Below are 72,089 nucleotides of genomic sequence, written 5' to 3'. Positions count from 1 at the left end.
TGCTTTAGATACCCAAGTGTCTGGAACTACAACCCTGCACCACCATGCCCAGCCACTGCATGGACCTCTTTTAATATTAAATATATTACTAAAATTGGCCTATTTCTCTGTCATATTCCTAAACGCCCTCCCCACTTCTTCCTTCCACTCTAGGTCAGGATGAGGTTCTGGAGGGTGATATTGGTGGTCATGGTATCAATGGCCAGTCTTTTCTCCATATAGCCATTTCTCAGACACTCAAGACAGCTCTCATAGTCCTCCCCATGTGTCCCCCTGACCACTGGATTCCAACATGAGAGAATTCTGTCTCTGCCAAGACATGGCTCTCATCAGTGAATTAATTCTCCGGATGGGCCTTCCATGCTGTGGGCCCAAATTTGCTGACTCCTTCACTGAATCCATTATGGTTTTAAACTTACCCAGTGCCTGCTTCTTTAGCTATCCATTTTCACAGCTCTAAGCAGAAGGAGCCCCATCTCCCCAAAGCCTAGGCTGTCTGCGTTCTCTGCATCACACCTCCAGTGCTCATTAGGCCCTTTCCATTGCTGTAATATCTTTTCATTAATAGGTGTGAGAAGTGGAGTCATTTACATGCACAGCCCCTGCGCCTCTGGTCCTTACTCATCCACAGTCATGACTCAGCCAGCACATGCTGATATTCTGTTTGTCCTAGCAGAAGCTTACCTCCCTCCCCTCTGAATCTGACCCAGTTATTTTGAGCCCCTCAAGGTGAGTTTTATGCAGGCCTGCCTTGTTCTTCTGCTCCAGGCTGGCTGCCCCGGAAGTCCTCTCATGAACTATGAGAAAATCATAGCATCTCCCAGATTCCTCATCTACAAACTGCTTTTCTCTCATCCGGGGACCAGTTGCCCCCACCCCTGTGGAATTTCTTCTCCTGTCCTTTCTTTGTAAATTCTTCTCCACCTAGAGCCCTTTCTTCCGCAAGAAGGTCGGAAAGGAGCTCTGAAGGGACTCCCGCTCCCTCTGCCAGTCACCTTAAACCTAAACCCAGCACAGGAAGCATGACAAGGTGGATCTAGAGAATTCTTATTTTTATTTCTAACGCACAAATAAGTTTGTCCTTGTGACTTTGAAGCCATTAAGACCACGTGACGTGTTTCCCAGGGCTCCCCCAACTCCTCTTTGTTCACACCTCAAGCTGAGACCAAGCAGAGAAGGCTACATAAGCAGAGGAATATTAAAACTAGGCGCCAATCCTCCCCCCACCCTGCAATTCCCAGGAAAAAATAATCAAAACAAAACAAGCAAGTTCCCAAAGGTGGTAAGCACGTAAATGCTTAAGTCCCTGAAAACTGGAAGATACTTTTAAAGGCGACATTGAAAAATTATATTTTGTGATAAGTCCACACCATCTCATCTAATTCACCCAGATCTTTCCTTTTTTTTTTCCTTTTAATTAAGCAACGGTTGGGTTTCAACGAGGAGAATTTTGACAAAAATTCTAGACGTTGCTAGAAAACATGAATTAAAAACCAAAATTGTAAATTAAATAAAGTTTCCTAGGAGTGAGGGAGGAAGTAGTTGGGTGTCATTTTGTTCTTTTTGTATGTATGTTTTTGTTTTCCTTTCCAGACTTCCTTTCCATGCGTGTGGTTTCTGATCCAGGCGTCTCCTTGAACCATGGAAAAATTGACATTCCTACCGATGACTCGGCTTACTCATGAGAGGAATGGGCTTCTACAGTGCCCGAATGACCTCTAAATAAAAGACTGTAAGGAGCAAAGTAGGTGCTGAATCATTTTATCCATTCCTGAGTTCCTGAAAGTATATCCGGCAGCTCCCAGCTTCACTGCTCTTACCTGTACTTAGGAGTGCCAGTTGTACGGAAGGCACTGGTCTGGGCACATAGAAAATCACTGGACAAAATGCAGAGGTTGTGTTGTTGCCTGGGGAATTTAGTGTAAAGTCGAGGGTAAGCGGAGTCTTGAGCAAGTAGCTCCCTTTCTGAGCGTTCATGTATTCACTGAAGATAACGAGTATACTTACAAGCTCACGGAAAGGCCAAGTGCACTGCTGGTCTGTCCTTAGCAAGGAGAGAAACATTTCTGGTCCTCTGCTTCTCTGAGGGCATCAGATCATGGAGTAGGACTCTGCCCCAGGGCAGAGGTGGTTAGGCGTCTGTGGAATGGATGGGTGTTAAGTAGGAGGTGGGCAGTGCAGTGGGAGGGGCATCTAGACAACCTTTGCCTGTTTTCATCTATCACCCAAACCAACTGTAGAGATCTGGGAGGGGTGGTATCAACAAATAAAACCTATTCTCTGTTATGAGATGAAGAACACACAGACTGTTGCCAATGTCATTGCTACACCTGAAGAAAATGATAGGAGATCTTGTTATTAACTTATCTGCTCCCAAGGACCCGCTAACACCCTGTCTTCTCCCTTTTCCCAGATCCAGGATTTTGGGGTTTATTTCATGACTCATTTAGCTTGACTTGTGTGACCATTGGATTGGAGCTTTCTGCTGGAGCCTGGTGGAATCACGAATGGCTAAGTAACTGAAGGCAATGGCTACCCCTTTTCCCGAATCTGTTAGTAGGAAATAGTGTTGAATAAGGCACTGAATCCCTCCTCCATCCACGTCTGGTTGTTGATGTGCCCATTCTTATGCAGACCCAGTGCAGTCATCCGAAGTTTCTGAGAGTTATTGATTACAGTGGCTATGTCATGCCAAGAATACGGCATTTCACCTTTCTCACCATCTTCCAGTTATTTCATTCTATTTACTTTCTTCTCTATAGTATTCCTGGACCTTAGAGGGGATGCTATAACAATCTTGTTTAGGGCTGAGCTGTTCACCATAACTTACACTCGGCATCCTGTGCTGCCAAGAGTCTCTGCGTTCACTGTAGTTCACCGGAAAAAGAGGCTCCATTGATGAAGGCTGAAAGTGACGATTGTATAAACACATGCGTTTAGAAGGGGGTTTGACACTAAGTCCATTTACCTAAACGACAGTATGGAGCTGTCCCTTCTGCAAATATTACAATTTTCTGGAGGGGAAAGGTATCCTGACTCATCAGGAAGTTTCTACCTGTGAAGGGACAGCTCTGGAGGGAAAGTTATCCTGACTCATTGAGAAGTCAGACTATACCTGAAGCTGTGAAGGGACAGCTCTGGAGGGATGGGTGTCCTGGCTTGTCGGGAAGTCAGGCTATACCTACAACTGTGAAGAGAGATATCCTGGATACCTACAGCTGTGAAGAGAAAGATATTCTGACCTTTCAGGAAGTCAGGCTCTACCTGAAGCTCGGGTGTGGTGGGGGATGGTCTCCCCACAGGTTGTAGCAATCCAATTCCTCTCCAAGAGAGCAGTTACAGTTGAGCTATGTTCTGGGAATGTCCTACCACGGTTATCCATTTCTTCTTCTGCTCCAGCCCAAGATGGTACTTCTGCTTTGCTTTTCTAAAGTGGAAACCCCTGCAGAAATGTAGCAACCTCCTCCAGCTCAGGCTACAAGCTGTTATTTTTTTTTCTGCTCAGTCCCCTTAAAGGGAACATCTCAGCAAAGGTTGTTATTTTTACCTGCTCAGCCCCCCTAAAAGAACATCTCTGAAAAAGTTCTTTTGCTCCATAGTAGTGAAAGATCTTTACCCCAAACTCTTTTAAGAAAGAGATTTATTTGGGAGGAGGAATCCAGGAGAGTGGCCACCTCTGTCAGCGTGGGAAAGGATAGCTGACAACTGAATAGGCAGAGGGTCTTATATAGGACTTCTTAGAGAGGGAGTTTTCCAAGGATTGGTTAGTTTTCCTGCTCAGGGATTGGTTGGCTTAGGTGGTCAGAGACAGAGTTGTCTCTAGTTTCAGGGTCAAACTATATTTCTTTCACGGGCCCTGGTTCTGTCTCTGTTTTCAGGGTCAAGGTGTATTTCTTAGGTTTTGATTTCAGGCCTAAAATGTTTGTTTCACTGACTCTGGATTCAGGGTCAGATTGCTAGAATTCATGCTCAGGGACTGGTTGATTTTGTGTTCAGTTGATCAGAGACAGATTTGGCTCTGGTTTTACTGGCCCTTTTTTAGCTTTTTGGCTCTATTTTCAGAGCCAGGATGTATTTCTTTTGCTAGCTATGGTTTCAGAGTCAGGGTAAGTTTCTTTGGTTCTGGGTTCAGGGCTAAAGAGTAACTTTCACTGGTTCAGGTTTCAGAGCCAGAGTGTGTTTCTTTCAGTAGCTCTGGTTTCAGGGCTAGGGTGAGTTTCTTTGTCTAGCTCTTTTACCCTATACCTCTCTCCCAAGGCCTATGACTTCCCTCATCATGGACTTTTGAGCAGGTTAGCAGTACTAAATATGGATTTTTTGACTGTGTCATGGGCCTCAAATCCAATTGGTAAGCAATTGGTTGCCCCCATATGTTCATGCCACTATTGGACACATCTTGCCTTGTAGATTGGTATCTTAATTCATAGTGTGAATAGCTGGGTAAGACTCTTGATGTCTTTTCTCCTTAGCAGATTGCATTCCACCCTCTAAATAGCCCAAAGTAAGGAAATTCTCATCTTCTCTGTCATACAACCAAGGTGTGTGGCATCTTCAGAAACAGGGAAGAATGGTAAAAATATGTATTGCTTGGTAGGTTTCTACAGACTCCCAGACCAACAATTCACAATCATCCCATACCTTCCCTGGGGATTTACTAACCCCCAGTTTCTAAGAGTGACTTTGTTTCCAGCCACACAGGAGATCTCCTTCCAAATCCTTTAAAACATTTTAATGCACTGCAATTTTTAGCTCGACTACAAGATAGTAGGTTTCCACATGACTTTTGTATTCCCTTAATTTGATTAACCCTCACCCCAATCCCTTGTCTTTTCTTTCCTCCCACCCTGCTCCAGGCTTAAACCTTTCCATTGTCAATTGTTTTCTCTCTATATTACCCATAGTCTCATGAAATCTAGGCTGGCCTTGAACTCTTGATCTTCCTGCCTTCAGCCCCCCAAGTGCTGGGTTTACAGTTGTCTGCTAACACACTCAGTTTATAGGGTAGTTTTCTTTGGAGGTGGTCCCTGCTAGGCAATCAGCAATTCTTGCTTATTTTAGAATCACTGGAGTGTTTCACCCAGAGAAGCAGTCTTCCTACTAATTAAGATACCCAGAGGAGCCCCGTAGAAGTCACATTCAGAGGGACAGAAAGTAAAACTGGCTACATGCTGAAGCTTGAAGAAAATAGGAAGTCGATGTGTGATGTGTTAGAGTTTCCATTCGTCTTCCCTTTAAACATTCGTTAACTTGTCCTGTATGTGCACGAGTGTGTATGTGTGGGCAGTGCACACCACAGTAAAGCTGTGCAGGGCAGAGGACAACTTGTAGGAGTCAATTCTCCCTTTTTACCCTATGAGTCCAAGGAATTAAACCCAGGTTGTCAGACTAGAGCTAATTACCTTTATGTGTTGGGCAATCTCGCCTGCTCAAGTCTCCATTGGTCATGATGTAAAAGCTCTGGTGGTGGGTAGTGTAATTATTGCACAATAGTACAAATGTACTTAATGTCACTGAACTCTGCATTAATGGTAAGTTTTATGTTATATAGTTCTTAGAATTTAAAACAGGAAGTCTTACATATTCCTTATTCTGGTTCTGATCTCTACTTTCCCCTCTTTATGGCCTTAATTTTGCTAATATTTTGTGCCATTTGGTAATTTATTTATGCAATAGTTTTCTTGTGGAATGTAAACTCCATAAAGGCAGGGATTTTGTCTCTCTTTTCTTTGCTGACATTTACTAAGCACCAAGAAGAGTGCCTATCACACAGTTGGTGCATCAGAAACAACGATTCTGTTGCCCGCTTTACTGAGTGCCATTTTCCATTTAGGAGAATTTTATTTCCAATGAAAAGACAGCAGAATCCTTTTCAGTCATTAGGTTATGGCAGATTATAATTTGCATTCATTTTTATCAGTTCTTTAAGATCTGTGATATATGATGTTTCTAGTTTTTTTTCAAGCTTCAGAATCACAATTGAAATTCAAATAATTGAGAAATCTTTTAGAGATGTATGTATACATTTACAAACCTCTTTTACAATGATTACGAATTTGTTTATTTCTCTTTTTAGTTCTGTCAAGTTTTGCCATATATATGTGTATGCATGGCAAAACTTGTGCACACACGCATATATATATACACACATACATAGTGTGTATATATAATGCTTATGATTTGTAGTATCTTTCTGATGGATTTAACTTTCATTTTCAATATAAGGTTTTTACCCCTTTTATAATGATTCTTGGCCTAAATCCTGTACTTTCTGACATCAGTAGAACTATGCATTTTTTCTTTTAACCAGAATTTATTGTACATATTTTTCCTGTCTTGTTTCCATGTTTCTGAATCTTTGAGGGGTATCTTTTATAATTGTATATAGTTCATTCTACTTTAAAAGTCGAGTCTGATCATCTTGATCTTTTCATTTGAGTATTTAATAAATCATACCCAGTGTCATTATTAATCTATTTAGAGTTTGGGTATGTGTGCTTAATACACAATTTTCAGGATATGAAGACTGGCCACTTCCAATGTTTTTAAACCCCAATCTAGCGTCACTGTTTATTACTAAAAGCAGAGCTGACACAGCAAGAACACAATGACAATTCAGAGAAGCGTAAACATGAAACATTTCCCGGGGAGCATCAGCATCCTCACAGCTGGTGATGGCAAGACTGGAGTGTAAGATAGATGGGAACTTCAGCATCACAGGGCAAGTGCACCTCCCCCTCTAGGAGCATAGCAGCCCTGAGCGGGTGACAGTGACCACACAGCTACAACAGAAAATAAGAGGCCTTTTCCCCCAGTGCATCTTGGGTACTGTGTCTAAGTTCCATACTTGCTCCTGGAAGAGAGACCCTCCACTTCAAAGCAGAAAAGAGCAGGCTCTATGCTCCTTTTAGATTGTGACCATAGCCACTTTGTAAGCAACTTGTCTCCTGTGCCTGCCATTTATTAAATTGTCATTGTATGTGTGTTGAACGAATGAACGAGCAATACAAAATACGCAGCTTAGAGAGCTTTCTATCTTCGTCAGCATACTTCTGGTTGACTTTGGAAAAGCCACTTCATCTTAAACCGTTCATCTCACATGTGTGATATTGTTCACGTTCCTCTCACACAGAGATAAGATGTCAAAAGAAATTGCATAGGAGAAAGTCATCCAATTTCTAATTCTTTTTTTTTCCAGACAAGGTCTCATGTAGCCCAGACAGGCCCCGAACTTTCTGTGTAGTTGAGGATGACCTTAAACTTCTGGTCTTTCCAACTACACTTCTCACGTGCTGGAATTGCAGGTATGTACAATGAATGCTTGCTGTGCTTGGACTCAGACCCAGGTCTTGGTACACGCTAGGCAAACACTCCACCAACTGAGATACATTCCCAGTTCCCTTCATTTAATACTCCCAATTATTCTGTTTATTTCATAGAAAGTCTGTTTTTTAAGCGGGGCGGAGGTGGTACATGGTTTTAATCCCAGCACTCAGGAGGCAGAGGCAGGTGGATCTCTGTGAGTTTGAGGCCAGCCTGGTCTACAAGAACTAGTTCCAGGACAGGTTCCAAAAGCTACAGAGAAACCATGTCTTGAAAAACCAGAAAGAAAAAAAAAAGAAAGTCTAATTTCTAAACTGTTAAGACCTCTTGAACACTGGCTCATCTTGCCTTGCGTTTAATGTTTTAACAATAATAGGTTCAAAAGTTCAGCAACTCATATTGAATAATTAGAATTTAGTATCATTGCTTCATTTTCATTGTGTTCATTTTGTATAATCACTTATGGCAAGCGATATTACTTATAATCCTGACGTAACAATTCCCCTGAAAATAAGTTTATTTACAATTTTAAAAGCAAGCCTAAGGAAAACAGCCAGTGATGAAGTAAGTGATATATGGTGAGAATGACAATCAGGAAGATGGAATTGGAGTGCCGTCAGTCAGTGTAGACTCTAACTGTAGAGTGCTTGCCTCAGCATCTTCAAGGTTTCATGGCTGATCTTCAGCAACACATGCACACGCATGCACATACACACATGCACACGTGCACGCAGGCATACACATGCAAACACACACACACGCACACACACAAACACACAAGAAGATGGTATATGCCATTTAGAATTTGGTAAAAATTTTCCTTTAATGTCTGAATCCTCTCTTTGGAGGAAAATACCAGAGGACGTAGACACATTTTGCTGAAAACTGCATCCCTCTCATCATATGGGAGCTGACATCGTCTGTCCCATGACCATTAGATGGGAACAGGAGATCTAGGCTGGATGCACTAAGTGTGTACAGAATCTCACATGTGATACAAAGCTTCTGGGACAGGAGAGATTATTTGCAGTGGCTGCATGAGATGCTCAGTAAATATCTACTAGTGATTCTGAAATATTTGCACATAAGGGAACTTGGTGGAGACACTCACCAGCGTTCTCATAACAATGTCGTTCATCTCAGCCCCAAAGGATAAACAACCCAGATGTCATAGAAAGTAGACTGGGTAATACATTTCAATATTAACAAGAAGAGGGACCTACAAGGAAGGAAGGAAAAAAGAAAGGGAGGATAGGAGAAAGGGAGGCAGGGGAAAGAGGAAGGGAGGGGAGGAAGGGGAGATGAACTATAAACTACTACTAAATAAACAACCATACATACAATTATCAAAAATATAATGAGAAGAGAATTCCTCAAGTGTAATAGAGCATAAAGAATAAACATTGTTTCTGTCTTTGTGCAATTTACTAACAGGCAAACTGCTCTATAGTAATATAAGCCAGAAAGGTGATGACGTGCTGACCAGACAGAAGCCTGAGGAAACTTGATGAAGTGTTAAGAATTCTGTATTTTTGAACAAAGAGTTTAAACAGCTATTTGACACACCTATGTAAAAATTGTATATGTGACTTTTTTCTCTTTTCTTCTTCCTTCTTTTCTTTCTTTCTAAAATTTGAGAGGAGGTCTCAGGTAGCCAAGACTGGATTCAAACTTGCTATGTAGTCAAGAAGAACTTTGAACCTCTGATTTTTCTGGTCTCCCTTCCCAGGTACTAGTATTGCAGGACTGTGCCTCCATGCCTGGATTTATACAGTGCTAATAAGCATTTGACCCAGGGTCTCATGCATGCTAGGCAGGCACTCCATCAACTGAGTTTCATCCCCGACTCCTGTATGTAAGAATCATAAGTTGCATCTTAATAAAAAAGAAAACAAAATCTGGTAGCACTGAGGAGTCCAGGTTGGCAGCCCTGGCGTCTACACTCTAATTAGGCTATTGCTATGACATGCTCTTGGCTGTGTTTTCAGTAGCCCAGCCTTACTTGGCCCTTAGTTGCAGCAGGAGCCAGTTTTCCCAGCCTTCCCAGCCTGGCTGCTGATTCCTGAACAGCCTGCTTGCATTCCTGCCAATAAATTCTTTGCATGCTCATATTGGCCTTAGCCAGTCTAGCGCAGTCTAGCGCAGTCAAATCTCCTAACTGCCGTGTGAAGGAAGAACCAAGGGCTGGGTGATGGTTATAACTACCCAACTCTGAACTGTGCTTCCTCAGCAACTCACTAAAAAGACAGCCAACTTCAAGATGTTTTCATTTTGGAAGGTATCATTGTCACCATACCTGTCTTCTCAGCTATCTAATACGATCATAAGATGATCCTGTTGGGATCTGTTATTTCTTAGAAAGTCCACTTCAGTGCTTAAAAAAATAAATCACTAAATTTAAGCTCATATTGAGTTGTTCCATTAAGATTATCAAATTGCTTTAATAATTTTTTATCTTTTTTTCTCTGTCCCTCCTTGCCATGATTGCTCTTTTCACCAGCGCTTGCTCTGTTGGCGACCTCCAGCTTGGCAGCTCATCTCTGCAAAGAAGGGTCAAATCAAACAAATGTGACTGTGTTTTGTAAACTGGAATGAAACAGAACACATGAAAGATAGGACTATTAGTTTTTAAAAGGCCAAAGAAATTGGTGCATGAAATGCTCCGTTGGTCTGAAACACTCACAGCAGTTAAAAGGATGCTTGCCAACGTTGCCTAATTATGAAAGCCATAAGGAAACAACCATCAAAAAAAAAAAAAAAGGCGAGACATTTCAAAATGTATACAAGTCAGGATCAACCATGCCATAATGTTTATGGTGGCTGAATCATTATTTTGGCTTAATGGGACACTTTGAAATTACAATTAGATCTTTAGAGCCTAGCAGAATAAAAGCACATAATGAAATGAAGCGAGCAAGTAGATAGGAGGGTAATGTCACAGAAAGAAATGCTTTCGGTGAGCGTTCTCTGAATCAGAATGTTCGTAATTGTGTAGTTAGATACTTCAATTTAAGCACGGAACGCAATAAATTCCACAAGTAGCAAACAGAACACCTCTCCCTGGCACTTTCAATGAAATATATTAGCGAGACATTGATGTTTCGTATCCACAGACAACAAGTTTTGCTTAGTTAATAAGCTGATGTTGGTAAACATCTCCTTTTATGTTGAAACTGTGCATTCATTCATGGTCCGGGTTACCTTGCTTGTCTTTGTTCGCCTTTCTCCTAAGTCAGGTATCCCAAAGAGCTCATGACCCATCCTAACCTGGGAACTCCAGAGTTTCTTAGTGGCCACATGAGCAGTGTGGGAAGAAGTCGCTGAACATCCCGAATGACTTTTCCCTATAGCTCAGACTCTCCTGCTTTCTCATTTGCTGTTTCAATGTTAGCATCTTGGGCCAATGCTCTCACTCTAGGATCCAAACAGATGTCCCTCCCACCCTTTCCTCCGGTCGTCTTTGTTTATACAAGAGATATCCATTTCACATACGTACATTTGGTACAGTTTTACAAGTGGCACAACTCATCTGCCTTATAATTCCTCAATGGAAGCTCTCCAGCACCCTGCGGTTTTGTTTTGTTTTGTGATACTGGGGATTGAATCCCGAGAACCTTGCTCACACTAGGCAAGCATGTTCTACTACTGAGCTACACCCCAAGCTTCAGAATATTGTCTTCAATATAGTGTTTAGTTCTTTTTGTTTTGAATATGAGAAATGACAGCAGCAATGGTCTCTAAACATGATAGCTAGTGGCAAAGCAGAATCAGTATTAGCTAGATAGTCTAGCCCCGGAACAAATAAATACAAAAAAACCTGTTCAAAAATGACTTAGAAATTCAAAGGATTGACAGTGGGATCAGTGTTTAAAGGTTCTTGCCATCAAGTGGGGTGACTTGTGGGCCTACAGAGTGGAAGAAGAAAACCCACTCCTGCAAGTTGCTCTCTGATCGCTACACAAGTACCAAGGCATTTCTCTCCCTCCCTCCCCCCCCCCCTCTCTCTCTCCCTCCCTCCCCCCTCTCTCTCTCTTTCTTTCTCTCTCTCTCTCTCTCTCCCTCCCTCTCTCTCTCTCTCTCTCTCTCTCTCCCCCTCCCTCTCTCTCTCTCTTTCTCTCTCTCTCCCCACACTCAAAATAAATAAATTAAATATCTTAAAAAAAAGATGGTGACAACGAAGCCCTAACACAAGCATAGGGCTTAGGTTTATAGGCTGTTTTTAGAGCTTGCCTGTCCAGCAAGCCAGCCTTGTTTGTTTTCCAAACTTCTCCCAGTGTAGTAGGACCCACTTGGGAGGCAGAAGCAGGAAAATCAGGAATTCAGGGTAGTTTTTGACTAGATAGTGAGTTAGAGGTTAGTCTGGGTTATATTAAGAACATGTCTTTAAAAATCAAAAGGAAGGAAGAGAAGAGAGAGAGAAAGACATTGGTGTTTGAGGTCTATCTCTTTTCCCCGTTCTAAACCAAAGCAGTAACCTGAATTTTCAGGCAGATTGTAATTTAAAAGTCAAATGATTTTAGATAGAGGCAAAGCTAGAGATTGCAAAATGGGTATAGATAGGCATAGTGGGTTTCCTTACTCTGAAGCCAGAATAAGGGATTTGCCATCAGGGGCTTGAGTAAACGGATGATCCCAGGAAGCACAATGCCTTAATCATTTCTGGTCTGGCTAGTGGCAAAGAAGAGTTGGTTCTCCATGGACAGACACACCAACAGAAGAAGAGAGAAGGAAGGGGTAGCATCCATATGCTGCTTCCCGCTCCCAGGCCAGTTGGAGACATCATTTCTATCTTGGGAGGAATGGTACAGAGACAGTAAACACCTGGCTGTGTCCTCTTGAGTGTTTCTGCTGCATGCAATGGACTCTTAGAATGACTCTCCCAGGTCCAAACACCTCCCTGTACCCATATCCTGCTATCATCTTCATATCTGGCGTACATGTGGACTCCGTGATGTGTTGGTAAGACCCAGAGTGATGTACATTTTATGATTACATTTTCAAAGGTTGTAATCTCATTCTCCCCCTCCTTCCCTCCTTCCCTTCTTTCCTCTCTAACTCCCTTCCTTCCTCCCTCCTTCCCTCCCTCTTGTTCTCACTCTGATAAAGTCCAGTTGTGATGTTATATGGTATTTTATGAGGAGGCCCATGCATCAGGGAACTGAGGGAGATCTCTGGCCAATGGCCAACAAGGAGCAGAGGTGCTCATCCAAACAACTTCCAAAGAATCAAATTCTATCAATAAATACTTGAAGGAGCCTGGAAGCAGATCCAACTGAAAGCCCTGAAATGACTGTCACTCCTGAGGACATGGTGACTGTCTCTGTACTAGTTACTTCTCTTGTCATTGTGGATGAATACCTGGCAAGAATCCTCTTAAGGAAGAAAGTGTCTATTTGGGTCACAGTTTGAAAAGATACAATTTATCATGGAAGGAAGATGTACCTGTGGGTGTGGAAGGCGGCTGGTCACATTGCAGCTGAAGTCATGAAGCAAAGAAAGATGAACGCAGCTCCTCTGGTGTTTATCAGGTGTTTCTGCTCCTTTGTCTCCTTTTATTAAGTCTAGGCATTCTCCCCACATTTCAGGTGGGTTTTCCTTCAGTAAAACCTATCAGGAAACACTCACAGACATACCCAGAAGTGTGATTGTTTTGAATTGAGATGATCAAACACATGATGGATTTCATGATCATTCTCTAGGGTTAAACTATCATGAAATGTCTTAGGGTTACTATTGCTGCAATGAAACACTGACCAAAAGTAAGTTGGGGAAGAAAGGGTTTATTTGGCTTACACTTCCATATGGATGTTAATCATCGAAAGAAATCGGGACAGGAACTCAAACAAGGTAGGAACTTGGAGGCAGGAGCTGATGCAGAGAACATGGAGGAGTGCTGCTTACTGACTTGCTTCCCATGGCTTTTTTAAAAAATAAAATCTAGGACCACCAGGTCTGGGAAGGCATTGCCCACAATCTGCTCATCCCTCCCCATCAATCACTAATTAAGAAAATGCCTTACAGCAGGGTCTAATGGAAGCATTTTCTCAATTGAGATTCTCTGCTTTCAGATAACTCTAGTTTGTGTATCAGGTTGACACAGACCAGCCAGGAGACGAAGGGACTCTTTTTCAATGACTTGAAGTTTCCTCTTTGGCTCCTGACTCTAGCTCAGGAGAAAGTAACCCAGATTGCAATATTGTAGGAATTGGAAGAACCAATTAGCTCGTATCTTGAAACTATTATTGGTCATTGTCAAGGTGACAGTGAAGACTAGGCATCACAGACTCCTTGTGAAGACCCCTTTCTTCCTCCCATCTTCCTACATTGTATTCTTAACATATTTCATTGAGAGCTGCATAGTTCAATAATTTGCCAAATTTGTTTTTAAATGAGCATGTATTGTTTTGAAATAAACCAGCCCCTGGGCTTATCCAGTATTTGAGACTCAAGTCTCCTCTTTTATACACCATCCCTGTTGGCCTTAGTGATTGATGGGGAACCTTTGTAAAGGGAGACTGCTCGTTCATTTCCTGGCCACCCAGACCCGAATATCTACACAGAAACTATATTAATCACAACACTGTTTGGCCTATTCTCTCAGGCTTCTTATTAACTATTACTTCTTAAATTAACCCATTTCTATTAATTTGTGTATTGCCATGAGGCTGTGGCCTATTGGTAAGATTCTAGCATGTCCTCCTTTGGCAACTACATGGCATCTCCTTGACTCTGCCTACTCTCTCTCTATATCTCTGTTCAGATGTCCCACGTGGCTTTATTTTGCCCTACCATAAGCTGAAGCAGCTTCTTTATTAACCAGTGGTGATAAAACATATTCACAGCAAACAGAGGGGAATCGCACATCAAACCTTTATGGTATATTCCAGCTGTATATAACACAGCTGGAAAACCACCAACTAGAATGGAGTCGCCAGTCTCATTCTTCATCTTTCTGATTAACTGATTAGATAATTCCATCTTCTTTCTTTTTACCTCTTTTTCTCCTGAAAAATTACCTTGTCTTCTCAAAAGCCATTGAGACATCCCCACCATTTGGGTCACAGTTAGGTCTTTGTATTTTCATATCCAATGTGTTTTACAATCTAGTCCAAATCAACTTGGCCAGTTCTGACCTACATGTGAAGGAGCAGAAAATGTTGGTTAAAGGGGAGACCCATGGACAGGTTTTGAAAACATCCGGGTATATAACAGCCCTATAGTGATAGTGCTTCAAGGCTACTGGCTTGATTTGTCACCCCTTTAGTCATTCATTCATTCATTCATTCATTCATTCATACATTCACAAATACTCACTATCTGGACATTTCTCGAGATGCCAAGAAATTGAACTAGATGCTTTTTTTTTTTTGGTTTCTTGAGACAGAGTTTCTCTGTAGCTTTGGTGCCCGTCCCAGAACTAGCTCTTGTAGATCAGGCTGGCCTCGAACTCACAGAGATCTGCCTGCCTCTGCCTCCCGAGTGCTGGGATTAAAGGCGTGCGCCACCACCGCCCGGCAACTAAATGCTTTTTAATACTTGAACTTACATTCTCCTCAGGGAAAGCAGACCATTACAAGATAACAAAAAAGAAAATGTATGTTATTTTTGGTATTGAATAAGTGCAATGAAAAATAATCAATCAGCAAAATGTTGAGTGTTACCATAATTTAAGATAGGATAGCTTCCATGATGGTGTCTAAGAAGGTCAGGTCGTAGTTATGTTTCTTGATCTGTTGGGGCCTGGGTGCCCTGGCAGTGGGACCAGGACTTATCCTGGGTACATGAACTGGCTTGTTGAGGCCCATTCCCTATGGTGGGATATCTTGTTTAGTCTTGATACAAGGGAAGGGGCTTAGTACTGTCTCAACTTTGTTGACTCCTCAAGGGAGGCCTTACCTTCTCTGAGGAGTGGATGGAGGTGGAAAGGTGGTGGGGTTGGGAAGAGAGGAGGGTTGGGGGAATAGGGTTGATATATAAAATGAAAAAAATTTAAATTAAAAAAACAAACAAAAAGGTGAATGGCAAAAAAAAAAAAAAAGGAGGAGGAGGAGGCGGAGGCCAGGTCATGGTGGGACCTTATAGACCATCAGAAAACTCTTGTTTGTTGACTACTGAATGGAGGCATGCTACTTGGGCAAGTCACTCACCTTTGTACCTCAGTTTCCCCTCTGAAATGGTACCCACCTCAAACAATTGCACACATTAGAAGCGATCATGAGTATAAGGAGGATCCAGATTAGTTGATTCTTCCCATGGAAAATTTAAATACCCGCCGTATGCCAGCAACTATACCTAGCAGATAGGAATGCACACACTGGGCTATCTTACAAGCATTTAAAGGAGGTACATTGAGCTGAGAGTATTGGTATATATTGTCTTAATTTCTTTGCCTGTTGGTAAAAAATACTCTGACAAAAGCAATTTGAGGCAGAAAAGGATTATTTTTGCTCATAATTCAAGAGTGCATTCTATTAGTACAGGTAGCCAAGGTAGCTGGTCACAGTGCACCCGTAACTGGGAAGCAGAAAGTGATGGACACTTGTGCTTAGCTCACTTTCTCTGTTTTATACAGTCCAGGATCCTGGCCCAGGAATGATGCCACACACTGTGGGCTGGTCCTGGTACTTCCACCTCAACACATTCAAGATAGTTCCCCACAGGTCCAGGGGTCCACCTTCCAGGTGACCTGAGCTTCTATCAAACTGACAGCTAATACTAACCATCACATTTGTAATCCTAGCACCCAGAAGGCGAAAGCAGAAGGATCACGAGACTAGAAGGAGACAGAGAGACTGGCAGGCAGTAAATCTTATTTTAACATTCCCTCGACAGTAACTAACAGAACCTGGGCCTGATTCACTGAGGACCATGGACATGATTCCAATTCATGGGTAACTGTAGATCATTCTTTTGTTTGTCACTTCATAGCCTTACTTGTCATCAAGAGCCCACAATGTTCACTTGATATGGCATGATCATTAGCTAGAATGAAGTCCCTCAGTAGCTTGCAGAACATTTGAAACTAAATAATCAACAACACAATGACCAGTAAGGGCACAAAGATAAAAGACATTGGTCCTACTAATTTCCACTGTGTTGCAGACTGAAATTCTTTATCCTTAGCTAGAGGCAGGAGCCAGAGAGGATGCTTCAAGCCATTAGAGAAAGTCCCTTTATGATAGCCTAAATCCTGGGGACTGGTTTCCCTGGACCATCAAATTCAACACCTGTCTTTGGGTCAACTAATCCCAAAACAATGCACTGAACCTCTTGGAGTGGTATGTGGTTGCCTGTGGTGATTGGGGGGGGGGGGACAGGGACAAAAACAAAACATAGTCCATTACTACAAATGGCGCCCAGTTGGTGAACTACTTGGAAGGACTGGGAGGTGTGGCCTTGTTAGAGTTGGAGTATCCTTGTGGGAGGAGAAATGTCACTGGGGGTGGGCTTTGAGGTTGCCAAAGTCCATGCTGTGCCCAGTTCCCCACCCTCTCTCTCCTTGCGGATCAGAACATAGCCCTGTTACTTCTCCAGTACCAGGCCTGGTGTGAGCTGTCATACTCCCTGCTGTGATATTAATGGACTAACTCGCTGAAACTGTAAGCAAAGCTCCAATTGAATGCTTTCTTTGATAAGAAATGCCTTAGTCGTGGTGTCTCTTCACAGTGACTACGTATCTAACTTGTTTTGGGACCAGTTGTGGTTTCATAAAGTGTAGTGTGCAAGCACAGGTCAGATTGCTGTGGTAATGGAAGATAGTTGGTCATCAGCAGGTTCTGTCCCAGTCCAGCCTCTCTCCTTTCAGTAAGTTCAGAATGGATATTTGACAAGTATCTAATTAAGGAGAGTGAGGTTGTTTACCTGTCTGGGAGACCAGCAGTTTCTTTTTAGCCCTGGTTGAAAGGCAGTGTTCGGAAACAACAGCCAAACCCATTAGTGTCCAAGAGATAGATGACAACTCAAAAGCTGAGCTGAAAGAGGCTGCAAATTCAGAGCCACCAGAGCAAAGCAGGTGGATTTAAAGCAGAGTGGAAGATAACAAGTGATGGAGCCTCCTGTAAGGTGCATGGCAGGCATTGCGTGGTGACCTCCTACCCCAGAATGCTGAACTGTCTCCATGTCGCAGGATGCAGAGATAGTGCTTCTTATCATCAATTGGTGGATTATCTTTTCCACAGCCAATTGCCCAAGTCACTTGCTTTACTACGGGAACATGTATATACATGTGTGCACAGGTACATTTGTGTATATGCATGTGTCTGCATGTGTGTGTTGTGTGTGTCTGTATTTGAAGCTGAAGGAGTTAGGGACAAGAGACAGAGAAAGCGCAACCTATGGGCACAAAGGTCATCTTGGTTCACAGCTTCCTGAAGGCTCCCTTGAGGGAAACGGGATCCTTGGATAAGTAGATGGCAATGGTTCTGAGAACACAAAACCAGGAGTCCACCAGGCTTTTGATTGGATCTAGATTTTGGCACTGGCCCTCTAGTCCATATAACATTGGGGAAGTTTACCATTGATCATGTGACCTTGTACAAATTTAGTCTCCTGATCTGTAACATCTATTTTGCAGAATTGTTGGCAGAATTAAGCAAGATATTCTCTTAATCTCATTATGTTAGGCATGAGGCCCACCCATACCCCCATCTCAGAATGTATGACACTGTATAGCAGATATTTAGTGAGCGGTGCTTATCATTGTTGTGATAATTGCATTAACATATTTATATTAGTACTCATTTCTGGACCTTTGGCTCAAACCAAGTCTTTAAAATAACAACAATAGCAGTCAGTAGGCCAAAAGACCCTATCATGGATTTCCAAGTACAATGACCTCTCATTGAAATTCATGGTCAAGTGTAAAGGCCCTGCCAGGTTCTGTTGTTGATCTTTCTGGGTCAATTTCCTATGCAATTAACAGAAGTGGAGGTTCTCAAAATAGATTCCCTTAACTTCAACAGAAAAACTCACAAAGTAGAGAACCGGGGGTAAACACTGGATCTGCACTCCCAGGAAAAAGAATGTTCTTCAAGCATACTTAGCTAAGATTTCCTTACTGTTCCTGTCAAGGTCCACTCCCTAGTGCCCATGATGGATGCATGGTAGGTACTGTCTAGTTCAGCACTGATGGAACGGAAAAAATCTTGCATTTGTTTATGCATCTGTTTGATGCATAAAACATGACCTAGACAAGACTTCTTAGCCAGAGAATACTCTCAGCCTGCTCATATAGAGCCCGTTATCTCTCTGGAGAAAATAGGTTCTAAGAGGTAGAATGCCAGAGATGTGGGGGAGGTAAGAGGAAGGGAAGGAAAATGACAGGGGGAAGTCTAAGTTGGTCTCCACAATAAGGAATGGGTAGAGCCAGGTCAGGAGAAGAGAGGGTGCCAAGAGGAAAGGCAAGCTATCTGCAAGTTATCTGCAAGTCTGACTACCTGTCTCAGGGGAAGGAATTGGTGAATATCACTCCAGAACACTTCCAGAGCCCGAGAGAATTTGAGAATGGGGAATGTATCTTGGGGGAGTGTACCAGTGGGTTGTGTATCTCTTTCCTGGAGAAGCAAAGATGGAAATGAGATTGTCTTTTCATTATATTGGCTGCTGGTCTGTGCGTCTTTTCATTCATCTGTGCCAGTAAACAAGCCCCAAAGGACCCCAAATTTGCAAGCTAACGAGTTACAGCTAATGAGCATTTGTCACACGGTGGGAGTTGGGTGAGGAATCAGAAATAGACTTTTAAATAGTACAGATGTATGCAAAAATGCCATTGATGGAATTTAGCACGGGTTCACAGGAGAAACACATCTGAGCTGGGCCCAGGAGCTCACAACCTAAAATAAAATACGAATATGTGTCTATATGCAAATCAATAGTAGCACATGGCATGGGGTTTATCTAATGAATCTACAGATGTGATGCACTGTTAACAGAGAGGAAAGAGGGGGCAAATCTATTCCCGACAGTCGTTCACAGGTGACGTGATCAATAATCTGTATCTACAAGGCTGTGTACAGTTCTCCAGTCCAGACTGTGAGGTAGGATCTCAGATTCCAGTTAGAGGGAACAGTGTATGCAGCCTTAGGGAGGCCCCAGTCTCTTGGTCCTGGGGTAGACTACAGCTCCTCAGGCTTGACCCTGTCCTGTTCATGTCTTGAGCAATGGTTTTCTGTGTGGACAGAAATGATCTGCAGTGTCTCAGCGAACAGTACTCAGTGACAGGACACCAGGTACTTTGTGAGGAAGAACAATGGCACCTGGTAAAGTGGCCTTCTCTGAAACTAACCCCACTGGGGTTGGCTCTGCATTTCTACCTGGATAAAGGATCTGTTATCTCTCATGGAAAGCAGTTCCTGATCTCTGTGGAAGCTTCTCAAAGCAGGTCCAAGTGTCAGACAGTGAAAGTGACAGGCCAAGAAAGTAGCACACATTTGTGCTGACCTTGGTCAGAGTCCTAGCTCTTGGCCATTGGGATAATTATTATGGACATGAAGGGAAAGCAGGTGGAAATCGTTAGGCAAACTATGCTTGAGCTGGGTTCTGAGGCTGGGAATCACTTGATATGCAAATGAGGGATGGCAAAGAACCTCTCTCTGGCCAACTATGGAAGAGGGAGATATCTGATTTTTGGGAGCTGGGAACTAAGTGCACGTATACCCTTCTGTGGCACCATGAAAGAGGGGATTGGCTCTGTTCTGCAGTTGAGTACTCTGAGGGCTGGACCGCGGTAGAGCCTCAGGACAAGTCAGTCTCGGTGTTATCATCAGTGCTATCACTGCCCTCAGTATCTGAGCTCTTTGCACTGATGTGAGAAAGACACAGGCAGGTGGGTAGCTGCTGCCTGCCTATTCACAGTTGTTCCCCAGTACTTGAGAGAAATGCCCACACACTGAGACCTCAGTGAAGGGTTTCCCTGAGGATGGGTTCTTCATTTCTCTATTTACTGCATCTGACTTCGGAGAAGCAACTAACCTCTCATATTCCTCACCTAAATAAGACGGACAGTAACAAATAGTGCTTGCCCTGTGTTTTTATTCCTTCTTCGTTAATGACCAAGAATATCTCCTTGTAAATCCCACCTGTTGTATTACTTGTATGTTCAAGGATTTAGACAATGCTTTCTCACCCCTATCCCTGAAGAACATGAGCTGAAAGTTATTATATTAACTTCTCCCCAGGAAGAGAGAAAAGGAGTGAGAGGAGGGGAAAGTGTGCAGTAGTTAGGGTCTCTGGTCATCAGGTTATGGATGTGTGATGCTGTGTGACTTTGAGTGTGCTATTTGGCTTCTCTGAGCCTCAATCTCACAGCTTCAAAATGGGGATTACCAAAGTTTATGGTGAAGGCATAGGGTAATTCAGTGGTCACCTACTGGATGAATGACACCATCTTCAGCCAGGTCCCTGGGATACCTGCAGCCATAGATGAGGATGACTTAATTATACCATTGGCAGGGAAGATACTGATGACCTTCGTCATTACACTACATCTTCAAAGATGTAGGTAAGAGGTTGTTGGAGGAGACATTTTCTGGCTTCTTTCCTCATTCCAAGTCATTTTCCAACTGGACTTCTGTTTGCTGCCAGGATTTCTAAAAATAACTCTATTTCCAGAGAGAGGGGGCTGACATCATCTCTCCAAAAGAGTCAGATTATCTTGCTTACAAACCACTCATGGATATGTGCAACCTTGGATGTCTGACAAGGATCCTGTTGGCTTTGGCAGAGAGGGTTTTGGCAGAGAACAGGTGAAATCAAAACACTAAGCACTGACTCCAGCAACTCGATTCAACCAACATGACCAACATGCATTCAACTTCCCCTTGTTATATTAAGCATTAGAGTTATACGATACGATCAAGGAGTGGTTCCTACACTCTAAGTATCCACAGTCATGCATGAGCATGTGGTGTATATGTGTGCGTGTGAGAGAGAGACAGACACAGACAGACAGACAGACAGAGATACAGGGACATAGAGAAACAGAGAGGGAAAGAGACAGATGCAGTTCAAAGTCACACAGAACAGAGCACATACAGGTCATTGGAGCTGAAGCCCAAGAAGGAACATTAAGAAGTGAGCTCAAGGAGGCAGGATGCTTGCTCGACATGGCCATCACCTCTCTGGCTAGAAAGGCATCTTCTTGCCCCATCACAGTTTTCAAGACCTCTTGCTAATACATGCCATCATAAGTGCATTTCTTATTTCTCCAAATTCCAGAACTCATTTGCTTTCACCTTGCCTCCAAAGTATGTCAACCATGCTTTCAAATGGGGATTTGTGTTCATTCATCTGGCAATTTTTATTGGGTTCTTGATTTTTTTTAAAATAAATATATGGTTGGAGATTAGGAAAGACTCTAAGGGACAGAGAGATGTTAGATAAAATGTCATGCTAATCCAAGGGAACAGGTAAGGAGCTAAACCAAGGTGATACTGACTGTGGGGATGAGGGACATAAAGGGTGAAGGTTCTGAGGCCAGATTTGCTCTGAGTGAGAGGGAAGGAGTCTAGATCATGTCCCCGGGATGATCTGTAGTTGGTGTCAAGTGCCACCAGGTTCCTGATGGTAGTTTTCCAGTAAGTGGGCCCGTGTTTCCACAGATCTTCCTTTTGAGCAAAACAAACATCCCTAAAAGTCACAGTGTCCGTTTTTTATATCAAGTTATTTTTGTAAAACAGATTTATCTATTGAAAGTTTTTGTTTGCTTGTTTTACAAACTGGCCTGGAACTCAATATGTAACTGGGAATGACCTGTAACTTCTAATCCTCCTGGCTCCACCTCCAAAAAGCTGGGATTATGCTTTATTATATATAACGCCATGCTCAATTTATGTAGTGCTGGGATTGAACTCAGGGCCATTAGTATTCTACTGCCTGAGCTGCAACCCCAGCCTAAATTGACTTTAAGGGGGAGATTGGGGATATAGATCAATAGGGGAGAGCTTGCTTCACATTTTTGAAGCCCTAGTTAAATTTGCCAGTATGACAAAACAAATAGTAAATACAGAACGGAACACACTGTGTATCTCACTATTAGGCATCAAAGGCAGCTGGGTCAGATGAGTACCGAATTCTAGTGTTCTTGGTCTAATTATAAATGATAATTTAATTTTCACTCAAACAGCTTGATGTTTTCACATTCTCTAATGTATTTGGAGAGGTTAATAGAGTCATAAGAATTTCTAAATGAGAGAGAGAGAGAGAGAGAGAGAGAGAGAGAGAGAGAGAGAGAGAGAGAGAGAGAGAGAGAGAATGGCAAGGTGGGGAGGGGAGAGGCAGTTCACAATAAAATTCTTCTATCCTGGAAGAATTGCTTGTTTAGTACTTCCCTTCGTGTGAGTGATTCACATGTTGTACCATTTCGCTGGAGTTTAATGAAGCAGTTACGAGTCTGTTATGGAGGAGGACGCTAGAAATGGCCAAGGATGGTTTGTTATGAGTTGAATCTGAATCTGAGTCCCCCCCGGAGGCTTGTGTTTTGAATACCTGGTTCCTAGTGAGCAGTGCTGTTTTGAGAAGCTGTGCAACCCCATAGAGGTAGAGCTGACCTACAGAAACAGGGTTTTAGGAGCTGCCCTATGAGGCTGATGAGATCTCAGCCTTGATTTCAGCCTGAGCTCTGCTTCCGGGTCACCAACATATAAACAAGCCTCAGCCACATGCTCACACCACTATGGGGCACTCTACATACCTCCCCCACCAGGATTTTCTGTGTCCCTGAAACTGAGCCAAAGTAAATCATCCCTTAGCTTGTGGCCTTTGGGTATTTGGTCATTGCGAACGTTGCTAATGGAGAGATGAAAGACTCGCCTGTGCCCACATCATTAGTACTGGTAGCAGCAGCTTGCCCCATGAGTTAAGCATTGGCTAAGCAGCACATGCCAACTGCACTCTTGGGTTGTCTTTGCTACATCTCCAGGAGGGAGGGACTGTTTGTAACTAGTCCATTACACATCTAACAGATGGGGGGCCAGGATTTAAACTCCAGCAGTCCGACAGCAGAGTCTGTGCGAGCAGCAAGCAGAGTCCTAAGTATAACCGAGAGCCTGTAGCTCCCCTGGAGTCTAGAGTCCTTATTGGTGTCTATATGGTTGCTATTCACAGACAACTGTTTTTGTGCAGCTTCCTGGGGACACAGTAAGAAAGGTGGTTGGTGGGGACAGGGACAGGGAGTGATGGTGGAATAAAGCCTATGCTAACTGCAGAGACATTGCACAGCATCCTGAGAGGGACTTCACCCAGGGGTCTCACTGGACCAGCCTGTGCATCTCCCTTAAGAGCCAAACATAGAGGATGGTTTGTGTAAGCAAGGGGCTCTTGGGTGCCCCTCTGCCTGTTTTCTCTCAAGAGAAAAAGGTCTGTGAAATACAGATTCTGCATTCAAGGTCTAGCTTGGCTCATGGCAAATTCACTCCTCCCATCCCCTTTTGAATCATAATTCTGGGTTCAAACTAGTTAGTACCAGGCCTCACCCCAGAAATCCAGAAATAGAAAATGACTCCAGTCAGGACCTCAGCACCCACTTCTCTGAGCTCTCTAAATGTTAGGTATAGCACCCCTTTCTCCATGGTTTACTAACTCAATGGGCTTGAATAGCCATAAAATCACCTTCTCCGCTATTCTGAGAGCCTGCATTGACCTTGAAACTCAGTTCTAGATACTGCTGTGCAGCATGACATTTCCTGGGAAGAGACTTCTGGAGGAAAAAGTAAGGGTCACCTGGGGTAAACAATGGGCTCGCTCATGTTTTAGCCCATCCTGTCAGCTTTTCTTCGTTGCAACTGAACACATTCTAATGGGCACAGTGTCCTAGAACTCTATATATTTCAACTATCCTGGGAAGAGTCAAGGACACATGTATGACTAATACAGAATGAACATGCTCTCTTCCTGCTAGCTCTTCTCAAAGCTGTGACTCTTCTTGGCAAGTGAGTGGATACCAGTTGGCACCTTCTAATCACTGTGTTTCTTGCCATTCTTCTCAACCATGAGTCTTTAAAGATAGTAGCTACATTGCTAGACTGTGCTCAAACTCACGAGCCTTCTGTCTCAGCCTGCTGAGTGCTGGTAGTGTGGGTGTGTTCCACCTCACTGGCCCACTGTTCTTGCTCTAGTTATAGAGTAAGGATGATTGCTTGTATTAGGACACAGGATGGCCTGAATGTTGATTGTGCATGCGTGGCCTTGGGACCCTGGAAATGCTAACACCTGGGGTGATTAAGCATTTTGCCTGCATGCTGATGGCCACGGGATCCCCACCATGATGGAAATGATGACAACAAGAAATCTGTAGCACCAGGCACAACAGGGATCTGCTTCAGCATGGCGAGGATTCCAGAGGAAGGAACCGCACAGAAGCCACTGTTTGCTTAGTTCACAGGCCCATGGGCTCAAAAGCCTCAAAGGCTGATCCTGAGGACCTTTTTCAGGGTGTGGTCTGCTGGATGCAAGCTCTGTAACAGAGTATCAGGGAGAGCTTTTGTCTAGCCTCCCCCTCGTCCCACACTGTTTCCCCTCACTCCCCTTCCCCCAAGGGTTCACTTGCCAGAACAGGACGGTGGGAATTCCTCTTACATCTGAATGGCAAGTAGGTGCCTGCAGGAAGGAAGGGCTCTGCCAGTAACCGGAAGCTAAGTGGGCACAGGCAGAGCCAGATTCAGGCAAAGCTGGCTCCCCTGGGTGTCATCTTGAATGGGGCGCCTGAGCCTTGTCTCTGAAGGCAGCCTGGGTGGGAGGTTGCCTTAGTTTCTGTGACTCCAGGAAGCTGGGTCGTGGGATTGTAGGCTCCCTGGGGAAGGGAGGAGTCTTTCCTGAAGGAAGAACTTTTAGTCCCTCTCTGCCAAATCCCTTGTCTCCATGGAAATGCCAGAGAGGCCCAAACAAGAGGTCAGCTTCCTTGGAAGAAAGTCAGGTCAAGCATGACATCGAGATGCCTGCTAATAGTGTCTCTGCCCTGAACTGAGGCACGCTCATGAGGCTCGATGTCACCAGCTCCTATATGGAAATGTCAGTCATCAAGGGAGTTAGATGTCACCCAGGGAAGCCTAGAACAAGACTTGAAACATCAGAGATCATCTGAGATCTGGAAGTGACATGACTTGTCTAGGCCACATAGGATGTCCTATAGACTAGGACCAAAGTCCCATGGTGTATCTTCCCCTAATCCAGAACATCCCTTCCTTCCTTTTCCCTTTCCTCTACAGCAGTCCTGCTCCTGGATCCTAACTTGCTGAATGTTTACCATGTGTTAGGCTCAGCACTAATCCTGTTCCACACATGACCTTGTTACCTCTCAGTCCTTGAAGGTACACATAGTACCTCTCTGCTTTATAGGTAGGGTAATGATTTTAGGAACTCAAGAGTATTGGTCAAAATCCTAGGGCTGGTAAATAGTCCATCTGTTCCATAGGCTCTGAGTATCTGGCAAGAGACCCAGACCCAAGAAATGTCACTCCAACTCCTTCACTTTTCTGGGTTTTCTGCTTCTTTGAATGACCCCACTCTCTGGTCCTCCCCTCTGCCACAGTGGCTCCAAATCTCTTGTCAGCTTCTGATGTTTAAATGCACATCTTATTGTAGAACAGGACAGCAGGGAAGAAGCCCCGGGCCCTTTTCAAAATAGCTGTCTGATTAATCGGAGAGTTCTGCTTTGATTGCCAATGTAATGTGGACACTGTTTGCAGAATGCTGAGAGGCTCTAAATAAAGAGAAGATAGAAAACAAACCCTTGTATGTTTCCTCTGGAAATTTTTCATGACCTTGTCTGCTTACCCACTGATGATTTTTGATGGTTTCTTCATCAGTTTGCTTATGAACAGCAGTGATAGCTATCTTCGTCGCTTTCCAATTTTTTTGTTTGGTTTTGCATCTTGCATAGTGGTTTTGATGCTGGCAGAGACTTTGTAGGTTTGAATAGCCTGATTCTTGCCCTGCAGATATTTCATCACAGTATGGAGCTGCTGACCCACAGTGGCAGGTTGACAAACCTCAGCACTTATTTTAGCAAGTGCTGTCTGAAGCTGTCAAGGTTCCTCTTCCCTGGCTTGACCTGAGAAACAGCAGACTTGTCCTCAGAGGTCCCAGCATTCCAGTTATAAATGCTACTGCCTGTTTATTTTCCTTTCCTGAGAAGCACTTGGCATTGCTTCAGGGGCTGAGAACCAGCCAGAGTGTCATCCAGGTTCCCAGAAAGTGTTGGTTGCATCACCTCTGGGTGGGATTTAGAGGCAAATGATCCTGTGGTGTGGTTTCCACTTGGCTAGTGATCTGTAGTGCCCAGTGCAAGGACGATTTGTGTAAGTTGCTTGGAGGCCGTTGATAATGGCAGTTCCGAATGGCTGATGTTGGTGTCCGCATGAAGTGATTTCCATCCCAGGAGGTGGGCTGACCCAGTATTAATGGCTTACTTTGAACATGAGAAAATAGAAGGTCAGTGGGAAAACTAGGGGTGGAACTGAGCTCCAGTGAACCTTTCTCGTGGAGGAAGAGACATCCTGGGCTTGGGGAGTCCCTGGGGAAGGGAGCTATCCTAGAACTGGAGAATAAATAAGGAGAGGGAAATAGAAGATATATCTGGGTATTGGTGTGGGAGAATTGTCTGTATTCTGTCAAACATGTTTTAAATAAAAGCTGATTGGCCAGGCAAAAAGCATAGGTGGGTCAACCAGACAGGATGTAGAGGTCGGGTGATGAGAACAGGAGTATTCTGGAAAGCAGGAAGCTCCCTCCGCCATTCCTGCCCAGACCACCGAGAAGCAAGATGTAACCTACCCAGCTGAGAAAGGTTCCAAGCCATGTGGCTAACATAGATAAGAATAATGGGTTGATATAAGTTATAAGAATTAGCAAGAAGCCTGAGCTAATGGGCCAATCAGTTTTTTTTGTTTGATTTTGCTTTATTGATATGAGACTGAATCGCCAATCAGTTTTTTATAACTTATGGAGATCTCTGTGTGATTTTCTTTGGGACTTGCTGGCTGTAGGGTATCGGGCAGGACAGAAACCCAACAAGCAGACCCTCATATTACAGGGTATCAAAAAATTTATTGCTTTATTTATTTTTCTGGGTCAGTTCTGTTTCCTTGTGTTCACTAGCATCATTGACTATACTATTCTAGCTGAAAACACACACACACACACACACACACACACACACACACACACATACACGACACACAGAGGGGGAAAGAGAGAGAAAAAGAGAGCATTTAATTCTGGAACTCTGGAAAGAATCCCATTAGTGTTTGTAACATGGCATATACCTCTAATAGCCAGTGTCATGGGGTGGGGGTGGGGTAAAAATAGATGCAGGCACTAATAATGAGGCAAAGATTAGGTATAGATATGGCCTTATATTCACTAACCTAAAAGTCATCTTCAGCATTTAAATACCACATGATGTCTGGGTGACAAAATTAGTCTCTTCCAATATAACAAATAGATAAAGTGGAAATAAAATTGACTTATAATAATTACAGACAAATTACATTCCATATCAAGTTATATTAACATGTATATGAGGGAAATAGGGGTGCAATTCAGTACATGCCTGACACATCCAAAACCTTGGGTTCTATTCCTAATAACACACATACACATTAATTACATTATATGTATATTTATATTATATATAAATTAATATATATTTAAAAGATGCCATTGAAGAATATGTACAAATGCACAAATACATGGAAAGAGATGTTTGTAAGAGACGTAGCACCATTCTGATACTGCACAATGTCTAATGCCCCTAAATTCATACTCAAGTTGAACATCATCTCAGGTTAAGCAATACAGTTTTGGTGCAAGTATACATAGTAAAACTTAAGTGAAAAAAGGATCCATTGAGAAAATATACAAGTTCTGAAAAACAGAAGATAGGATTTTACTAATTGAGTTGCACCCCTAGCCCCAGCTCTTGATTACTTTTTGATTGTTTGGTTTTCTCTTTTCCAAACAGGGTCTCATGTAGCCTAGGCTGGCTTCAAGTTCAGAACACTGCTGAGGATGACCTCGAACTTTTGTTCCTGCTGCCTCTACCTTCAAATTGGTTACTTTAAAAATGCATATTCAAGATACATAAAGAGAGACAGGCAGGTAACAGAGCTGGGATTGGTCTCCAGAGCAGTGTCTAAATTGCTTAGTGTCCCTGTGTTATTTTTCCTTGTCTGAGTCTATCGAATTCTGTGGCCCTGGCCTTTTGCATATTCCAATTTCTCACTGAGTCAATTTTCAGTGGCTTCTATCTACTGGGGCAGATCGAATTATGAAATAAGAAAAGGAGTGAAGAAATTCGGTGTGGTAATGCTAAGAACCACCAGCTTGCAGAGCCCCAGGCTAAAACTGAGAACACAGTCTCAGTGGTCACCTGAGAGAAAGTCACACCTATGTGTGTCATTGACTTCTTTCCCAAAGGCTCCCAAGGCTGGGAAAAAGGAGTCCTGCCCTCTATGTGCATGGATGAAGACAGGCAGGGCTGTGATTATAAAAGGGCTTGAAGCACTTTATCCTAAGTACTGACATTTTGACTTCAGACTCTATTTGTAGGGTGAAACAAAGCTCATGTTTTCAGGTCCTAGGGGAGCTGTGAACTTTCCTGTTAGCAGACCAGCCTCCTCATTAGACAATAGAGATAGTCTGTTATGTACCTTTAGCTCTCTAAAATCATTATGGTGGGGCTGGAGAGATGACTCAGCAGTTGAAGAGCACCAGCTGCTTTTCCAGAAGTCCTGAGTTCAGTTCTCAGCAACCACACAGTAGCTCACAACCACCAATAATGGGATGTGATACCCTCTTCTGTCACGCATGCATAAATGCAAATAGAACACTCATATACATAAATAAATAAACCTTAAAAAACATTTTGGCTTTAACCCGGGCACACTGCTGAACATATGCTTTGGCAGTTCTACATAGCAAGTGCTTCCACAAAAAAAAAAAAGAAATTAAAAAAAATCAACAACAATAATAAAAAACAACACAAAACAACCCCCTACTCACCAAGTGTTCATGTTCACACACAGTGAAAGTGCAGCGGTCACTGTCCAGCCAGGTATGGTCTGATGTTTATCACGTGCACTCGCTTGTCTAGGATTTCTAGATCACCTGAAAGCTTTAAGTCTTCCACTTTTTATAGGACTTTTGAGCACACAATTATGCAAATATTTTAATGTTTATTAATGTTTACAGTGGAATTGTGAATAAGTTTTCAGTGAACTATCTTATCCCTTGACAAAAATATTTTGTCTTTTTTCTATGTAATTTCAGAGTTTTTATTTTGTTACAAAAATACAAAAATGAAATATATAACAACAATGAAGTTATTTAACAAGCTTTCTAAAGCTGAAAATTTTGTGTAAAATAAGGTATTATCTTGCAACTTGTTAAATATATTTATTCAGACATTGGATGGTTGTATTTTTATGTATTTTTTAAAATATTAATAAAATTGAAAAAAAGGAAAAACAAACAAACAAAAAAAACGTTTTGGCTGTTTCTAACAACACAAAGGAATAAATAAATCTGATTGGTTGGACTGAGTGGAGCAGGGGTGGAGGGCATTCTCAACTAAAGTTTTTACAGTTCTGCTTTACTCTGGCTCTGGTGAAAGTTGTTACATATCTGATCTGCTCTGTTTTGTTGAAAGAAGGTTGTCACCCAAACCTCATTCAAGAGATTTATCGGGAGGGTGGCTGCTTCTCTAGGGTAGAAAAAGCCAGCTCCCAACTGAACAGGCCTTATACAGGGTGTCTTAAGGGCAGAGTTTTTCCAGGGTGAAGATTTTCAGGGTGGGGTTTGGTAGGATTTCAATCCCTGGGCTTGAACATGCTCAGAGATTGACTGTATTTTATATTTTGTGCTCAGGGATTGGATGGTTTTCATGCCGAGTTGGTCATGGACAGAGTGTGTTTCTTGGCTCTGGTTTCAGGACCAGGGTGTGTTTCTTTGGCTGTCCCTTTTACCTTACATGTATCAATTTAATAGTAAGCACAGCTATGTGGTTTAATAATAAGTGCCATTTTGTTGGGAATATCATTACAGAATTCTTGAAACCAAGGTTATTCCTAAATATCAGGGGCATTTGTTCTCAGTGAATAATGAGAAAAATGAACACTTGAAAAAACATTTATTGGTCTCCCACAGAGTTACTGGTATAGAGATTAAAAAAAAAGCCACATACAAATGTAAAATGTGAATGACAAACTGCTTTTTGAGTGTGACTGTTTGATTTTGACTTCAAAGAAATCTGGGTGGAATTTTTCCCCCCAGGTTTCCAAGACGGGATTTCTCTGCGTATCTCTGACTGTCTTGCAACTTGCTCTGTAGACCAGGCTGGCCTCCAACTCACAGAGATCTGACTGCTTCTGCCTTCCAAGTGCTGGACTGAAGGCATGCATCACTATTGCCTGGCAAAATCCAGATCTTTAGAGCTGACAATGTAATCAGTTAGGAATTCTTTTGAGCGCTTACTTATATTAACTTACTCATTACTAATCTCTTCAAAACTCCTAGGACAGTTTCTAAGATCAGTGTCCTGGAAGCAGAAACTAAGGCAGGCATTTGTGCACATGGTTTATCAATGCCATGCTCTCTGTGCTGGCTAGTCTTATGTCAATTTGACACACAAACTAGTCATCTTAAAGAATAAGAACCCCAGTTGAGAAAATGCTTCAATAAGACCCAGCTGTAAAACATTTTCTTAATTAGTGATTGATGGGGGAAGACCATCCCATTGTGGGTGGTTCCATCCTTGTACTGGTGGTCCTAGGTGAAATGGATTAATAAAAAATGCTGCAGGATCCCTGGTGGTGGCAGGCAGTGGGCCATGTGGTGGCAGGCAGTGGGCAAGGGATTCCGAGAGCAGCTAGTCCCAGGCAGGGATGGCTGCAGGTCCCTGAGCCGTGTCTGGTTCTGGGCAGGGAGACACGCGGCAGTGGGAGAGAGACAGAGACCATTGGAGGTGGGGTGCTGCTCATGGACTTAACATTATGATTGTGTGTGTGTGTGTGTGTGTGTGTGTGTGTGTGTGTGTAAATATATCTGCATATATATACAGACAAACACACTTCTGTGTGAATGCACAGAGCATTTTAGGAAGGATATAGAAGAAAGAACTGTCAGGAGTTATTTTGTCAGTAAAAGGCTTTTCCTTTTGTGTTATTAGTGTTATGAATACAGGCATATTTTACTTTCAGAGTTAAACAAAGTGAAAGTGAGGACAGGGAAATACAGTGCAGCTCCAGGGGCTGATGGGATAGGGCGTGGGAGACCCTGTCTTATCACAGATCATAACACGCGGAGCCAGGAAGGTGAGGACAGTCTGGGAATGATACTCAGTAATGGATTCTGGAAGTCTGCAGCTTATTGGCTTTTGCCAGAAGGTGCTGTGGGGTGAGTAAGGGACACTGTAACAGTACTCTTCCTTATGCCATGGATTTGGCATGCAAACATCAAGTGAAGAACAAAGAGGTGTCAAGTGTCCACTACTGGAAGGAGCAGCATTTCTCTTCAAGGTTTTGAGAGAGGAGTGTATAAAAGCCCAATTCTTTCCTGTTAGTATCTACCAGGAGAACTGAGCCTTTGGCTGCTCCTATTCACATCAGGGTATCAGAGGCTGTGCCTTCAGTCTCCTCCGGTTGAACATCCTGCTCATGAAGCAGGCTGTCTGTCCCAGGCTTCTATTTATTGGAATAGGGGAGGTGGGCAAGGGAGCTGCCTATGGGGCACCAATGATGCATCAGTTCCCCGAGAGCCTAGTGGATGCAGAACTCGCAAGAGAAACAAAAGACTAGGAGACAATGAAGGGTCAGGTGCTCTAAAGAGGCTGTAGCTGGAGTAGGTCTCCCAAGGAGGGGGAACTATGCCCCAGGAAGACTCCTCCCCCTTGGAGGTAGCCATGGGAAGCTGTAGATACAGTGAAACTCTGGAGAATTAATCAGAGTTATAATATATGTTGGGGCTTGAATAGAAGCTCATGGAAGTCTCATGACTTCAGATAGCTTGTCCTTCCAAATGAATTGATTGTTTTTCTGATTGTTTTTCTGATTAGTGGATTCCCAGGCTAATGAGTTATCTCCAGAGTAGGTCGGCTTCTAAAAACTAGTTTGGCTAGAGTGGCTCACGTTCTTCCTGTCTCTCGACAGATAGTGTTCTCTTGGGATAGAGACAGTCCTTTTCCCTCCCAGCTTAATTGGAGGGGTTGACTTTCCCCGTGGAAGTGGTTGGGCTGATTCTTTTCTTGTTTTACATCCTTAATGTAAAACTGTTTCCTGTATGCTCTTTTGGCAGGGATCTTTTTATAAATAGGTTTACATGCATACATGCATATGTATTTGTAGGTACACACACACTTACGTCAATTAAGCTGATATTTACTGAGTCTTGATTATGTGCAAACTACTTCATGTGCCAGGCAATGGATTTGGCCAGATGCCCCACAATATGCCTAATGCTGGAATCCAACAACAGGGCATGCAGAAACAGATGGATCTCAGGCAGGGGTCTCCCCCAAACACAGGGCTGCAAGAGAAGCTTTCAGCAAACCATTTCACTCCTGGTAGGAAATCTACCCTGGATCAAATTATGAAGTAGAAAAAGCCATTGGTCACTGCTGTGGTTTGAATACAGTTTGTCACAAAAATTTACATGTTTAAGATGAATGGATTAACTCACTTATTTAATTAACAAATTAACAGGTTAATGAATTGCCGTGTGAGTGGGTTGGTCTAAAAGCCAATTTGGCTAGATCTCTCATATACTTTACTCTATCTTGGGACTCTGCTATTTTGTCAGTAAGGAGGCCATCGCTAGATGTTTTTTGTAGACCTGGAAACAAAACCATGAGTCAAGATGTGGCCATCTCTTCATAATTTACCCAGTTGTTTTATATTGCGTTATTACTAACAGGAAATGGAGTAAGATCCCCATATTCTCTGACAACCTTCTGAAAAGTTAGAGGAGAACAGGGCTCCAATTAGTGTCGTAATAATCCCAGAAGCACAGCCTGGGGTACTGGACCTAAAGGCACCAGCCAGTGAGAAGGCTCATCATCAAGCGATGAAATCTCAGTTTGGTAGCTCTGTGGACTGAATTTGCTTATACCCACACTTGTGTCTGTTCCCCTCCCGGGTTTTTCATGTGCTGTTCTCATTTTCTAATGGCAGGACAGAGTGATATTCCAGGCCTACAGAGCCTCCTTGCCAGAGATCAGAGTATGAGTGAGGGTGCTTCCTGGGGGAAGGGATCAGACCTGGGGTCCAGAGCTGAGGGTGGGCAGGATGGTGGGCCAGGGATGCAGTCTGGGCATTAGGCATGGGGGATGGAAGCTGTAGGTCAAAATAAATTTTGAACAAGTTAGAAACTATTTAGAAACTATTTTGATGGCAAGTGTGACGATCTTGGCAGGAGGAAGGAATAATTTAGTTCGGAAGCTGATCCCTTTGCAGATCGGGAAAGAAAAAAGTGTCTTTTTTGGTGCTGCTGCCGGAAAATCATGTTGATTTCCATAATCCAGGCTGCCACCGGAAACCAGGTTGATGTTGGTGATCTGTGCTACTGTTGACTGCTATGGGCAGGGAGGCATCCATAAAGTGGTGTGGATGACTGTAGATTCATACCTGAGAGACTTTGAAGGCTTCTGTGCCAACCTTCCCCCCCCCATCTCTGCAACACACAAAAGAAACAGTGCAGACATGAACCTGGTGAAAAGAGTCCCTAAAAACTGTGGAGATGCTGAAGTGTAGCTGATGGTTTCTAGGAGGAGTTGGGGAGGGGTGGAGGATCCATTCTCTTTAAGAAGCTGGCCACTGGGAGTTTGACCAGGACCCAATGACTCAACACAAATTAGACTTTTTTGGGGAGAGGTATTAGGAGGACACAAGGTGGGAGGGTGGACCTGGGAGGAATGGAAAGCAAGTGTGATCGAGGTGCATTGTATAAAATTCTCAAATAAACAATAAAAATACTGTGTTGGAGAAATATATCTTCTTAAATTTTATTGTTTTTTAAATCATATAAAGATTAATGAACAGTGAAATTAGTCACAAAGAAACCCATTATTTTGTGTTTTTACTTACTTAAAAAATTTAATTATGATTAATTACTGCAAAATGTTAGAAAAATTTCCTAAAGACGAGCCACTCCGCCGGCACAAAGAAATCCAATCAGACCATATAAGCCAAATTAAAATGCTCATGTTTAATAAATATTGCACTCTCAGATGGGGGGTAGGGGGAAGAATCCACGCAAACCCAAAAATCACATGTTCTTCTTAAATAGCCTTGGGGGAGCAGTCCTGACCCTTCCCCGGGGAGGGGTCACCACTTGGCAGGCTGGGAGTTGGAGTCCAAGCCAGGGCAACTGCCAGGCCAGGGGCTTCCAATCACAAAATAAAAATTGATATTTTGCATAATTACCATGATTGTGAAGTTTTCTATGTAATGTTTAGGGGTTTATTTTTACATTTGATTTTGAGGGAAGATAGCTTACTTACTAGGTGATGTTATGAGTGCCTGTCTGTTGGAGACACCGGAATTTGATTGTCCTCCTTTAGAGGAGACTATTAGCAGACTCTGATGGTAGCGCCGTCAGTTGGTGAGGAGATACAGGCATCTTTGAAGTGACATCAAAGGTGGTACTCTGGTTTCTCTAGTCCTTAAATTCAAACATCAGACTCACCCTGTGCTGGCCACTTGTCAAGTTTACCTTTTAAACATTTCTGGAACTGGTCCTCGGGTCTCAGTTTTTGACACTTTTCTTTCCTAGAAGTTGGACCTACAGCTGGACCCAGTACATCCTCCACACCGAAGCCTGCAGGGCGTCTTCGGAAGTCAGCCTCTGGGCTCAAAGGGCTTGGATGACATTGCCACTCTTGTTAGATGAGGGCTACAGGCTTTACTCCTCTCCTACTCTGCTTCAAGCCTGCAGGGTTCTAGCTTTTTAACCTTTTAGCTTTTTTAACCTTAAGTAAGGTTAACTCTTAGCTGGTGGACCATCCTGGGGGCTCGGGTGAGGGGATGAATCTGCAGAGATAAGGGTAAATTTATCAATGATTTGGAAGTGATTCCACCTTGGAACAGTTGGTTCGGCTCCTGAAGGGTGTTTGGTGAATGTTCATCTGAGGTATTTGTTCTGCCTCACTGGTTTTCTTACAGATCAGTGGTTCTCAGCCCTCCTAACGCTGCCACCCTTTAACACATTTCCTCAGGTTGTGTTGATCCTTAATCATAAAATTATGTTGCTGCTACCTCATAACTGTAATTTTGCTACTATTATGACTCATAATGTAAATATCTGATATACAGGATATTTTCTATAGAACCCCAAGGGGTCATGACCCACAGGTTGAAAACCACTGTTCTAGCTGCTGGAACTTTCCATGTTGCTGTCAGCTAAAGGCATTCTCTCCACAAGATCCCAGTCCCAACATTCCTTCCCTCAGAGAAACCTGCACGGTGGCTTCTCCAGAGCTGGGTTTGTGGCTCGTTTCCTGCTGTTTTTGTTTTTGTTTTTTTCCTGATTATCTGTGTGTTTCTGGCTCAATATTCCCTGCACTTGGTGGTGACACACGTCAGTCATTCACTGTTGAAGGGACAAAATGAGAATTGAGTGATCGAGTTTTTATTTTAAAAATTAATATACATGGGTCATACAAAGTAGAAGGTATCATTATGTCATTTCCATATATATAATGAAATATATATTATATATATGGATATACTGAGCCCTGACTGCATTTTTTATGGCCCCTATTTTGCACTTTCTTATGCCCCTCTTCCCTTTCACATCTCTCTGATATGAGATGAAGGGTCTTTCTGCGGCTTTTTTGTTTCACTTACATGGTGATCTCTGGTTCCATTCAATTCTCTATAAACACCATAGTTTCATTCATTATGGCAAAATTAAGTTTGATGATGTATAGTTAGCATATTTTCTTTAGCCATTTGTTCCCTGGTAGTCAATAAAGGCAGATTTTAAAATATTTGATGCATGCACAGGTGTTGTGGATGCTGTCACAATTTGTGTGAGGTCATGTGTGCGACTGCCCTGCTGTGTCCAACATACACTGTTTCGCTGTAGTGGGCCACCAACTTCCAGCTCTTGTAGTATTCAGCCCCCTCTTTTTTTTTTTTTTTTTTTGGTTTTTCGAGACAGGGTTTCTCTGTGGTTTTGGAGCCTGTCCTGGAACTAGCTCTTGTAGACCAGGCTGGTCTCGAACTCACAGAGATCTGCCTGCCTCTGCCTCCCAAGTGCTGGGATTAAAGGCGTGCGCCACCACTGCCCGGTTCAGCCCCCTCTTGCACCATGATCTTGGATGGCCATACACCCAAAAGTATATAGGTGGCACAAACTGGACTTGATTTATTTTTAAATGAGGACACAAGATTAGGTGGGTACAAAATGAGGGGGTAGATCTTGGAGGGGTTAGGGGAAGGGTGATAAATATAATCAAATTTAATGTTTGCAATTCTTAAAGAATTAATAAAAATATTTTAAAAATATTTGATGTTGTGTGTTCCACTGGGCATTTGTTCTTTTTGCATTATAATTTTTTTGGAGTCAATTTGTCCAAATAATAGAAAGCTCTTGAAGACTAATCGATTGTCACGAGGGGACCTGATCTCTACCCATGCTGCATCAACTTTTCTCTTTAGTAACTACCCAGGCTGTTGGATTCTACTCAGAGAGAAACAAGACACTGAAGAAATAAGTGTGTTTAAATCCAGGTGGGTGAGCCAATGAGTTTGCTGGGGTTACTTATAGGAAGGGTGTAGGCAATGCAAAGGCAGCTGTGTAGCTAAAAAGTCTACAGGTCTCCTATAGGTGGGTGATGACTCATGAGAACTGAATTACCGCAGACTCCCTTACACAGCTTGCAGGCAGCTCCACCCAAGAGGTGTCTCTCTCCCAGCAATTGTTTGCTGTTTCTATAACCTCATGGAAAAGTCTCCTGAGTCAGACTTCGCTGAACTTCCTGAATCTTGTAAGATTTTTGTTGAATTTCCTGAGCTTTGTGAGTTTCCCAGCTCCATTCAGGAGAGAATGTTTCAATTCATTATAGCAATACAACATAAAATCCTTGACCTTTAAGGGTGCCTAGTGCCAGCTTAGCCTACGGGAATACAAGTATTCATAGCATAGTCTGCAGTGTGCAGCAGAATCACACTGCACCAGTGAGCAGAGATGTGGAGGAAAGCATGTGTAGCGCCTGGACTGGTAAATTAGCTGGAAGTGTTAGTCAAGAGCTTCATTTATTGAGACCTTATTTAGTTCTTGGAGCACAGGGTTTAAAGAGACAGAATGGGCTCCTGCCCTTCAGGAACTTGTGTGATGGAGAGAGATGTATTATAACTAGGTCTGCAAAAGAACAAATCACGGTTCACATTCTGCTAAGTTTTGAAAAGAAATCAGGATTTGATAGAAACCAGGAGCCAAGCCGCTGCAAAGAGTGGTTGGAGAAAGTTCCTTGGAGGGGAGGAGGTGCGATTTTAGTTGACAGTGAAGAAGGAAGGGATAAGGACTCAGTGGGCAAGGGTTTGGGAGGATAGTTCCAGCCTGATTGAAAGAGCTATTTGAGTGGAAAGGACCGGAACTGGGAAAGAATCCTTCGGTGATCTAGGGAAGACAACCTCAACCTGTTTCCACATCTGGAAAATGGTGGTAGTGGCACCTATTTCAGAGCCTGCAGCTGCAGTTGAAGTTGTGATTGTCTAACTTAGGAAAGGCTTTGCCTAAGAAGATAACCTTATCTGGTCCAGGAAGCAAAGCTGATGATAGACAACACAGTTCAGGCCTTGAAATTGATGATGGCACTAGACCCACTCTTGCACAGATGCACACTCATGAGGGTATGCACACAGACATACACATCACACACACATACACATACAAAATTTTCAGGCAGTAGGAGCTCAGAGTAACTGCGCTGGATTTGGTCTGTGGCTGCAGGATCTCATATCCAGACATTGCTTAGAAGGGAGTGCAGATTTTGGCATTTAAGACTCCCAAGAATTCAGTTCCCTTTCCCAGCATTCTGTGGGAGGAGCAGGCTGTCAGAGGCACAGAAGGAGGGGGGGCGAGGCAGTAGGTGGGGACTGAGCTTCTAATTAGCATAGTTGTGTGGAGCTAAAGAAAGCCTCCTCCAGAGTTCCCCTGCACCATTGCCCTCTAAGAAGAGGCCTGTCTGTAGTCAAACCAGAGCTTGAAGGTGGCATGAATATCAAGGTAGGAATTGAACATGAGCTGAGAGAATCCCTGCTGGGGAGAAACAAATGCTTTCTGGGAAAACAGAAGGAGCCAGGGAAAGGGAGGTAGAAAATGCAGAAGCAAAGAAGAAGAAAGAAAGCCAGACTGTTTAGATGGTGTACTCCACTAGGCATTAGAATGTAGGGTGCTTTTCTTTGTTACCAGGATGCTAGGTCAGTGCATAGCCTTAAACCATGACCCTCATCAGAGAAACATCAGTGTTTCAGTTGAGAGACTAAATATATAGGGCCATACTTGACTCCTGTCTTTATCTCATACCCCACATCTGATCTAACAGGAACTCTTATTGATTTCTATCTTCAAAACACACCCAGAACCTGACCAGTCCATGTCTCATGCCCCATACTTGAGCCTGACTGGTCTCAGCTTCTACTGTATCTCCTCTGGGGTTTCCTTGCAGAGCCTTTGTTTCTACCCTTGCTATCTCCAGTCACTTAAAAGAACGACATCTTTTAAGGCCTATTGAGAGAGGAAGCTTGCAGAACACCCCTTGCAAAGTTCTGGGAGTGGCCCTAGTGACATCTTTACACATAATTTTTTTAAATATAAAGCCTGCAAAGGCAAGTACTTTGTCTTGCTATTGGCTAAGATGTGGACTCTCTCCCCTCTTGTTTTTTTCCCTTATATGTCTTTTGATAGTGTTTGAGTGGCCTAGAGAATTTGGAGCATTGGACACAGTAAGAGGAGTTGGGTTTGCACTTTTGTTTGGTGGGGTATATTTCTGTGCTATACAATAACTCTTGTGTGTAGTAACTTTTCACTAAATGGCCCAAGATAGGAACTACATTTCCAGGAAAATCCATGTCTTCTGTATGCTGAGACTAAGGTCTGATGGTGACAGGAGAGAGTCCTATAGGCTCCAGCCACAGAAATATGGTGCATCGGTTTTCTACCGATGCCAGAGAAAATGGCAGAAGATGGTGGCGTTCCATACTGAATATAAAGGGAAAACGGAGACAGTAGTGGACTGCCAGCATTCTCTTCTCTCTAGTTTTAGGTTCTTCTAGACACGAGGAGTCTCAGCTACACTTTCCTGCCATTGACTCCACTCCTGCCTTCCTCACCACGGGTGACTGTGTAAGCTCTCTTAAGTCAAAGCAAGCAAATTCTTCTTCCCTTAAGTTATGTCTTGTCAGGTGTTTGGTCACAGGAAGCAAAAAAAGTAATTAATAAATGGTTCTTCTTTACCTCTGATGGTTTCAATTATTAAGCTGAATAAATTCCTTTCTTTGGAGCTAGTTTGGGCTAAATGATTTGTCATTTACATGAACTATAATTCTCATTGACATCTTTTTTTAAGCCCCAGTTTCTTCTCAACTCTAAAAATGGAACATGATAACTTAAGCAGCAGTTAAAATAAAATTTGAATGAGATGCCTCTTGGCTCTTGTAAAGAGTTCTTGAGACATAGAAATTATCTTTATGAATAATGACTACTTAAATTTTTATTTTTTACTTTTTATTTATGTATATGTATGTGTGCCTGTTTATCTGTGTGCTGGCAATGCCTGTAGAAGTGAGAAGAGGGTGTCGGTGTCATACAAGCAGTTGTAAGCAACCACATGGATGGTGATAACAAACCTGGGCTCTCTGTAAGAGCCATCTCTAGCCCTGATGACTAATATTTAATAGTTTAATTATAATATGAAAGGAACTAGCAGCACTGGGTGTATTATATTATACTTTTTAAATTATAGACCTTTTCTAAAATTGAATTCATTTACTTAATACTGAAAGTTCAAAATAAGAACCCCTCTGAGTATTTGCCTGGCTCACAGTCCGATGGAGGAGGGTGCACTGATCTGTGTGCGAGAAATGGTAGAGGTAGGGGTTGAGGCACTACAGTGTGTTGGGATGTGCAGGAAACAGCAGTTCTCAAAATTTCCAGAAAGTAGTGATGCTAACGATGATGCTGAAATATACACAGAATGTAAGAAGTAAAAAGGATGTGGGGCAGGCAGAGGGAGCTGGATGAATTCCAAGGGACAGAACATGATAAGCTAGATGGGGAGAAGACTGTCATATAACCTAGTTCTTACAGTAGGACCCATCAGACATTTATCACTAAATGGATGACAAGGTGTAGAAATCTACATGCAGTCAGCAGATGACGATCATTTCAAGAGAACCAGAGGACTGCTAATCAGTAAGCATTGTATTTAATGTTTATTGATTGTCCTTGCACTACACCGCTGTCTCTGCAAGAGCAGGGACTGGTCTTGTCATAAATACTGTTGAATTGTAATTGTGTAGAACACAGACCGACACTCAAAGTTGATAAATAGTTGCTGAGTTGTGAATGCAGACTTTTACAAATGAAATAGTGTATTATGAACATCTAGAGATTCATCTCACTGACCAGCTGAAGAAGACTGGAGTCAGGATCAACCTTGTGACAGTGGGGGGCTCAGTACAAATTGAAAACATGGCTCAAGCCATGTCCAGTGAGACAAACTCTTTCTGCTACCTGAAGATCAAGATGCAGAACTCTCAGCTCCTTATCCAGCACCATGGCTCCCTGCGTGCCACTATGTCCCACCATGATGGCAATAGATTAAACCTCTGAAACTGTAAGTTAGCCCCAATTGAATGTTCTTCCTTGTAAGAGTTGTTGTGGTAATGGTGTCTCTTCACAGCAATAGAACCCTAATTAAGACAGGTATGTTATAGTGTACTCCATGACGTTTACCTGGGGACCTGGTCATAGGGGTGGCCTAGTCATTGGTAGTAATGATTAATGCCACTAAGAGTAAGAGTATTTATGCCCTAAAAGAGAAGCAATTAGAGAGGAACCTTTCTACAATGTACTGTAGTAAAGATGTCAAAAACTACAGAATCAAAGAAACAATATTAGGAGCTGTACAAGAAAAATGCCAATCACAAAGCAAACACATCAGAATCACATTTGACCTTTCAACAAAACCCCTAAATGTCAGGAAAGGAAGAAATGATGTATTTCAAGCTGTGAAAATAAATAACTTCTAACCAAGATTGTTGTCTACTGCAAAAATGGTCTTTTAAAAACAAATGGAGAAGGTTGGCAAGATGGCTCATTGGGTAAAGGTGCTTGCTACCCAGTCTGAAGACCCGAGCTGGAGTCTCAAGACCCACATTGTGAATAGAAAGAATCAACTTTCTCAAGTTGTTCTATGACCTCCATATGATCCTGGGGGATGCACATACCCACCCACATACATACATGCACACATATACACACAATAAATAAGTAAGCAAATAAATAATAGACATTTCAGACAAAGCAAAACTAAAGCAATTCACGATCACTGAACCAGCACTGTAGAAGATGCTTAGAGAAATTATATCCCCAGAGGAGGGACAGTGCCAACCAGGAGGCACATAGTAGAAGACATTTCATGAGAGTGATAGATGGACAAGAACAAAGTAGGTGAGAATCCCAACCATGCCCAACTCAGTAAATAGAAAACCTCTAATCTCTGAGACAAATTAGAGAAAGGGGAGGCCAAAGACCAATCCATTCATTCAGGAAAATAATCAACAAAATCACAGGAATTAGCAAACCCCTCTCAATAAAAAAATACTAGCTGGAAATAGTCTTGACTCTCTAATAAAAAGATGCAACACTATTCCATGACTGATAAAATAGTTTGTAGTGGAGGAAACCTAGATATTAATAGCAAGAAAAATGACCAAAACTCTATAATTCATTGAGATTGAACAATATACTCTTGAACAACCAGTGGAACATTAAAGAAATCAGGAAGGGGTTAAAGATAATTCCTGGAATCAAATGAAAAGGAAAGATTATCAGAATCTTTGAAAACTAATGAAGACAGTTCTAAGAGAAAAGCTTACAGCTACCAGTGCTTATACTAAAAACATTAGTTGGGGAGATAGATGGCTTGGTGGTTAACACTGTTAACCACCTGGGTTTGGCTCCTGGATTCCATAGCAGATGACTCACAACAACTTGTAACTCCATTTCCAGGGGGATCCAGTGCCGTTTAGCCTTTATAGCCCCCTAAACACATGTGGTACACATATACTCCATGTAGGACACATACATACACATAAAAATAAATATTGAAAAATATCAAGCAGAATTTAAATAAATAGCTAAATAATAAGGAACAAGGTCTTAGAAAAACAAAGGTCAAAACTGAAAGCATTAGATAAGGAGAAATATTAAGAACAGGAAGAAATGAATGGAATGAAGATTAAAAGAACAACAGAAAGAGTCAATGAAATAAATGCTTGATTTGTTGCAGAAATAAACAAGATTGACAAACTTTTGGTTAAACTAAACAAAAGGAAGAAGAATGTAATGGTAAAAGTAAAATGCTATGGATCTCCAAGTGCTAAAGGGACAGGACAGATCATTACAAGGAGGAAGACCCAACTCAATGAAATTAGAAATGAAAAGGAAAGCATTAAAATAGATTCTAAAGAACATCAGAGGATCGATCACTAAGAAATATTTTGAAGACTTACATTCCCAATAGCTGGGCAGCCCAGATGGAATGGATAGATTCCTAGATTTATGTGACCTATCAAGATTACATTAAACCTGGTCTACAAAGCGAGTTCCAGGACAGCCAGAGTTGCTACACAGATACACAGAGAAGGTCTACCTTGAAAAACAAAGCAAAAGAAAACAAAAGTTATATTAAGAACAACCTAAACAGTTCTCTAATGAGCAATAAGATGGAAACAGAGTCTTAGCTGTGTTTTTAAAGCTGTGGAGAGTCACCATGCAACTTACAGAAGAAAGAGCTGTTTACTGAGAGCTTGCTGCTTCAGAGGGTGAGTCCATGACTATCACAAGGGGGGACATGGCAGCCAGCAGGTAGGCATGGTCCTGGAGCAGTAGCTGAGAACTTACATCTTGACCCATAAGCAGTAGAGAGGGAGGGGATGATAACTGGGAATCGCATGAGATTTTGAGACCTCAAAACCTGCCTCCAAGGATATTCCTCCTCCAATAAGTCTACGACTCCTAATCCTTCTCAGCTTCATCAGTTGGGAACCAAGCACTGAGATATATGAGCCTGTGGGGGCATTCTCACTTAAACCTCCTCATGGAGTCATAGAGTTTCCAGGCAAGAAAGGCTCAGTGTCAGATGGGTTCACTGCCTAAATTCCAAACCTTTAACAAATACCTAACCCCTCCAATGATTCCATAAAACAGAAAAGGAAGGGAACAGTACCATATTTATTTTTTTGAAGTCAATATTAACCTGGTACCAAAACCAGATAAGGACCCGCCTGAGAAAACTAGAGACTAATTTCCCTGATAAGCAAAGTGCAAAAAATCTTAATAAAACTCTTGCAAACTAAGTTCAACGCCATTTTAAAGATAGCATACCTCATGTCAAATTGATTTTATTTCAGGGATGCAAGGTTGCCTCAACACTCAACTCAGAAAATTGCAATGCAGATAGTTATTAAATTATGAGTTAGCAATCACACATTCATCTCAATAAATGTAGGGGGGAAAGTCCCAAGCAATGGAAAATGGGATTATGTGAAACTAAAGACCTTCTGCACCGAATGGGGAATAGTAAACAGAGTGAGGAGACAGTTAACATGGTGGAGAAAATGTCTGTGCTAACCATCCATCAGACAGAATTAATAGGTAGACTATATAAGGAATTATAAAAGTTAAATCCCAAACAAATAAATCATCCAACCAATAAATGGGCCAATGAACTACACATAGTTATCCAAAGAAGAAATGCAAATGGCTAGCAAATACTCATAGAAGGACTCACTATCTTTAGCCATCAGGAAATAGAAAAGAAAATTGCTTTGAGATTTTATCTCACCTTAGTCAGAATGATTCTCAGGAGGAAGAAATTATTATAAGGAACGCTGGTGAAGATGTGGAAGGAGGTGAATCCTTATTCGGTGCTGGTGGACGTGTAACCTGGTGCAGCCAGTATGGACATCAGGTTGAGGTCCCTTAAAAACCTCAAGGTAGAGCCACCATATGGCTGCACCCGCTCCTGGGTCTGCACTCCAAGGATTCAACATCAATATTGCACTCACATAGTTGACCATCTTTTTTTTCCCACTATCTTCAAAGCATCCAGGAAATGGAACCAGAGCAGACATTAATCAACCAATGAATGGATAAAGAAAATGTGGTGTAGGCACACAGTGGGGTTTTATTCAACCATAAAGAAGAACTTTATTGTGTCGTTTGTAGAAAACTGATGGAAACAGAAATCATCATGCTGAATGAAGCAAGCCAAACTCTGGATAGTTATGTTATACACAGAGATGTAAATATGTGTGTTGTGCACAATGCAATGTGAAGGTAGAGGGGGCTGTGTGAGGGGAGAAAAGATTTTAAAGGGAGGGGTAGCAGAGAGGGCAGTGGGGTGTAATAGAGACAAAATGCCGTGTTTTCTCTCACATGGATTCTAGATTTACACACACACACACACGCATACACACACACACACACACACAAGATGTGAAAACAGAACTGAGGCTATTTAGGGTGGAAGGGGATCAACAGAGGAAGGAAAAAGAAGGGTACTAGGGAATGACTAATAGCAAATTACAATGATATTTTTGTATGAAAATATAATGAAACCTATCATTTTCTCATGTCTTTCTCAAAAAGTAAGAAAAAGACATAAACATTGATACAACTGGATCGTGATACTTGCCCAAATTTATAAACTCACTAAAATGTATAGAATTGTGTCCTTAAGATAGTAGAATTTTATGGAATATGAATCATCCCTGGAATAAAGATGTCCAAACTGTATGACGATGGACAAACTGCGGAACCTCTCTGTGCCTTTTGTAGATGAGTTTGGTCATCTATAAAAAGACAGTTTCCTCCAGATAGTAGAGATGTTCTGAGAATTTGGGTACGTCATGAACCTTGCATCTGAGAGACAGGGTTAAAGCCTGTCTGTCCTGGAACTAGCTCTTGTAGACCAGGCTGTCCTCAAACTCACATAGATCCGCCTGCCTCTGCTCCAAAAGTGGTGGGATTTAAGGCGTGTGCCACCACCACCATGCACATCAGGTATATTTTAATTGTTGAGATCAGGGTGTGCCTTATACTAAGTTACCTCATGTTGTGTAAAGAAAACAGTGATTGTTTTCTAAACCGTGTCTTGATTAGAGAGACTTTATTTTACAAGCAGATTTAGACTCCATTTGAGGAGGATGACTGTCCACCTGGGTGGACTGGTGAAGGGCACCCATGCCATTCAGACTAATAGATAACCCAGTAACGCAAGTAGGATGGGCACCACCTTATAAATTTATCAGGGTGAATTGAAACTGTAGGGGTATATGAGTATATTGAAGTCATACCAGGGCAGTCAGACCTAAGAATATATTGATCACATCAGACTGAGGGGAGGGTGTAACTGCCTCGTCTGGATCCCATAAAGAAAGGAGACATGGAGCCCTGTGGTGGATTGGCTCCACCTGTCAATCTGACCCCCCATTGTGTGGCTGAGGACCAACAGGTGGAGAATTCCCAGCCTTCCTGCTAAGACGTGGCCTCTGCAGTTGCTGTCTGCCCACCCCCTTGCTTACTCATCTGGACCTGCCATCTATTCATCTGCCCATTCCTTCATCTGAATGCCATCCTGCCCTTTCACCTCTGCAGTTATACTCAGCGCTACAGTTCTGCTTTCAAACCTGCCGTTACCGGTCTTATTTGAAGGAAACGCGAGGGCTTAGAATTTGTGAACAATCCCTGGAAAGAAGCTGTGTCGGCCAAGGCTGATGACTGAGAGGGAGAAGTTGGGAGTTGTAGATCAAGAACCCCATTGCCATTTCTTCTGGGCCAGCTTTAACCCCCTAAACAGCTACTCCCTGCCCACCTTTGTGCTGGACCTAACATCCTGTGAGGAACAGATAAAAATCCTTGGAAATGTATGACCATATCCCAAATTTCCATCAAGTAAACGTCCAACAATGCTGTCAGTTAGCATCCAAGGGCTTATAGCTGTCTCCATTTTACTATATCCTGCCTGGCCAATGTGCCCACCAATGTGTTTGAAAAATGTCTTGATTTATAGTTTTTTTTCTTTTCCTAGAAAAAAGTTTATGAAATTGCTACCTCGTTGGAGTATGGTATTTGGGAAGATCTAATTCTATGTTCTTGGGTCATGGCATTCACATGGTTTTAGAACAAACCACGCCTTTTATTGTTTGATGTAGTAGCTGTTTCTTTTCCTCAGCAAGTCTAAGAGAAAACCTGTAAATCTCCTCAGATATCAGGAGGAGGGAAAGAGAGAGGAGGAGAGTTAAGCCATGTCTTTGAGTAAGGCCCGAGAAAGCTGGCGGCTGTGTGGCAGAAGGGAGGTGGGCTTTAGACAGAGTGGAGAAAGCCCAGAGTGTCAGAAAAGCAGGCTGAGGCTTTGGGTCAGCATCTAAAAAAGTGATAAAGGGAAAGAAAAGGGAAACATAATTAGAGCTGGGTCAGGAATCTGATTCAGAGGGAAACCTATTCTAGGCTCTTGAGTCCCAGGACTGAGGACTGCACCAGGGACACATGGTCACAAATAGAAATAGAGATGGTTTACCAAGAAAACACTCCCAAGAATAGCAGTGGGCTAGTGAGCTGAGGGGAAGAGTCAGAGGTGTTGGGTCACAAACTGTCCAACCCTTAACAGGATGCTTCCGCAGCACTTGCCTCTCCTGTTTGTACAGGGGCGTTTTCCTCATGCCCTGTGGTTTGTTCTATAAAGCTCAGGTGAGGGAGGCTTCTAACCTTTCCTAGTTCTTTTCTTGATGGTCAGTCTCCAGTCTCTGATCTCTAGCTGCCCTGTGACAACTGTACCTTCTTCCCTGAAGGATCTTTCTTCCCTGAAGGATCTTTCTTCCCTGGAGGATTTTTCTCTGTCTTCTCTTCTTCCCTCCTCCATCCCCATCTCTGTCTTTAGTTAACATGTAGTCCAGGTGACCTTAAATTCCTTATACAGCCAAGGATGCCTTAGAATTTCCAATCCTTTTGTCTCCACATCCAAATACTAAGATTTCAGGTGCAAGCCTGCAGGCCTATTTTAGGGGCCTCTTGCCTGTTAGCACCTCTACTGACCTAGCTCCAAACTTAGCTAATAGATTCTATTTGAGATACAAAAATCCAGCAGTTCTTTGGCCTTCCCTTCAACCCAAGCCCACTCTCAGTGATTGAGGCAGACACAAGCAACCCATCAGATACTTGAGGGAGGGGACTGCATTTTTTTTAAACAACTGAATTGCAAAGGAAAAAGAGAAATTGAAATTAAATCTAGCAATTAAATTCTAATTGCACAGTTACTTCATTTTTTGGCTTGGTGCCAGAGTTGGGAGACTAGCTCCCACAAATGACCCACAAATGACTTCTTTCTTTCTTTCTTTCTTTCTTTCTTTCTTTCTTTCTTTCTTTCTTTCTTTCTCTCTCTCTCTCTCTCTCTCTCTCTCTCTCTCTCTCTCTCTCTCTCCTTTTTTGAAGATAAACTAGAGGAGAGGTGGGGACAGAGAGAGAGATCAGGGGATCATATTTGGGAACGAAGAAACGAAGGCACTTTTAAGATTAAGCTATTTTACCCAGGACTTGATGTCAAAGTTCTGACTGGCACAGCTATGGATGAGCACAGAACTAAGGGCCTTTCCAGAGTTAAAATCAACTACTATGCTAAACTACTGCTCTAATCTGTCTTCCACTAAGACTTGCTCTCTGAAGGTGAGGGATGGACACCCTTGGTTTATACTTGAGGTTGGAGACCCTCTCTGCAAGTGGGGAATCTTGGGATCTTACAGTTGCTGCTTAAAGAAAAGAGGGAAGCTGCATGCAAGTCAGGCTATCCTAGGTCCTCCAGAGAGGGGTGGAGTGGGGTGGGTAGTGAGGTGGGAGGTGGCGAGGTGGGAGTGGAGTGGAGGGCAAGATGTGAATGCTGCAGGCACTGAGTAGGTCCTTGTTTGTGTGGTCAGGAGGCACGGGGGAAGAGAAGCTGCTGCCCTGATTAGTGGATTCTGTGGGCAAGGTGTGAGGGCTGCTTCTTTGCTTGTCATTCATTTGTTTGTTTATTTGTTTAATTCTCTCATTCATTCATTCATTTGCTTACACATTTTCCCATTTGCTGATTCTTATAGAACCACTGATTTGCAGAAGGCATTCTGCTTGGGAAAAAAAGATTTAGGATGGATCTTGGACTCAATATGTGACATCAGTTTAGTGATGTGCCAAGTACTGCAACGTGTTATTGTTAAACCAATAATATCCCTCTGAGGGTACCATTTTCAGAGGAGGAATACAGTACTAGAGAAGGGTCGACCACCACCCATTTCCAGGCATGTGGTAAGTCATCCTCAGAGCTCCAGGACCTTCGTGTAGGAAATAATGTGTTCCAGAGAGACACAGCTGTACCAGGAGGCCATGGAAACAGAAACACAAACATGGCTGGTTCCTCTCTTTCCTCTCAAACCAAAACATAAATGCCCTAAATGAAGAGGAAACGTGTTGACGTCATCACAGGGGACGATGAGAGGTTTGTTCAGTCTGAGCAGCTGGCACAATCATGGGGTGCCCTGGCTCGTAGCAGCTGAGCCCTGCCACGTCACAGAGTGTGCCCAAATCACTCACACTCCAGTGAGCTGCCAAAGATAAAGCGTTTCTCGAGCAGAAAATGCCACATTCTCCTTTGCAGCCAGCTCAAAAAGCTCCAGAACTCCAGCTATTAAAAAAACATCTGAATCTAATGCAGGTGTAAGAACCATCGTACCATGCTATTTCACAGAACCCTCCGGAAGAGAGTGGTGGATGGGAAGCAGGGGGAATGTAAGGACTCAGGGCTCTTCTGACCATCTGGCCTCCATGGATTTTCCAGCAACATCTGCTACTGTGGCTTTTCCAGCTGAGGCTTCTGTCCAGCCCCCTGAACTGTGTCCCCACTGGCTCTGGTCCTCTCTAACGTTCTCTCTGCAAGTTATTCTTCAACTTCCTGCTCAAGAACCATCACCCCACCACACCCAACACATGCTTCTGTAGCTCATGTCGCCTTTCCTAGGATCTCCTCAGAGACTCAGGGTTGAAGACACTGGGCTGAGCCAGACCCGGTTGGACTCCAAGCTCTGCTACTCTCTATGACTTTGACCTCAATTGTCTGCTTGCCAGTATCTACAGCTGTATACTTGAAACCACGTTGAGATGGTTAGTTTTTTGTCAACTTGACACGGTTCCTTAAGGAACTTCAGTTGCTGTCATAACATTGACCTGCAGGCCAATCTGTGGCACATCTTCTTGATTAATGATTGATGTGGGAAGGAGTAGCCCACGGTGGGAGGTGACACCTGTGGACAAGTGAAGCTGAGAAAGCCATGATAAGCAAGCTAGTAAGCAGCATTCCTCCTTGCTCTCTGCTTCATTTCCTGCCTCTGGGTTCCTGATTTGAGTCACTGCCCTGACTCACTTTCATGGTGGACTATAAGATGCAAGTTGAAAGAAACCCTGTCTTCTCCAAGTTACTTTTTGTCATCTTGTTCATCATAGCGATAGAAAGCAGATGAATACACAGATCAGGATTTGTCCCCAGGGCAGTTCTTCTTGGATGGACGACCCAGAACATCCACTGTGTAGACTTCATACAATAACAATAAAACAGGGCTTGTGGGGAGGGCTTCTCTAAGGCTTTGATTTGTAGGGGGAGTTTTCTTTTGGTCAGGATTGCCAGATCCTCAAATAACCACATAGAGACCTATTATTACTATACATGCTTTGCTGATAGCTTAGGGTTGTTACTAACTAGCTCTTAAAACTTAAATAAACCCATGTTTCTTATTTATTCTCTTCCATGTGGCAGTACCTTTTTCAGCATAGCATGTTCATTTCCTGCTTTCTCTGTGTCTGGCTGGCAACTCTACCCTTCTTCATCTGCACTCTCTTTGTGTCCACAAATCCTGCCTAACCTCTCCCTTCCTAGATATTGACCATTTAGCCCCTTTTAAAACAAGGAGGACAGCAAATATTCACAGAGTATAAAGCAATTGTTCCACAGCATTTGACAGAACTGTTTATGTACGGGGTCCTGTGCTGTGCCTTATACCAATAAGAACACAGTAAACTGACACTTTTGTTTTGAGACAAATCAAGCTATATAGTATAGGCTGGCCTTGAACTTGTGATTATCTTACCTCAGCCTCCTTAGTGCTGGCTTTACAGTCTTCCACTACCATGCCTGGCTAGTAAATTGGTTCTTAAGATCACTGCTCTGTAGGACTCTGAACACAACTCCTTTAGATTAAAGTTTTTTTGCGATGGTTCCTTAGAGCACATTGAGTAGGTTCCTCTTGCACTGGTTCTGAGCTCTATGAATACATGGATGGCCTTATGTGGTCCTATGTTCCCAGTGCCTGGCCAATCTCTGACCTGTAGTATGTTACCTTCCCACACTGTTGCTAGGCATGACTGAAGATAGCAACTCTGCAGCTGTCAGCTCTTTGGCTACAGAGGTGGCTTGCAAAGTAAGGTCTAAAAGTGATGTTCAGAGGAAAAGTCATTACAAGACACTCATTGAATTTGCCCTTGGAGCTCATTCTGGGTAACCAAAAAGATGCCCAATCTCTCTTCTTTATGTCTGTTTCTTTCTTGGGTGATAACCCTGAAATGAGGTGCTGTATTAAGTCGCCACCAAGCTGAATTGTGAAAGGAAGGATGAGGGGTTGGTAGAGAAGAAAGTAAGGGAAAAGGAGAGAAGGTGGCAAAGAAGGGAGAAGGGATAAAAGTCTCTTCTATGGCAAACAAAGCCCAGTGCAAGTCAACTGGTCCATCCAGTTCTGGGAGCCCTCTTCTCCATTCCAACTCTTACCAGCCCACTGCTCTCCTACTGCAGCCCTTTCTTGTCCTTCCTGGAGCTGTATGGACATCTTTTCATGGGCTATTGATTCATATTCCAACCTGGAGGCCACAGACCTAAGATGAGCATCTAATAACCTAATTTGCCTGCTCGCGTCCTTGGTGTTTCTTTATACCTGTTTGAATAAAGTCTGAGCTCCTTGGGATTTCATTGAAGATGCTGTGTCTGGCTCCTGCCAAGTTTTCACCATCTCTTTTCCTCATTACTGCTCTGCCACATCCATTCTGTCCAAATCCTCTCTCCCATTCTACACACCCCTGGTGCTTGGATATTCTTTCACCCTCTTGATGCATCACCTGGTTCTCCCTTCCCTGTTTGGCAGACATCTCATTTTTTTTTAACATTTTTTTATTGATAAAAGAAGGATAAAGAAAAAAAAACAAATTTCCACCTCCTCCCAGCCTCCCCTTTCCCTCCCCCTCCTCCCACTCTTCTCCCTCTCCTCCCACTCTTCTCCCCCTCCTCCCACCCCTCTCCCCTTCCCCCCACTCCTCTCCCCCTCTCTCTCCAGTCCAAAGAGCAGTCAGGGTTCCCTGCCCTGTGGTAAGTCCTAGGTCCTCCCCCCTCCGTCCATATCTAGGAAGGTGAACATCCAGACTGGCTAGGCTCCCACCAAGCCAGCAGATTGCGTAGGATCAAAACTGCGTGCCATTGTCCTTGGCGTCTCATCAGCCCTCATTGTTCGTCATGATCAGAGAGTTCAGTTTTATCCCATGCTTTTTTTGGTAATAGTCCAGCTGGCTTTGGTGAGCTCCCAGTAGATCAGCTCCACTGTCTCAGTGGGTGGGTGCACCCCTCGTGGTCCCGACTTCTTTGCTCATGTTCTCCCTCCTTCTGCTCCTCATTGGGACCTTGGGAGCTCAGTCCAGTGCTCCAGTGTGGGTCTCTGTCTCTATCTCCATCCCTCGCCAGATGAAAGTTCTAAGATGATATGCAAGATATTCGTCAGTATTGCGCTAGGATGGGGTCATTTCAGGTTCCCTATCCTCAGCTGCCCAAGGAACTAACTGGGGACCTCAGCTTGGGCTCCTGGGAGCCCCTCTAGGGTCAATTCTCCTGCCCACCCTAAAGTGGGTCCCTTAACTAAGGATTGTGGTTCCGTGCTCCCCTATCCAACCTTCCTTTATCCCGATCCTCCTATTTCCCCAAGTCCCCCCTCCTTCCCTTCTACCTTTTCTCTCCCCATCTCCCCTTACCCCCTTCCCACCCCACCCCCAAGATCCCACTTTTCTCCCCGGCAATTTTGTCTACTTCCCTTATCCAAGAGGATAACGATATGTTTTTCCTTGTGTTCACCTTCTTACTTAGCTTCTTTAGGTTCGCCAATTGTAGATTCTGTGACCCCTATTTATGGCTAGAAACCAATTATGAGTGAGTACATCCCATGTTCTTCTTTTTGGGTCTGGGATACCTCACTCAGGATAGTGTTTTCTATTTCCATCCATTTGCATGCAAAATTCGAGAAGTCATTGTTTTTTACCGCAGCGTAGTACTCTAGTGTGTATATATTCCATACTTTCTTCATCCATTCTTCCATTGAAGGGCATCTAGGTTGTTTCCAGGTTCTGGCTATTACAAATAATACTGCTATGAACATAGTTGAACAAATGCTTTTGACATGTGATAGAGCATCTCTTGGGTAAATTCCCAAGAGTGGTATTGCTGGGTCCAGGGGTAGGTTGATCCCGACTTTCCTGAGAAACCGAAACACTGACTTCCACAGTGGTTGCACAAGATTGCATTCCCACCAGCAATGGATGAGGGTACCCCTTCCTCCACAGCCTCTCCAGCAAAGGCTATCCTTGTTGTTTTTGACTTTAGCCATTCTGACAGGTGTAAGATGGTATCTCAAAGTTGTTTTGATTTGCATTTCCCTGATTGCTAAGGAAATTGAGCACGACCTTAAGTATCTTTTGGCCATTTGAAGTTCTTCTGTTGAGAATTCTCTGTTCAGTTCAGTGCCCCATTTTTTAATTGGGTTAATTAGCATTTTAAAGTCTAGTTTCTTGAGTTCTCTATATATTTTGGAGATCAGACCTTTGTCTGTTGCGGGGTTGGTGAAGATCTTCTCCCAGTCAGTAGGTTCCCTTTGTGTCTTAGTGACAGTGTCCTTTGCTTTACAGAAGCTTCTCAGTTTTAGTAGGTCCCATTTATTCAATGTTGCCCTTAATGCCTGTGCTTCTGGGGTTATACCTAAGAAGCGATCACCTGTGCCCATCTGTTGTAGGGTATTTCCCACTTTCTCTTCTATCAGGTTCAGTGTTTTCGGGCTGATAATGAGGTCTTTAATCCATTTGGACTTGAGTTTTGTGCACGGCGATAGATATGGGTCTATTTTCATTCTTCTACAGGTTGACATCCAGTTGTGCCAGCACCATTTGTTGAAGATGCTTTCTTTCTTCCATTGTATACTTTTAGCTCCTTTATCGAAAATGAGGTGTTCATAGGTTTGTGGGATAAAATCCGGGTCTTCTATACGATTCCATTGGTCGACTTCTCTGTTTTTATGCCAGTACCACCCTGTTTTCATTACTGTAGCTCTGTAATAGAGTTTGAAGTCAGGGATGGTAATGCCTCCAGAAGATCCTTTATTGTATAGGATTGTTTTGGCTATCCTGGGTTTTTTGTTTTTCCATATAAAGTTGATTATTGTCCTCTCCAGATCTGTAAAGAATTTTGATGGGATCTTGATGGGGATTGCATTGAATCTATAAATTGCCTTAGGTAGAATTGCCATTTTTACTATGTTGATCCTCCCAATCCAAGAGCAAGGGATGTCCATCCATTTTTTGGTATCCTCATCAATTTCTTTCTTCAATGCCTTAAAGTTCTTGTCAAATAGATCTTTCACTTCCTTGGTTAGGTTTACCCCAAGATATTTTATGCTGTTTGTGGCTATCGTGAATGGAGAAGCTTCTCTGATTTCCCTCTCTGCTTCCATATCCTTTGTGTATAAGAGGGCAACTGATTTTTTGGAGTTGATCTTGTATCCTGCCACATTACTAAAGCTGTTTATCAGCTGTAAAAGTTCTTTGGTGGAGTTTTGGGGGTCGCTTATGTACACTATCATATCATCTGCGAATAACGAAAGTTTAACTTCTTCCTTTCCAATTCGAATCCCCTTGATCCCATTATGTTGTCTTATTGCTATTGCTAGAACTTCCAGCACTATATTGAAGAGGTATGGCGAAAGTGGACAGCCTTGTCGTGTTCCTGAGTTAAGCGGGATGGCTTTGAGTTTCTCTCCGTTTAATTTGATGTTAGCTGTCGGCTTGCTGTATATAGCTTTTATTATATTTAGGTATGACCCTTGTATCCCTAATCTCTCCAAGACTTTTAACATAAATGGATGTTGAATTTTGTCGAATGCTTTTTCAGCATCTAATGAAATGATCATATGGTTTTTTTTCTTTCAGTTTATTTATATGCTGGATTACATTGATAGATTTTCGTATGTTGAACCAGCCCTGCATCTCAGGAATGAAGCCTACTTGATCATAGTGGATAATTTTTCGGATGTGTTCTTGGATTCGGTTTGCCAGTATTTTGTTGAGGATTTTTGCATCGATATTCATGAGTGAGATCGGCCTGTAATTCTCTTTCCTGGTTGAGTCTTTGTGTGGTTTTGGTATCAGAGTAACTGTAGCTTCATAAAAGGAATTTGGTAATGACCCTTCTGTTTCTATATTGTGAAATACATTAAGGAGTATAGGTATTAGGTCTTCTTGGAAGTTCTGGTAGAATTCCGCGTTGAAACCATCTGGTCCTGGGCTTTTTTTGGTAGGGAGGTTTTTGATAACCTCTTCTAATTCTTCGCGACTAACAGGTCTATTTAGATTGTTCACCTGGTCCTGATTTAACTTTGGTAAATGATATTTATCTAAGAAAGTATCCATTTCCTTTACATTTTCCAGTTTTGAGGCATATAGGCTTTTGTAGTAAGATCTAATGATTCTCTGAATTTCCTCTGTGTCTGTGGTTATGTCCCCCTTTTCATTTCTGATCTTATTAATTTGCAAATTCTCTCTCTGCCGTTTGATTAGTTTGGATAGGGGTTTGTCAATCTTATTGATTTTCTCCAGGAACCAGCTTTTTGTTTCATTGATTCTTTGGATTGTTCTCTGTGTTTCTATTTTATTGATTTCAGCCCTCAGTTTGATTATTTCCAGTCTCCTACTCCTCCTAGGTGAGTCTGCTTCTTTTTTTTCTAGAGCTTTCAGGTGGGCTGTTAAGTCTCCAATGTGAGCTTTCTCTGTTTTCTTTAAGTGGGCACTAAGTGCTATGAACTTTCCTCTTAGCACTGATTTCATAGTGTCCCATAAATTTGAGTATGTTGTTTCTTTATTTTCATTGAATTCCAGGAAGACTTTAATTTCTTTCTTTATTTCTTCCTTAATCCAGGTATGGTTCAGTAGTTGGCTGTTCAGTTTCCATGACTTTGTGGGCTTTCCGGGGGTAGCCTTGTTGTTGAATTCTAACTTTAATCCATGGTGATCTGATAAGACACAGGTGGTTAGTAATACTTTTTTGTAACTGTGGATGTTTGCTTTGTTACCGACTATGTGGTCGATTTTCGAGAAGGTTCCATGAGCTGCAGAGAAGAAGGTGTATTCTTTCCTATTTGGGTGGAATGTTCTATAGATGTCTGTTAAGTCCATTTGTTTCATTACCTCCATTAATTGTCTTATTTCTCTGCTAGGTTTCTGTTTGATTGACCTGTCCATTGGTGAGAGAGGAGTGTTGAAGTCTCCTACTATTAGTGTGTGCGGTTTGATGGCTGCCTTGAATTTTAGCAATGTTTCTTTTATGTACGTGGGTGCTTTTATATTAGGGGCATAGATGTTTAGGATTGAGACTTCATCCTGATGAACTGTTCCTGTTATGAATATAAAATGCCCCTCTCCATCTCTTCTGATTGATTTAAGTTTGAAGTCAACTTTGTTAGAGATTAGTATGGCCACACCTGCTTGTTTCTTAGGTCCATTTGCTTGATAGGCCTTTTCCCAACCCTTTACTCTGAGTAGGTGCCTGTCTTTGTGGTTAGGTGTGTTTCTTGTAAACAGCAGAATGTTGGATCCTGTTTTCTTATCCAATCTCTTAGCTTGTGCCTTTTTATAGGTGAGTTGAGACCATTGACATTAAGTGATATTAATGACCAGTGGTTGTTAACTCCGGTCATTTTTTTTTTAGTCGTAGAGTTTGTGTGTATCCCTTCTTTGGTTTGTGTTGATGAAGGGTCTCTAGATGCCTGAGTTATTGTGGTCATTATTGGACTCCTTGGTTAGTGATTTTCCTTCTATTACTTTCTGTAAGGCTGAATTTGTGGCTGCATATTGTTTGAATTTGTTTTTATCCTGGAAAATTTTATTTTCTCCATTTATAGTGAACGAAAGCTTGGCTGGGTATAGTAATCTGGGCTTGCATCCATGGTCTCTCAGTTTCTGCAGTACATCTATCCAGGACCTTCTGGCTTTCATGGTTTCCATGGAAAAGTCAGGTGTAAGTCTGATAGGTTTACCTTAGTAAGTAATTTGGCCTTTTTCCTTCGCCGCTCTTAATATTTTTTCCTTATTCTGAATGCTTTGTGTTTTGATAATTATATGGCGAGGGGATGTTTTTTTTTGATCCAGCCTATTTGGTGTTCTGTATGCTTCTTGCACCTTCATAGGTATATCTTTCTTTAGGTTGGGAAAGTTTTCTTCTATAATTTTATTAAATATATTTTCTGGACCATTGAGCTGCACTTCTTCTCCTTCTTCTACTCCTATTATTCTTAGGTTTGGTCTTTTTATTGTGTCCCATATTTCCTGAATGTTTTGTGATGAGAGTTTGTTGGACTTGCTGTTTTCTTTGATCAGTGTGTTTATTTTCTCTATGGTATCTTCAGAATCTGAGAGTCTTTCTTCTATCTCTTGTATTCTGCTGGTTATGCTTGTTTCTGTAGTCTCTATTCGTTTACCTAGATTTTCCATGTCCAGCCGGCCCTCTGTTTGTGTTTTCTTCTTTGCCTCTATTTCAGTTTTCAAGTCTTGAACTGTTTCCATTATCTGTTTGATTGTTTTTCCTTGGTTTTCTAGGGTATCATTCACTGATTTATTCAATTCTTCAAACTTTCTGTTATATTTCTCATCCATTTCTATAAGGGCGTTTTTTACATGCTGTTTAAGGGCGTCAATAACTTTCATGAAGTCAATCTTTTCTCCTTCTTGATTAAGGTGTTCATGTCCTTCCGTTGTGAGGTCGCTGGTTTCTGGTGGCTTCATGTTGCTTTTCAGTTTGTTGGGCGAATTCTTGCCTTGGCGTCTGCCCATCTCTTCTTCCAAATACTCCCTTATGGATCTTCTTTTACCAGATCAGGTCTCCTTGCCTACCCAACGCGGCCTCCCCAATGTTGGCTCTCCTGGCACCAAGGGATCAGGTCTCCGTGCCCAACCCTGGCTCGTCCCAATGCTGATTCTCCCCAATGCTGGTTCTCCTGGGGCCGAGAGATCAGGCCTCCGTGCTGGTTGGGCAGCTCGCAAACAAAGCGCCTACCCTCCTTGGTGCAGGCAGGCCACCGAAACAAAGGAAGTGCAGCCCGCCCGGCCGCCCCGAGGACTGGGACCCAGCTCCCAATGCCACGCGCCAAAAGAGGGCGGGGGGGCCAAGTGGGGAGGGCTCTGGACAGAAGCTGGGTGGGCCAGGAAGAAAGAGGCAGTAACCAGGGAATAGAGGTCCTGCAGAGAGCCCAAGAAAGACAGGAGGCCAAGGGACCCCCGAGATCCCTGTCCCTGGCTGGCGCCGCGGGCCAGAAACTCACCCCAACGCTGGTTCTCCTGGGGCCGAGAGATCAGGCCTCCGTGCTGGTTGGGCAGCTCGCAAACAAAGCGCCTACCCTCCTTGGTGCAGGCAGGCCACAGAAACAAAGGAAGTGCAGCCCGCCCGGCCGCCCTGAGGACTGGGACCCAGCTCCCAATGCCACGCGCCAAAAGAGGGCAGGGGGGGGCCAAGTGGGGAGGGCTCTGGACGGAAGCTGGGTGGGCCAGGAAGAAAGAGGCAGTACCCAGGGAATAGAGGACCTGCAGAGAGCCCAAGAAAGACAGGAGGCCAAGGGACCCCCGAGATCCCTGTCCCTGGCTGGCGCCGCGGGCCAGAAACTCACCCCAACGCTGGTTCTCCTGGGGCCGAGAGATCAGGCCTCCGTGCTGGTTGGGCAGCTCGCAAACAAAGCGCCTACCCTCCTTGGTGCAGGCAGGCCACAGAAACAAAGGAAGTGCAGCCCGCCCGGCCGCCCCGAGGACTGGGACCCAGCTCCCAATGCCATGCGCCAAAACAGACATCTCATTTTTTAAGACTGTCTTGGCGCCACAATCTCCTCAAAGTTTTCCCAGACTCCTACATGCCGGGCCCTTGCATCATTATCCACTGGAACCAGTACAAAGCTCTTGCACGCTGCCAAAAACGCTTAAATGCACTTCTTAATAGCAAGTAAGCCTTGCTGGGTGCCAGCACAGGGCTGAAAACTTTCATCATTGTTGATTTGAAATCTCTGAGCCATCTGTGAGGAAGGTGTTTTACAACCATTTACATTTGAGATAGGGTGACTAGGGGTTAGTGAACAAGAGCGGGTGACTAGGGGTCAGTGAACAAGAGCGTGAACTTGCCCAGGATCACATAGCTGGTCAATTCAGAGTGTACATTGGAGTCCATGTCTGTCTTATTGCTTAACTTTTGCCACTTTCTGAAGTTATCTTTGACTGGATGGAGCTGGGTATCATGGTTTAGCCATTGGCTTGAAATGGTACCTATCTTGTTGGCTCAGCAACTGGCCTTGAACCTACTAACATAACTAGGGGAGCAACCATCTATGTGCATAATAGGTTCTGAATTCATCAACTTGGCCAGCAATGGGTAGAAGATGTGTGTAGGTGGCTTTTTTGGCAAGGGAGCTACTTGGACTTTAAGGTGATGGACAATTAAGATAATAATAACAAGCCCTTTCCAAGTACTCATTGTTGCCCAAACAGCAATAACAAGTAAACAAACTCTCAATATGGCGCTTGTCCATTTGGGTGGAGCTGAATTCCCAGGGATGAGCTCCTGAAGGTGAATAAATACCTTAGGGTTGAAGAATCCCTGGTCTCTCCTCCTAAGCAATAAAAACAAAACCAAAGCAAACAGGTACATTCTCTCCACTGACTCAAGGATTCCTGGAACTCCCTTGCCCTGGGCATGATCCAGCTTTCTACCGCTCCAGACTGTGAAGGTTAATTTTAATTTTCAACCTGACAGCATCTAGAATCACCTGAGAGAAGACCTTTGAGAATGTCTGTAGCGATTATCTCGATGGCATTGACAGGAAAACCCATTTTAATTATGGACTGTTTCCTGGGCAGAGGATCCTATATTGTATAAAGTGGGGAAGGCGAGCTGAACACCAACATTCATGCATTTATTGCTCTCTGCCCTTGACTATAGATGTTAATGTGACTAATTGCCCCAAGTACCCACTGCTTTGACTCACTACAAGGATGTCACCTGGACTTGTAGGCCAAATACACTCTTTCTCCCTTAATTTGCTTTTGTTGGAATATATATATATATACAAATATATGTATACACACACACACACACACACACACACACACACACACACACACATATATATATACACTAATGTATCCACTGATATGGTATTCCCCTCCGTATGCTGTAAATATGTTTTATTACCATTGGTTGATGAATAAAGTTGTTTTGCCCAAAGGCTTAGCAGAGTAAAACCAGGTGGGAATACTGAACAGAGATACATAGAGAAAATAGGCAGAGTAAAAACAAACAAACAAACAAACAAACGAAATACCATGTAGCTGCCAAAGGAGAAAGATGCCCTGGAACCATTCTGGTAAGACAGCCTCATGGCAAAACATAGATTAATAGAAATGGGTTAATAAGAAGCCTGAGTTAATAGGCCAAACAGTGTTGTAATTAATATAGTTTCTGTGTGATTATTCAGGTCTGGGTGGCCAGAAAACCAACATGTAACCTAGTCTTACGTTTAGAACACAGCCCTTATTCTTAAGGTTCAGGGAACACTGTACAAAGGTGTGTGGTGGGGATTATAAGAGCTAGAGGACCAGGGCATCTGTGAGATTATGTCTTCTATCTATATGGGACGTGGAAGCTGCTCCATGATCTCAGCAATACTGTTGCCTAAACAAGACCTGAACAATGACAACACCAGCTGGCATGCCTAAACAAATGGGGGACATCTCACAAGGTCCCGCCCCTAGATAAAGAGCTCCAGGTAATCAGTGGCTATTGAGAATCATTCTTTTCCAGGAACATGCGTCCAATTCTAGTGGTCAGCTCTAAACACATTTACATAGGAGCATAGCATAAGTGGACTCAGTTTTGCATATATGTGTGTGTGTGTGTAACAATAATAATTAAAGAAGAGGCCATGGAGTTGAGAGGAAAGGGGGCCGAAGAGGAGTTGGAGGAAGAAAGGGGGTAGAAATGTTATAGATAAAGTATGATACATGACAATCCAAATGGACATAAAACTTAAATAAAATTAAAAGTCTCTTAAACTTATTTTTTTTTGTGCAGTATATTGAGCATTTTTTACCCTCTCCCAACTCCGTCTGTATCTTCCCCATCTCCCCATTTACGCAACCTCATGAGACAGCAAGAGAAACAAAATTTTTATAAAGAGAGACTCAGAGAGGTAGCTTAGCCCCTTCTGTCCTATAGAACATGAGAAGGGTGTGAATTTTGAGCCAGAATGTAGCCCCTCAGCAGACCCTTAATCTGTCAGCCCCTCTGACCTTGCCCTTCTCAGCCCCTAGAATGAGAAGCATATTTCTGTCTCCAGGAGCTCATGGGCCCAAGGGTCAGAGAGAGTCTAACAAGTGGTTATACAGTGACCTGTGAGAACGAGATCAGTAAGTTATTACTTTCCTTAGTATTTTTGCTGTTTGTCATGTGACCTGATCCTTACTCATTTTCACCTGCTAGCTGCCATGTTGACCTCTCTTGCTCTGTAGTGTAAATTCACCTCTAGATTTCTTCCTTTTAAGCTTCAAGATTTTTGTTTTCTCTATCTCGTAATTAATTCTTAGAGCTTGGAGCTTCTTCTTCTTCTTCTTCTTCTTCTTCTTCTTCTTCTTCTTCTTCTTCTTCTTCTTCTTCTTCTTCTTCTTCTTCTTCTCAAATTATGGGTGCTCTTGTCTTAATTGGTCTCCAGCCTCTGGCACGTGAAACACCTAATATGAATTAGGCATTGCAAAGAGCACCTCACACACATGGGTCTTTAGAATCTAAAGACAGCCTTCAATTAATGTTTCATCAACCAAATAGATTCCCTTTGGGGCAGAAGACTAACAAGAGAAGTTTTAACTTTCTAGATAATCAGGTTTCTCAACTGTTAAAGGAGACATTGGCAGTGTTTCTGATCTTCCCTGCAGGTGCAGCACCAGGAAGCTGGGCTGGGGTGGGTCTGTGGCTTCTAACCATGGATATTCTCTAGTCCATAATGTGTCGGCTTCAGCCATTTGCCTGGAGTTCTAGGTTACTGCTATAACTAGTTAGGGGACTCTGCCCCTGTGAAGTTCAGGATCAGAGCATGCTGCCAGTCTTCCCAACTTTGCTGCCTGGTCCCACTTTTCCCTAAGAGCGAGGATTGTCTTCTGAGCAGGGCTGGGTGGCTGTTGGCTCTCATTCACATTCCTGTCTGGGTGATAGAAGCCCCTTCTAAATCATCCTTCTGTTATCTCACCTAGGGACGATGGTGAATACCTGCTGCTTTTCCATTCCCAGCTCGTGTCCTGAGATGAAAGTGAGGGGAAAAGGATGCAGGTACGTTTCTCTTCCCTTTGGGTTTATAGATCCTTTGCCTAGATGTTGCTATAAAAATATCTCAATGGCTGACCTCAGGAGTAGGAAATGAAGAAGGTCTTACTGTGGACAACTGAACAGAAAAGATAACAATATAAAGAAGAAATATCTCGATCCCCTAAGCTCCATCATGGTTCCACGGTGCACTACCACCTTTTGGAGAATTCGCTTTATTCTTTCGTTTCAGTTTACGCAAACACTATGCTGGTTAGTTTTGGCCAACTTGACACAAACTAGAGTAGACTGGGAAGACAGCACCACAACTGAGGAATTGCCTCCCTTAGATTGTCCTGTTGGCCTATCCGTAGAACATTCTCTGGATTAACGATTGATGTAGGAGGGCCCAGGCTGGGGGTAGGGCTGCTATCCCTAGGTAGATGGGCCTGGGCTGTAGAAGAGAAGTAGTTGGGTAAACCAGAGGGAGCAGGCCACTGAGTAGCACTCCTCTATAGTCTAATTTTGTTTTTTCTGATAAGTCTATAGGAAGTAAGTTAGTATATATTTTAATATGCAAAAGGTTTGTTAAGCAAATCTAGGGGCTGCATGGCAGTGCTTGATTTAAAGAATATTTTTTTTAAGAAATAAATAAGAGCAATTGGCCATTGCTCTGTGTGAAGTAATGTTCCATTTCAATGGGCGGTTCCCTAGGCTTCATCATTACCAATGCTCCCCTGAGTCCACTAACACTGCCTCTCATTTCATACTGGATCCGCTCCGAATCTGTCTGCTGGCATCCTGATACCTGCGTCACGGTTTCTAACTCTCATTGTCTCCTGAGTGTTCTACACTTGCTCTGTCCTTTTTTATCAGATTTGAAAACATCAAACTGAAGACTTGCAGACTGAGGGAATTTGTTTTACAAGTCCATGATGGATGAGAACATAAAATGGTAAGCTATGGTGGAAAACACTCGCATGACTTTGTAGTAGTAGGAGCGGCGGGGCTGTGTCCCCGGCACCCGGCCGCCCACATGGCTAAGAGTGGCGGGTCAGGCTGTGTCCTGCCACCTGGCTAGCTTTACCCGAAATAATTACACGGAAACTGTATTCTTTTAAACACCGCTTGGCCCATTATATCTAGCCTTTTCTTGGCTAACTCTTGCACCTGGACTAGCCCATTTCTTATAATCTGTGTAGCCCACGAGCTGCCTTACCAGGAATGATCTTAACCTGTGTCCTCCTGGAGTGGGAGAATCATGGCGACTCCCTGATCAGCTTCTTTCTCCCAGCCTTCTGTTCTGTTTACTCCACCCACCTATGTTTTAACCTATGAGGGCCAAGCAGTTTCTTTATTGCTTAACCAATGAAATCAACAGATTGATATATGACACTCCCACATCATGACTTCTCAACAAGCTAGGGCTAAAATGATCATATGATACAGCTTCCAATTCTGGGCATAAAGCAGCATCTTGGATATGGGTACACTCCAGGTTTATAATGACATTGTGGCAGTATTTTCCACCATAGCTGTACTATTTGATGGTCTCACCCACCATGTACTTGTAAAACAAATTCCCTCAATTTGCTAGTATCCAGTTTGATGCCTGGAGACCGAATGAATGGTGGCACCAGAGACTTAGCAGAAGGGCAAAGGTGGGAACTGTTTACTTACTCGCTTATTGTCTAGATTAAACAATTTATCCTTGTAAAAGTGTTTGTTAATCTTGTGCATCACAGAGTTTGCATCTGGGGACGCTTCTAGCATATCATCTGATGCAACTTCTCTTTGAGGTGACATCAAGGGGCCATACGATAACAAACTGACTAAGATCCATCAAGAAACAAGTGAATTATCAGGGTGGATATGGTGGTGGAGAGGGCTTTGAAATAATGTGATACATGCTCCCATTTCCTGGAGGATCAGCGTATGGAGAACATTTTACAAAGACATCTGGGTCTTTGGGATGTGGAAATGAACCAAGCCAAGCTACAAAGAGCCCTAGTCTGGCAACAGTCTATTGTACATAAAAATACAGCTAAATGTCTTTCATATGCAAGGAATTCGTCTTTTACTAACACATATGGCAGTAGGCTTTATGAAGAAAGACTCTGCTTGGGTAGCCACACCCACATGGTCTCAGTGCTCAGAACAGTCACCCACTTTCACCACTAAGAATGCAGGCTAGACAGGGAACAAGAGTTATTAAATCTGAAGGAGACAACTAGAGTCACCTGTCCTCCTGGGTGTCTCTTCACAGACTGACAGATGAATATACAAAAGTGTGTGTGCCGTGATGATAATTTAGAAACACAGGTAAACACTGTGTGATATATATATTCATGTCTTTTCAAAATACCAAGAAAACTTTGAATTCTTAGAAAGAAGATTGATTTATCAAAAGAATCTGATCATTCTTGCAGTAATATTTGTACTGTTTTAATTTTGGACTATAGCAATTATATAAATTATACAGACTCTTGGGTTTCATTGTGACATTTTATTTTTTATATTTTTTAATTTTTTAAAGATTTATTTATTTATTTATTTATTTATTTATTTATTTATTTATTTATTTATTTATTATGTACCTAGTGTTCAGCCTCCATGCCTGCAGGCCAGAAGAGGGCACCAGATCTCATTACAGATGGTTGTAAGCCACCATGTGGTTGCTGGGAATTGAACTCAGGACCTCCGGAAGAGCAGCCAGTTCTCTTAACCTCTGAGCCATCTCTCCAGGCCCTGTGACATTTTAATTTAGCCTGATCATAGTCACCCCCTATTATCATCTCTTGCTCCCTTCCTCATCCCTTTCTTCTTCCTTAAAAAAAATGTTTACTTATTACGCTTTTAAATTTGCTTGTTTTATGTGTATGTGTGTTTGCCTGGATGCATGCATGTATGCATGTGTATCAAACGAGTGCCTGGAGGCCTGAAAAAGGTTCTGTATTTCTTAGAGCTGTAGTTTCAGGTGTTTGTGAGTCACCATATAGGTGCCTGTAACTGAACTTGGATCCTCTGCAAGAGCAAAAGGTTCTCTTAACCACTGAGATGATTGATTTGGGAAAATCATTGCAGGGGGCAGGACTAAAAAGGAAGGGGACAGAAGGAGGTAAGGAGGAAAAGCCAGTAGAAACATATGGTGCTGAAGGTCCTGTTCTGGGAAACCAAGTCTTGATCCTGCCCAAGATCTTGAGAGATACTTGAGAAGTTAAAGAGAGGAAAAACAAGGGACATAATTTTATTATAGTCTCAAAAATATAAAAATGATCAGCAGGTGGAAAAGGACTCTAAACCGTGTGTGCCTGAGAGTGAATCTATTGACGCGATGACAGTATTCCTCAGATCCTGTCTGACTGACTGAGATTGTTTCTGGGGCATCATTTTCCTGGTATCATGGGAGGGAGGTGCGTTCTCAATGAACCAGGCTGCTGATGCTGTCTGATGGTACTGATGTAGCCTTGGTGCTGACACACTGTGGGCAGCTAACTGTCCAGTGTCTTCACAACAGCATTCCACACAGCTTTCACTGCAGAGCAGTAAAAACAGCCAGCCATCATTTTGCCTTCTATCAGCTGCTAGCCAGGTAAACCCTGAGAGAAAAAAAGCTTCTTTTCCATGGATCCAGAATTGTTCAAGTTTATATTCTACCTCTTCTTTAGACAATCCTGTTGATGAAAAAAATTGAAAATTTATAGTTGAACAGACGTGGGTCAGATGCCTACCAAAGTGAAAGGACTGGAGCCTAGAGACGTATCACTGCCCAACGCACATGCCAACAGGAAAACGGTGCTGTCAGGAGAAACAATCTCCAGGGGGAACTACAGGTGTGTGTGCATGAGTGTGACGTGCCGCAGAGACATGGTGCAACACCAGAGAGTTTGGAGTAATAGAGGACCGATGATTGAACATCCACAGAGTCAGAGGCATGACAAATACCATGATTCATCCACATTGGGAAATACATGCGGGCACTTCTGTGCCTCACTGGACAATATTGGTCAGTAAACAACAGGCCCACCTCTGAAACAAGGCTGAGACCAGGGAATGGGAGGACACAGTGCATTGTGGGAGGTGCCACCCTGGGGAAGGAGTGGCAGTAAAAAAGAAAAAAGGGTGATGACGCCAAGAAGGGGAAAATGGGGTGCAGTGCAGGGAGAAAATGGGGGTACACTGCAGGGAGACAAAGGAAAGGGGAAATGATGTAGCTACATTTTAATTAAAGAAAGAAAGCAGATTAATCAAGCCATGGAGAGCAAGCCAGTAAGCAGCATTTTTCCATAACCTCTGCTTCAGTTCCTGCCTCTAGGTTCCTGTCTTACTTGACTTACCGCTTTCGCTTCCCTCAAGGACTGTAATTAGGACATACAAGTAAAAAAAAAAAAAAACCTTCATTCAGTTGGTTTTCATCAGTGTTCTATCACAGCAATAGAAACCAAAGTAGGATTATCTTATTTTTTCTGAGTTTTCAACTGTAATCAGAAAGCCTTTACCTATTTCCAGACTATAAAAGAACACACATCTTTCCTCCTCAAACTTATATAATGTCACTTTTAAATAGTATTTAGATATTTGATCATTTGAACAATGTTAGTAATTTTTATTTTATTTTATTTTATTTTATTTTGGTTTTTGGTTTTTGGAGACAGGGTAGACAGGGTTTCCCAGTAGCTATGGAATCCGACCTGGAACTCACTCTGTAGATCAGACTGGCCTCGAACTCACAGAGTTCCACCTGCCTTTGCCTTCATAGTGCTGGGATTAAAAGCATATACTACTACCATCCAGGTGAAGTTTTCATGTGTGAGGTGTGTACCTAATTTTTTCAAAATGGCTACCCAGTTGTCTCAGCACTGTAAAGTAAAAAGTAAAGGTTGACTACTAAGAGTGTTTTTAAAACACACTTATGGGGAAGTTAGTTTGGCCAGATAGAATTCTTGACCCAAATTTTGGGTTAGACTGTACTGCCCAGGCGTATTTATTCTAGTTGGAATGACACTGACCTCTGGTTGGCCGGCTAAGCCCCAGGTAGTCATGCCAGGCTGGTATTGTGATGACAGGGTCTGAGCAGGGCAAGGCTATGTGGCCAGCTCAGCATCTGGATTCTGCCCCCTGGCCTGTGGATTGATTCCATGGTAGCTGTCCAAGTGGTTATTTCCACATGTTGAAACATCACCATCTGCTCTTAGCCCCAAATGACTATGATGTGCTTTTCTCTGGCCTCTAAAAATGCAAGGCATCCTTCTAAATGCTAGTTTCAGAGTTTGTTTTGCATTATTCTTATTCTAAATCCAGATGACCCTGGCGGTGTAGCGAAGGGGCGAAGGCACAAAGCAGACTGCTCACATTTCTCTTGCTGTTCTTTTCATCTGTCTGGACTGGGGTTAGGGTGAAGAAATCAGAGGCGTCATATCTCCTTCTGCAATAAGCACATATTGAATGCCTACTGTGTGCTAGTGAATGCTTACTGTTTGCTAGTTCTTGGGAAATCCTGGGTAAGGGATGGTCCTGGTCTTGAGCTGGGGCACATGACCTAAGAAGTGGAGTGCGGGGCTAGATAACAGCTCTTAAGGGAAAAATAAGAACTACTGTAGAAAGCATAGGAAAAGAGAAGCCTGTGGTTTGGGATTTTTTTAAGATGGTAATGAAGGTTGAGGAAAAGCTGTCTAGATAGTTCTTCATAATAACAGTAGGCATGAATGTGTCTTTTTACCCCTACCAGTATTACCTTCAGTGCACCATACCACAACAGTGTCCATACTAACCCATTTTGCAGCTGAGAAAGTTGGGGTCCAGGAAAACAAACGTGCCAGGGGCTGGTTTGTGACTCCGGTGCCTTCACTCTGCTGCAGTCCCCCGTCTCTGGGTGTTTTGCTTCCTTTTCCTAGAATTTGAAGGAAGATGCAGGCATACCTGGCCTGCGTTCTTTGGGTGTGTGATTTATTTTCTCTGATGCTACAGAAAGCTGTCCTCCAGGCACAGCGTGGGCATTTCCCTCTCGAACCATCAGCAGCTTTAGTCACCCAAAGGAGATCTGCGGCACACGACTGAACTCATTAACTTTTCGTCATAGAGGGGACCCCGGTCTCACAAGGCCCCTCTCCACACAGGGGTTTATAGATCCTTAAAAGTTGCTAGAGTTTCCAAGAGTTTCTTCCTTTAACAGTGTTCACCGTCCACTGTTGGGAGTAGTGAGACCCCAGATCCTGAATTTCTTGTAATCCCCTGATCTGAGTGCCTACAGCTGCTCTGAGCACGAGACCTTCAGGAGTTCCTGATGGCAGGAGAGTGGTTTCTGGTGGGTTTGGCAGGGGCGTGGCTACCTCTATATAATCTGCCCCTGAACACAATAAAGGGGGCATTCTTGGGAAATTCAAGGATGACCGGTGTCGTTGTCTCTCTGTCAATGTGTGTTTGTGTATTTTAACCTCCCAGCCCCCTTGCCCGAAGCTCGCGCACAGAGCGCAGACACGGGGGCGCAGTGCGTGGCAGTCCACTCTTCAGTAAGCATTTACTCATCCATTTGCTGATTAGAAATCTTAGTGAACTCATGGCTTCACCACGCTAGACTTGAGTGGCATTGCTATTGTTGTTATTTTCTGCATGGCATTAGTGTTCTACCTGGGGTAAACAGATGGCTGTCGATCCCCCCAAGAAAAGACCACACAACACCTGCCCACATCCAAGCAGATATAAGTCAGAAATCCCCCCCCCCCCGTACTTTCCCTCGCACATTCCTTGTCTGCACATCTTTTTTTCCCATTTCCCTTTCAAAAGGGGCATCAAGGCTAGTAATAAAGTCGACTTTAGATGGCTGAACACATGTGCCAGGATGGGAAATGACAAATACCACCCCATCATGGATGATTATTGTAATTTTCTCCGCTGCGATAGGCTCACAAAGACCAGGCAACAATAGCCAATAATAGCAGTACACTTTGGGAGGTTGTTATGAGCCTTTGGCTCTGGTAGGGACTGGTAGGGACATAGAAAATGTCATTGAGGCTTGTGACAAATCAACAAGGAGGGAGCCCCACCCTTGTTTATCCATGAAACTCACAGGGTGACATCACACTAGTGGGACTGGAGCTCAGCATGTGACACCGAAGGCTATTCTCTAGAAATCCAGGCTAGATGAGAAACAGGGGTACAAGCCTTATACTTCATGCCCTCTCTCCACCATGAGCCTCATTTCCTGATCACAAGCTTCTGCTGACTATACATTTTACATACCCAGGACCCGCTTAGTTCCTCTGCTCCTGGAAGGGCTAGAAAATGGCCCTGAGGTTCATATGAGGAAATTTTGGTTCTCCCACGCCTGGCGAGAAGCTCAGCTGATGTCCCTCTTACCTGCAGCATGCGTTCTAGCGTGTTCTACTTTGAAGCATGGATGTGCTAGCTTTGAGGGCCAAACTGAGAAAGAGGAAGGGCAAAGGAGGAAGGTGTGGGGTTGTGTTGTCTCTTTCTGGCTGAGCCCACCATTTCGGCTGCTGCTCGATGCTGCACTGTGATTGTCATCAGTTAACATGTGAGACACACGGCTGTTCCCCCTGCCCCCATTTTGTTTGTCTTTTCTTGGAAAATGTAGGCTGCCTGATTCTCAGGATGTGTGAGCTGCTTCCAAAGTGGTTTTCCAGGACTTGCCATCTGCTGAAGAAGGGGAAGTGGTGAAGGGCACTTGATGTGTCGGTGGGACCTGTATGGACACAAGAAAGAGAAGTTGAAGAGGACCCAGCTTAGCATGGAGAGGATCTGATGCCAGTGTGTGGGCTTGTGGGAACATGGAGAAGTAAGTTGAGTGAGATCATCTCTTAAGATTTTTTTCTGAGACAGAATTGTCATGGGCCCCATCTTTAGTTTCTCTTTCACATGTCTCTGCGAGGGCTTTTTAGGGTGTGTGTGCCAATGTCACCATGAGCCTCGACCCAGGTGTTGGGAAGAGATCAGTGAGAAGAGCTTCTCCACCATCTCACAACTTCATACACGTTCATTTCAGGCATATGGCCCAAGCTTGCTCACTAAGCGTTCTGTTGGTTTAGGGGGTTAGAGGAAGGGCCAGTTTGCTAGTCTCAGAGCCATAGCCCAGGCATAAATGGAACCTGGATTCCTCACCACGTCACCCAAAAAAGAATAGCAGAAGTTGAGGTCAAGGAGCAGTATGAGTCCTGTCGTGTTTCAATGCCAACCTGCTAGGAAAACTTCCCATGTGATCCCCTAGGAGGAAGGATCCCTTGGGTTCTGCCACAGGCACCAGCTCTATCTCCGTTGTCTCTCTCTTCTGTGCCACTACCTACACAGTCTGGGTATCTAACATGTATCGGGAGAAAGGAAGGTTGACTTTTGTTGATATTAGCTCAGGCTTTACTTTCTGTGGTTTAAAATATTTTCTTTTTTTGGTACAGTGACATCCATATTATGTAGAATTTTGTGTGTGTGTGTGTGTGTGCGCGCGCGTGCGCGCCATTGTTGCATAATGAATTACCCCAAACCTAGCACTGAGCACTGAACTCAGTGCTTCCCAATCACATAATCCTGTAGGTCAGGAATCTGGGAACCACCAGCTGGGATCCGCTGTCCATGAGGCTCCCAGCTTTGGGCTGTGGCAGGCCCTCACTCCTGCTCTATTTACAGATAACATGTTTTCTAGGCATTGCCCTGGATTAGATCTTTGCTTATGAAGTTTTTCTACCTTTTGAGATTTTTTTTTTTTTACCATCTAGGGAGGATGAGAGATTAGAGAACTATCAAGCCCCGGCTCCATCTTATTTATGGCCTATCCTCCAGTTTGCCCCCCTCCTCTCATGTTTTATTATAGGCAGTGGGAAAAAACTGATTAGGTACTTAAATCCTTTTTTCTGGAAAGATTCTTCAGGAGACAACTCAACTTGTTGGCTGTACTATGTACTTTCCACACAGCTACAGCAGAGGGTGACGCTGAGACTTCCGCGGAGCCACAAGCAGTTATCTCCTTTCAGCGTCCAGTCATGTTTTCTTTGATTTCCTATGTTCTCAGAGTCCCAGATTCCGTGCACTTGAGGGTGTCATTTATTTACTTGTTTCTGTGCTTTTGTACGTGTGGGTGCCAGCATGTGGAGAGTAGAGGTCAATGTTAGGTGTCTTCCGCTGTCACTCTCTACCTTGTTTTTTGAGAGAGGGTCTCTCACTGAACATGGGGCTCACTGGTTGACTAGACAGAGAGTAGCCAGTAAGTCCCTGAAATCCTCCACTTTGTGCCTCACGGGGCTGGGGTAACATGCACCACAAAGCCCATTATTTTTTCACGTGGGTTCTGGGGATCCGAACTCAGGCTCTTATGCTTATGTGACAAGCACTTTATTCACTGAGAGTTTTTCTCAGCCTCAAAGGTAATTTAAAGTTTTGTTATCATTGCTTAAAATGTATTGGCTGGTTCGAAGGTCAATCCCACATTCAAGACTTTTGTTAGGTGATCACCCCCACACCCCTTTACACACCCAAATCTGTGTTAGTTGTCTATTTCTGCATAGCTTAAGATAAGCGTTTCTTACAGTTTCTGTGGGTCAGGAATCCCTGTGGCTTAGCAGATGTTTCTGGCTCTGGGTTGCTCATGAGAAAGCAGTCAGGCTGTCAGCCAGGCCTCAGTCTCATCTCAAGACTCAACTAGATGCTGGGAGATCAACTTGCAAGTTCATGTATGTAATAGGGGGCAGGCTGCATCCTCCCATCGGCCATTGGGCTCACAGGCTGCTGGAGAGGTGGCCTCAGTTCTTTACTGAACCATGCAGGCCTCTATACAAGATGGCAACATGATTATTCTTGCCTGAGCAATCAAGAGTTAGCAAGGTGATTTATAACGTTGTCTTGG

Source organism: Microtus pennsylvanicus, chromosome 2 (assembly GCF_037038515.1).
Source record: "Microtus pennsylvanicus isolate mMicPen1 chromosome 2, mMicPen1.hap1, whole genome shotgun sequence".
Taxonomy (NCBI): Eukaryota; Metazoa; Chordata; class Mammalia; order Rodentia; family Cricetidae; genus Microtus; species Microtus pennsylvanicus.
This window is presented reverse-complemented; position numbering follows the sequence as displayed.